Genomic DNA, 63,111 nt, shown 5'->3' with positions numbered 1-63,111 from the left:
TCAGAACCCCCTTCCCCTCCCCCTTTCCTGATGAAGGGTCTAGGCCCAAAACGTCAGCCTCTCTGCTCCTATGATGCTGCTTGGCCTGCTGTGTTCATCCAGCTCTGCACCTTGTTGTCTCGGATTCTCCAGCATCTGCAGTTCCTACTATCTCTGGTAGAAGGGAGGCTCGGTCTTGATTAAATTTTAAAGGTTTATTACATATTACTTAGCTAGTTACATTAAATCTAAGATGCATCTTGTGAGATACTTCCATTTAAGTGTTCTGTTTCTCTTTAATAACTCTAGCAAAGAAATTAGTCACACTTTGAAGATATCTTAGTTATCTTAAAATCACAGATCATTAATAGGCTGATGTAGTTCTCCAGACATTTGATCTGAGGAAAGCTGTAAATTTTTTTTCTGCAACTTTAAACTAAACTGCATTTCTGCATAAACTGCATATACTCCACAGCTAATGGTCTGAGGTCCTTTCTGCCCTTGGTGCAACTCTAGTACTCTTACGCAGCTGTTGGAAAAGTAAATGTTTATACAACACGAAGAAGAGAATACCCACTCTCTAGGTGTTTAAATTAAGGTCAAGTAGGTGTTAAAAATTCCCAGGAGGACAAAGACAGCATACTATGACCCAGGACTTATACTGTGTGTTGGTGTCAAACCCAGGCAGTCTGACACTTGTAAAAACAAAGTCCTGGAGAAACTTAGCAGGTCTGGTAGAAACTGCAGAGAGAAAGACAAAGTATTTTGAGTGTTCTTCAGAACAGGTGAGGTTTTAAAGATCATCTTAAAGGAGGAGCACGAGAGTTAAGAAGGAAATTCCAGTGCTTGGAGGATCAACAGTGTCATTTACCAACTAGATAGTTCAAGGATGTACACCACAAACATTTATTTCTCCTGTTTTGGTACTATAAACTAAAATAGAAGTCAGACACTGCAGTTGAAATAGCAGGAGAGCTTTGCAACTTGAAAACATTAAGAGGTGCGGTGTACACTTTTAGCTGTGTCAAACAATCTTGCTTTTCAAAGCAGTAAGGGGATAGTTTGAGAATGACGAATTTGTGAATGGGAAATTATGGACAAACCTATTGCAATTGTTTTGGAGGTGTCACTGACAAAATTGATAAAGGAAAGGCAATGGATGTAATATACTTAGATATTCAGCATATATTAAAATTGAAGTGTTCTCATCCCATCTCCCCATAACTTTCTACCATTGTTATTCTATTTTTCTCCTGTCCTTTCCTCTCCTAAAGCCTGACTCCTTGCTGAGTTTGGTTTCTAAACTGTTGGTGCATATTAGACATTCTTGTTGCTTATCAATAGACCTCCACTCTGTAGGGCTGATAAAGTCCCACAAAGAGGCTTCTTATAAAGATTAAAGCACATGAAATAGGAAGTAATGTACTGGCACAGATTAATGATTGACAGACAGAAGAGAGTATGAATGAATGGGTAAACCTTACAGTGGCAGGCTGTCACCAGTGAGGCACTGCAAGGATCAGTGCTTGGACTCCAGCTGTTCACAACATATATCAGTGATTTGGAAGTGGGGATGAAATGTGATATTTTTAAATTTGCAAATGATACAAAGCTAAGTGGGAATGTGTGCTGTAGGAAGATGTAAAGAGGCTGAACAGGATTTAGTGAATAAGCAAAAACATAGCAGATGGAATATAAAGTGGAAAAATGTGAGGTTATCCACTTTGGTAGGAGGAACAAATGTGCAGAGTATTTCTTAAATAGCAAGAGGTTGGAAAGTGTAGCTTTACAATGGGACCTAGGTGTCTTTGTCAATAAGTCACTGAATGCTAACATACGAATGGAGCAAGCCATTAGGAAAGGTTATGGAATGTTTTTATTGCAAGAAAATGAGAGTACAGGAGTAGTGTTATCGTTCAATTGTTTAGGTGCTTGGTTATATTGCACCTGGAGTACTGTGTGCCGTTTGGTCTCCCTATCACTGGAAAGGTATTGCTGCCATAGAGGGATTGCAACAAATGTTCACCAGACCTGTGCCTGGGATAGTGGGATTGTCCTATGAAGACAAGTTGGGCCTACAGGGCCTGTGTTATCTAGCATTTCAATAAATAAGAGGCAATCTCATTGCAGCTTATGAAATACTTAAAGGGATAGACACTGTCAATGCAAGTAAGCTAATTCTCCTGTTGTGGGAGTCGAGAGCCAGGGAGTACAATTTAAAAATAAGGGGATGCCACTTTGGTCTGAGATGAGGATTTATTTTTATTCAGAGGGTTGTAACCCCTTGAAATTCTCTACCACAGAAGGCTGTGGAGGCTTGATCTTTCAGTATTTTTAAGGTAGGAAATGATAGATTTTCAATTTCCAGGATGTACGAGATTTTGAGGGGAGGTGGGAGACGTGGTAAGTAAAAGGCATTGAAGTGTTTGATCAGACGTGTTTGTCTCGAATGATGGGGCAGACTCAGTGGGGCGAATGGCTAATTCTTGTTCATATGAGACAGTATGCCACTGGGAGCCTTTGAGGGAAGTTTGCCTGATGACAGTCCTCTGATTACTTGAGCTGCAGTTTGTTGTAAAGTTGTAAGTGCAAGGCAGCCACAGATATCCAGAGCCTGCGAACGTCTCTCCCCCCTCCACCTTTCCATGTGAGTAAAATGCCGATAAACCAAGAAAGCTCAAATAAAGAATTCTAACAAGAAAAGACTTAAGTCCACTGGATCTGCTAAAAATCAGTGTTACGGGCAACAGCATGTCATCATTGCTGAAATCAAAGGAATTGTGAGGGACAATTTAACCCATCTCTTGTGACTTTTGATCTTTGGAATTTTGTTTTCTCTGTCTATATTTTTTCCACCCATGATATGCGTCAAAATTATTTGCCTTTTGTTCACTTGAATCCTGAATGAGTGAGAGGAATTTGGGATTTCTAAAGGGATATAGTTTAAGACACATAGTAGTAGTTTAGAAATCCTTCCTTTTCTCTGCCATGTATCAAAGTTAAGCATGTTATAATAAAGTTATTTTCTGTTAATAACAAATCCTAATATAAATTGCTTTTGTCCTTAATAACACTCAGTCAAGCTAATTCCAAAGAAGGGTCACTAGACCTGAAACATTGACTCTGTTTTCTCTCCATAGATGCTACCAAACCTGCTGAGGTTCTCCAAAAATTTCTGTTTTTGTTTCAAATCAGTTACCTTGGTTGTCTAATAGGATTTTACAGTTTATAATAGTTTGTGAAACAGTGTGGCATGATTCTTGGTGCACTGTTCCCATTTAAATTGGGACAATCACACCTTTATTTTCTATCCATATAAAACAATCATAGAATCTTACAGCTTTTCAGTTGCTTTCCACAACATTATGGGAAAATGAGATCAACGTCCTGACTTTGCTATACTTTACAGTCATCACTTTTATGATACATGTGTGGTCAGAATAATAGGTGATACTTACCAAGCCAATTTTTCTTTTCATTTCCAACACATTAGATTACTGTTCATCTACTTTTCAGCCACTGCTATCAATTTTGCTTTCCCAATATTCTTGGAATGGACACTTACGTCAGGATTCACCTTTCCTGCACCACCCTCAGGTTTAGATGAATGTAAGGTGCAACTAACTGATAATGGTAAAGGAGCTAGACTTGTTCTTTCTTCTAGGTGCATAAAATGAATACAATGAGTTTGAAAACGATTGTTTTTAGGCTACTGACACATTCACCAGGATTTTATGTTGAGAATAATGATGAAACTGACTGTACTCACCATTATTACAATGTAAATCAGACCGTAACTTCCAGCTTTCATATATGAGCAGCTATGCATAGAAATCTGGAACTGGTGCATCATCACCCCAGACAATGTTATTTTAACTTAGTAAATATATGTTTCTAGAACCAATGGTGCAGAAAAAGCGGGAGAGATTATTGTTAAATATGCTCTTGTAATCATTACTAGGTAAGTGTAAAATGAAGCAAGAAGAGACGCAAAGTTCAAGATATAATGTACTGTGCCCCGATCAGAAAGCATATGATTTGTGGCTTTGTTAGTGTAATGATTGGAACAAGGTGGATCTTATTGACCATAAGCTCCTTGTTTGGGGTTGTTAACCTGGGCCAATCAGGGAGCCCTGGCTGACCAATGTAAATAGAGGATTCAGAATCTCCTTGCTTGAGGGCCTGACTCTGAGCTCCCTTGGCACAGCCAGTGTGCTGTGCCCATATAAATAAAGGGTAACTTGGTGATAGGATACTGGCTTCTGTGCAGTTATTTCTGTTAGTCTCTTTACTTTACTGTAGTTTGATCAGAAACCTGATTGGAGAAATTGAAATATGCAACTTTGGATAGTTGAGCTCAAGTTTGGAAGGTTCAGATTTCATTCATTACCTTTCTCCTGTGAACAATACTACACATGACAGTGAAATTTCTATTTTGTGCAAATTAAATTTGATCACCTCGAACACTGTATATTTGGGAAAGTGTTAGATAACTGCATTGTCTAAATTTTGAACTCGTGGTGTAGCTACTTTAGAAATATAATAAAACACATAATAATAAGAAGCAGAGTATAATGTATTTCATTACAAATAATTAAATAAATTGTGTAACAAGGTAACTGTTGTAAGTTCTGGCATCAATGACTGGTGGCTTGAGGCTGGGAGAGATCCATGCTGAGTCCAAGGTACTGTCTAATTATGAGCTTTTTTTCAAATTCGCTCATGGAGCATGGATGTTATTGGCTGAGCCAGCATTTATTGCCCATCCATAGTTGCCCTTGAGAAAGTAATGGTGAAGTGCTCTCCTGAACTGCTGCAGTCTATGTTCTTAGGTAGATGCATAGTGCCGATAGGCAAGGAATTCCAGGATTTTGAACCAATGACACCGAAGGAATAATGATATCTTTCCAAATCAAGATGGTAAACTTGCAGGTGGTGGTGTTGCAATATATCTGCAGCCCTTTTCCTTCTCGATGGTAGTGGTCATGAGTTTTGAAGGTACTGTCTAAGGACCTTTGGTGAATTTCTGCTGTGCATCTTGTAGATAGTGCACACTGCTCCCACAGTGGTTTAGGGAATGAATGTTTGTGGATGTGGTCAAACAAGCTGCTTTGTCAATGGTGGTTTCAAGCTTCCTGATTGCTGGAGTTGCGCTCATCCAGGTAAGTAGGGATTATTCCATCACACTTCTGGCTTGTGCCTTGTAGATGGTGGACAGGCTTTGGGAGTTTGGAGTTACTCACTTGTGTTCCTAGTCTCTGATCTGCTCTTGTATTTATGGGTAGTCCAGTTGAGTTTCCGGTCAATAGTAAATTCCCAGGATGTTCATAGTAGGGAGCTCAGTGATTGTAATGTTGCAGAATTTCAAGAAGTGGTAATTAGATTGTCTCTTATTGGAGATGGTCATTGCCTGGCATTTGTGAGGTACAAATGTTACTTACCACTTGTCAGCCCAAGCCTGGATATTGCCCAGGTCTTACTGCATTTGGATGTGGACTGCTTACTGAGGAGTTGCAAATGATGCTGAACATTGTGCACTCATCAGTGAACATCCCCATTTCTGACCTGATGATGGTCATTGGTGAAGCAGCTGAAGATGATTGGGTCTAGGACACTGCTCTGAAGAACTCCTGCAGAGACGTAGTAGAAGATAAACCACTAGAAGTTTAATAAGAAGAGGCACTTGTAATATATGTTATCATGCATTAAATGTGTCATAAGTTACAATTATCATAGAATCCCTACAGTGTGGAAACAGGCCCTTCAGCCCAACAAGTCCACACTGACCCTCAGAACATCCCACCCAGACCAATCACCCTTTAATCCCCCTAATCTAGGCATTCCTTGAACACTACGGGCAATTTAGCATGGCCAATCCACCTAGCCTGCACATCTTTCGACTGTGGGAGGAAACCGGAGCATCCGGAGGAAACCCACGCAGACAGTCGCCCAAGAGCGGGATCGAACCCAGGTCACTGGTGCTGTGAAGCAGCAGTGCTAACCACTGAGCCACCGTGCCAAATTAATTATCATTAACTAATTCAGAATAATTACAAGTAACCAGGAGGCTGGTGTGTTATAACTGTCTCCATTGGGATCTTGTTCTGTCTCCACACAAAGACTGTGTGACATCATCAATTTCAGCAGAAGGCTTTACATCTCAACATTATTGTTTTGTACAGTAATGCCTGAAATAATTACTGTCCAATGAAGCTTTGATGATTGATTGAGAGTCTGAATCTAAAGGTTCCATTTTAATTTGTTCCAGATGGATTGTCCATGAAGAGCTGTTGTACAAACAAAAAGTATAACCTATTAATATCAGCAACGTAATAATTACATTCAACATTTCAGATCTACATCAAACAATTATCAAACCATTAGTCTCCAGATTTGGTTTATCACTATACACTTTAATAATCAAGCCATAAATCTTGACAGTTTCACAGTGCCAATATATAAATGTAATTTATATCATCCAGTTATTCTTTCCTCTCGACACAATTGTTTCACTATATACAGATGATGGTTTCAAAACGGTGCTGCAAATTCTCTTCATTTTCAGAGTCTCAGATACACACAAGAACAGGAGTATGCCATTTTTGAGTCTACTCTACAATTCAGTTAGATTGCGGGTGACCAAATTTTAATTTCATCTATCTGCCTTGGTTTCATAACTGTTACTATTCTTTCCTATTATTGTTAGTGTTGAAACTTTCAATTGATGTTGTCTCAAATTCTCAGGAACATTCCATTAACATGTATTCAGAACTTATGCTGAATTTCTAGGGTTGCGGGGGTTGGGAGGTAGGGGAAAACGGCTCACCTCCCCTGAGGAAAAGTCTGTTCCGAATGCACCGAATTTAAACTAGATCATCCCATAGCCATAACGGATTGCCCAGCAGTTGTAGCAAACTCAGCAATACTGGAACCGAGTAATGTGCACTACTGCAATCAGTTCCTGGGGTGAACAACATGTCACTACTGAACTCAGGCATATCTGGGGATTAGGACAGGGCAGGATCCAGAGGCTTAGGGAAAATACAAAGGGGATGCAGTTTTGAGGTTCTGAAGGTCACATGGGAAGGTATAAAGGACAGGAGGGTTCACCATTGTGCCTAGTACAGCCCCTGAAGAAGCGTGCTTCTTTCCATCCTTAACGTTGCTGAAAATAAGGCTTGCCCATGTATGGGAATAGACGTGGATTGAAGTCCTTAAGTGGGCAATAATTGGCCTTAGGACAACTGGCCTAACACACACACACACACACACACACACACACACACGGTTTTATATATCCTCACTGAAAAACCACTTTGGGTGTGTGTGTGTGTTGGGGTGGGGGTTGTGTGGTTTTTGTTGTTGTCACATTCCCCTTGCAGTTTCTGTTTAACATGCCTAATCAGGACAATACATTTTCATAGGACTGATGCCAGTCACTGAGGTTTAGATTTTTACAGTGAACACTAAGAAAATGTTCATAGACTCAGTCCTTGCTCAAAACAGCAAAATCTTCCTGCCACAGCTCTTTTCTTTTTCTGAACTGAGGAGATTCTAAATCCCCTGTGTAAATTTTCTTTTTTTTTAAACTCCTACGTTACCTCTACATAGCAGTAGTGCTTATTTGGTACAGCTTTTTCTAGGACGTGATTTGATTCAAAATTGATTGAAAATAAAGTTATGATTTTAACCTTTTTTTTTCAGAAAAACTAGTTGAGTTTCTGGTCAGAAAAGCATTATAATCTTCCCTTAAAAATCTTCTTTACAAATCTAATCCCCAAAACTTCCAACAAAACTATAGCTCTGATTTTGACCTCTTCTGCCTAACTAGAACAGGGCAAGTGATTTTGGTGAGATGACAGGTGGGGGGGAAGCAGTGAAAATACTGACATAGCGTGCAATGCACATGTTTAATGGACTTGTTTGGCCACATGTGAATGTCTTCACGCAGACTGGCAAGTCCATCTTTGTGATACAAAAGTTAAGGACTGATGATCATATTGTAATCGGCAACAGCATAGTTTGTTCCTGGTGTCAGCCTCACTAGTAAAAACCAGCACATGGGTTAGCAGACGAAAAGGACAGCCAAAACATATTTTTTGGAATAACAAGGTGTAGAGCTGGATGAACACAGCAGGCCAAGCAGCATCAGAGAAGCAGGAAAGCTGATATTTCAGGCCTAGACCCTTCTTGGGTGCTTGCGAAAGAGGCAGGAAAATAGAGTTGAGGATTATCAAATCAACCAGAGCTCATTGAATAGGGGCCCAATGGGCTGAATGGTCAACTTCTTCTCCTACATCTTACAGTCATGGTACAATTTTGTTTTAACATCATTTCAGATGATTAGAAACTATAGCATTGCTATAGATATTTCTGGACCCTTAGGTTGGTATTTTCTAAACTGATTCCATCAGAAATTATTTCTAGGCAAGTAACAAGATTAGATTCAGTAATATCCTGAAATTAGGATATTCAAATGGATGAACAAAAAGCAAAGTACTGGTAGTATGGGACAGTATAAAGAGGGGGACTGACAATATTTTCTGAAGCAAAGAGTGAGAGTCCAGATGGCCGTGTTGTCTGCACAGTGCCAGGACATTTGCTCAGGAGTGGAGAGGAGCTTGTAGTGGAGAGGAGCTTGTAGTGGGAAGGATAGATCCAGTTATTGTGGTCTATGTAATTATCAATGATATACATAGGACAAGGAAAGAGGTTCTACATAATCAATACTAGGAGCTAGGCATCAAAATAAGAAACAGACCTTCAAAAATAATGATTTCCACATTAATATCTGAGTCACATGCAAATTGGCGTAGGGCAAATCAGATTAAAGAGATGAATGTATTAATTAAAAGTTAGTTCCGGTTCATGGGGAATTGGCTGTGGTACCTGGGGAAGTGGGAACTGCACTGTTGGGATGGTCTACATGTAAACTGTGCTGGGACTAATGTTCTTGAGAGCTTCACAACAAGGGAAGTGGAGAGAGTTCTGAACTAAATAGTGGGGGCAAGGGACCAAATTTAGTAAGATGTAGTAAGTTAAAAAATAGACAAGGCATGAAAGAAAGTTATTAGTGTGAGAAATGAAAACAGACTAGGACAGGAGGAACAGAAATTACAGATCTAAGAGTAAAGCAGCATACAGAGCTAGAGGCTACAAAAATAATAAGAGGACAGAACTCAAGGCATGTCTCAAGGTGTATCTGAATGCACATAGCATATAAAAGAAAACAGATGAACTCAGAGCACAGTTGAAATGAATAAATACGATCTGGTAGCCATGATAGGCTAGTGACTGCAGGATGATGTACATTGAAATCTAAATCTTGCGGGGCTGGGGTGGGAGGTGGGAGGGCAGGATGACATTTAGGAAGGACAGTTTTTTGATTTGCACCCAAGGTGAGTTTGTAGGTTTGTTGATGTCCCCTTAAAAGGCCTCATTTTCCCACTCTGCCGGAAGGGGAATTCAAAAAGCAAATGTTGGTTTCTGCAGGGGCCCTTGTTGTCAGGTACACAATGGCTATTTGAGGTATCAGTATCTGAATTGGGAAAGGACCTACTGACAGCCAATACCCAACCCCAGCCCATTTTTCCAACCCCACTCTCGACACCTTCATCCAACACACTGGCAGTTGTGGCCTGGTTGTCTTGCTGATCTTGGATCTATACCACTGCTTCCCCCTGGTGGCAGTGACAGCAATGAGAAGCATTGATCATTGCTACTTAAAACGGCAGGCTTTTCTCAAAAGAGGGTGCTATGGGGCTTTTGTTGGCACACTTTCTGGCAGGCAAGACCCCTGTCCTCTGCACTAAATTCCACCTTATGCGTGCAGCATATGCTTATCGTCTCTGAGTTAGATTCTTTCATCATATGCTGTTGTCTAATAGACCTGATAACTGGTCTTGGTATAAGGAGAAGGAAATAGTTAGCTCCCTGGATACAGTGGGTCAGCACTTTCGGATGGGCACCATGCTGAGCAGACACAGTGTGCAGCCCCGACTCAAGAGCCCAGAGGGCATGAGTTTGAATGAGTTCACTTATCAGATGTTTCGGGCATACGATTATTACTCTATTACTCTAGACTGAATTGTTGAGGTGGTTTGGAGTCCTGGTTAATATGATTTCAATATGTATTTGCACTGTGAGTCTCTAAAACACACAACTAACAGGATGATTCAATGATTATGCAGAGGTCATCCCTGGACACTGCAAACAATTTTAACATGGCCGATCTAACTAATCTGTACACGTCTGGACTGTGGGAGGAAATCAGAGCACCGAGCAGAAACCCGTGCAGAACGTGCAAACTACATGTAGACGGTCACCCAAGGCTGGAATCGAACCTTGGTCCCTGGTGCTGCGAGGCAGCAGTGCTAACCACTGAACCACTGTGCCCACAATGTTCTGGTCGTGCAAAAATAACCCTATTTTACATCATGAACAGATGAATCATTTCTCAATTTTTCCCTACATTGTCTGCTGAAAATAATGAGACACAACACTTCAGACTTGTGATAAAAATGAGGCGACTGTCAGCACTTGCCATTGAACTTTAAATTGCACAGCAACAACCAGCGACCAGAAATGTGCCATCAGAAATGGAATTCAGGAAATTGTCGTACAAGTAGCCCTGCTTCTCCAGAGGCTTTGCAAGATCAATATCTCAACAAGCTGAAATAGCCAAGTAAGTCAGTGAGTTCAAGGGTAATTAAGGATGGGCCATAAATGGGATTAAGTATTGGCAATTTTTGGACAAGGAGTTCTAGGGTTTTAAAAAGGGATAGCTGGAGAGATAGTGGGATGCATTTGTTTTGACCTTCCAGAGTTCCTGGGATTCTAGAACAGTTTCCAGCTATTAGAAGATAACAACCTTAATCCTGCTATTTTAAGAAATGAAGAAGGTTACTGGACAGAAAGCAAAAGAAGGGACAAATGTATTATTTTAAGATTAACTTTTGGAGTACTGTGTACAGTTCTGGTCACCCTGTAGTAGGAAGGATATTATTAAATTGGAGAGGGTTCAGAAAAGATTTACCAGGATGTTGCCAGGACTGGAAGTTTGAGTTATAAGGCTAGGCTGGAAATAAGGGCATAGATAAGGTGAATAGCAAAGGTCTTTTCCCTAGGGTGGGTAACGTCAAAACCAGAAGGCATATTTTTAAGGTGACAGGAGACAGATTGAAAATTGGGAACTGAGGGACAACTTTTTCACACAAGGGTGGTTCGCATGTGGAATGAAATGCCAGAGGAAGTGGTAGATGCAGGTACAGTTACAACATTTAAAAGACATTTGGACAGGTACATGAATTGGAAAGGTTTAGGGGGATACGGGCCAAACGCAGACAAGTAGGACTAGTTTATTTTGGGAAACTTGGTTGGCATGGATGAGTTGGACTAAAGTGTCTGTTTCCATGCTATATGACTCTATTCAAGGGATCCTGAAAAAGATGGAGGGGTAATCCTGGTCATTAAAGATGATTGCACAGTGGATAAAAACCAAAAGAATTGTGGACGCTTTAAATCAGGACCAAAAACAGAAGCTTCTGGAAAAGCTCAGCAGGTCTGGCAGCATCTGTGAAGAAAAAAATCAGAGTTAACGTTTCGGGTCCGGTGACCCTTCCTCAGAACTGTGATGGATAGTGATGGGAAATGATAAAGGCAAGAAGTGACTTGTGGGAGTGGTGTAAAGGACCCTAACAGTAGCCACATGACAGGATGTGATACCGAAGAACATATAATGGTAGCTTGTCAGAAGGGTTTGGTGATTATCATGGAGAATTTTAATTTACGTACAGAGTGAAAGTATCAGATGAGTAAATGTAACCTAGATGAGGAATTCACAGAAGTTTTCAGGATAGTTTCTTAGACAGCGTGTTCTGGCATTAACCAGAGAGCAGGCTATAATGGACCAGATATTGACTAACGAGATAGGATTAATTAGTATTCATAGTGAAGGTGCCCTTAGGGTCTAAAACTAATACTTCACACTTAAACACAGATATTTATGAGGGCATGAAAGCAAGGCTAGTGAAAGTATTATGAAGGTTAAGATGTTAGAAACAAACACTTAAGAAGTTATTTAAGAATACACAAAACAGATACATTCCAACAAGGAAGAACCCATCATCAATGATTAACTAAATAAATGGGAATAAGTTTATTCCTATTTGTAACTTAAAGGAAAAACCTACAATTGTGCAAAATGCAGGTCAGGAAATTAGACAAAATGTAAAAAAAAAGCAACGACTAAAAAGACTAATAAGGAGGGAAAATGATTTAATCGAGAAATAATAAAGTTAGCGTTTGTCTTATAGAAATTCAGTCTCAGAAATTAATAATGGAAAATAAGGAGATGGCAGATGAACAGAACCAACTAATTTGCAACTTTTCATTAGCAAAAATACAAGTATCATCCCTAAATTAGCTGTCAATTCTGGGGGTTATCATTGACCAGAAACTCAGCTGGACTCACCACATAAAAACAGTGGCTACAATAGCAAGTTAGAGGCTAGGAATACTGTGGCAAGTAACACATCTCCTGACTCCTGAAAGCCTGTGCACCATCTGCAAGGCACAAGTCAGGAGTGTGATGGCATACACTCCACTTGCCTGGGTGAGTGCAGGTCCAACAACACACAAGAAGCTTGGCACCATCCAGGACAAAGCAGCCCGCTTAATTGGCACTACATCCATCACCGACGCTCAGTAGCAGCATGTGTACTATCTACAAGATGCTCTACAGAAATTCACCAAAGATCCAAAGACAACACCTTCCAAACTGACGACCACTTCTATCTAGAAGGACAAAAGCAGCAGAAATATGGGAACACCACTACCTTCAAGTTCCTCTTCGAGCCACTCGCCATCCTGACTTGGCAATATATTGCTGCTCCTTCACTGTTGCTGTGTCAGAATCCTGGAATTCCCTCCCTAATGGCAGGTGGACTGCAGCGGTTCAAGAAGGCAGCTCACCACCACCTTCTCAAGGGCAACTAGGGACAGGCAATAAATGCTGGCCAGCCAACGACGCCTACATCCCACAAATGTATAAGAAAAAGAATTCAAGAACTGGCATGGAGGAAGAATTCAAGAAAATTATAATCACCAGGGAAGTAAGTCATATTAGCAAACTGCAGATCAATAAGTCACGGAGGACTTTCATCCTGGGATCTTAAAAGAAGTGGCTAGTGAGATAGTTGAGGCATTAAATTTAATATAACAAAGTTCACTAGATTCAGGAAGGTTCAATTAGATTGGAAAATAGATAATGTAATTCCTTTATTCAAAAGAGGAGGGAGATGGAAAACAGGAAACAATGGGCTGAAACTTTTTTTTTGGCTGTGTCAGTTCTGTTGAGCTTAATGAGGATCTCTCCCTGCAGGATTCAGCATGTTTTCTCACCATTATCTCACCGAACTACCTACTCTGCCCCAATGGCAACCCCTAAATTGATTTTACCCTATTCTAACACCCACAGTTCCTGGAAGGATATGTCAGCTACTGGATATCACCCAAAAGGCAAGTATCCCTGGCTGTTGTGTACCTGGACAAAACCTGGCATTCTGAAACTGCCTTACTTGATGATGGACAGTAGTTCAGAAGGTGTTGGACAAGGGGAAAACAGTGCTCTGTTCATTTGACAGGGATTTGGTGCTCCTAGTGAGTGAAGTTGTCCAGAGCAGGGCTATCCTCTTTCCAAAGAACTGCCAGAGGATACCACAACACCAAATCCTGGGAGCCTGGTCCAAAGTTGCCAACTTGGTCCATGATGTTTTGTAGCACAAAGGAACAGCCATAGTGTAGAAGAGGCTCAATGACGTCCTCTATTCCACCAGGGTAAGTACCACACTCTGCTGCCCCGCACTTACTATCTCTGCTATTGCACATACCTCTCACCAATGCTCCTGCTCTACCACTCTCACTACTGCATGCAACATCTTATCTCACTCACATTCATTCCTCCCAAGCTTCCCACACCACAAACCCTGTATTGCCTCTGCTCTGCCAGTCACAATACTCCACCTGCATCAGCAGTAAGCTGTGCCACTCATCGCTTCCTTTCTCTCTGTTGGAGAAAACAGCTGATAGCAGGGCACAAAGAGGGAGTGGTGCCCATTAACATGCTGATCACCTCCTACAAACAGAAAATTCTGAAACTCACATGAAAAGGCTGGGACTGTTCTTGTGAGAATGCCAAAACATCTATTTCTCACAAACTAAATAACTACCATTCTTCACTCCACCGCGACTCTCATCTCAATTCCACTGTCAGTGGGCATTCATTACACACTACTTTAAACCATTGATTGCAACACCTTTCCTCTCTTTTATCTTGCAGGTGCCAGAGGATAGCCTTGGCCCTGGTGGAGGAAATAGGCTGGTCTGCCAGAAGGGATCTCCCTGATCTTTGAGGAAAGTGCCCGGAGGCCTTAGAGGAAGCATGGGCAAGACTGCCTCCTGCACCCCCTACAAGCTCAAGGACTGACACATTTGGAAGTACAAACTGGTGAGCATGTCATTCTGACAGCTATGTGGCTGGTCGAGGAAGAAACTACCCAGTCCGCATGTACTTGGAACGCTGCTGAAGACCAGATATCTGCTCAGCCCCAGGCAGATTAAGATCCTGTCTGTTCAGCACTCAAGGATTTAATCAAAATACATGAGGTGGTACAGAGGCAGCAGGCAGATATGAGGCAGGCAATGGTCTCCAATGTCCAGAGGCTGCAGGAATACAGCTAGGCTATGGGGACACAGCTACATCAAGCATGCGACTGTCTGGCTGTCTCCACGGACAGGTTGGCGGCTGCCATGGGCAGCCAGATCAAACACTTTCACAGTCTGCTGGATTTGCACACAGATCTGCACTCCATCACCCTATCCTTTTTTTCTCATAACCAAGGGCATGGTGACAGGGGGATGGGATTGTTGAGCTCGCTCAGGTGCCCAGCCAGAGGAGGAATACCCAGAAGTCTCATCTCACCAGAGCAATGTTCTCAATAAATTACCTTTCCTGCTACACAGGTCTCAGAGGTCCCTGTTCAGTATGGCCTCTACAAGCAGAAGCCAATTCATCAGCTGGTATATTCACCCTCAGACATGCACTTTAGAGGGAACATTGCTCCAGAGGTGATCCACCTCTGACCTATGGATGTTCCAGTCAAGGAGGGTCCACTTGCCTCTGAAAAGACGACTCTCAGCATGTCTAGGCCATCTAAACACAAACTCACCCAATGTTGCCTAACCAAATCCCCATGGCCTACAAGCTCCAATGTCGAGAACAATCTCTCCTCCACAGTTGTGGAAACTGTAACTGCACTGTAATGTACTGGGAGGAATGGCAAATTGTTGGAACAGGTGGCATTACACTGTTTATCAATGCTCACATTTCAATAAATGTCACGGGATCTGCACTAAATCTGTTTGTTGGAGTCTGTAAAGCCCCAAATGGATCTGTGTCAGCACGATGTCTAATATCATGTCTACGCATGATGTAACCTGGAGGGGTTTCTGTGTTGACGGCAGCATGTGGCAGCAAGAATAACATGCTGATATGGAGCAATGTGTTCTGCTGACACTATTGCCCCTCTTGGTCAAATATCGCTATTCTTTCCCTGGCCTCGGTGTGAAAAAGTATTGACCTTGAATGAACTGATCAGCAATGTCTGGGGCAGTGAAGTGTACGGCACAGAAGGAGCCAATGCATTAGGATTTTGAGGGATTGGGTGCCTGCAGGTCTGTGTCCTATACAGTGTATGGATCTGTATATAATTATTCTTGCTTTCCAACATTGGTGGGCCTTTCATTCCACTCCCTCACAATTGAGAACCTTACCTGGCCCGGTCCAGCTGTGGTCATGGCCATTTTCTTTTGAATTGCGGTTTCCAATATGATGTACAACAACAATGATGTCTTTGTGTCTGCGAGCACCTAGACATCCAAATCACCAGCTCATGAATCCCCAAGGCTTCGCATTGCCCCATCTACAGGAACCTGCAGCTGCCCACCATTTCCATATGAACCCATCCCCCATCCATGCTTTACCACACCTCCTTCTTACAAATACAGTTCCACCCTTCATAACTGATACCTCTGCTTCCCCCAGCCTGCAGCCCCAATCCCCATGAACAGATTCCGGAGTGTCCTTTCTATAGCCACTACCCCCATCCCCTCCTCCAAACCCCATTTCCCCTTTCTAATTTAGGGCAGACCAAACAAAGTGACTGCAGTCCAGCACCTTGAGCAATCTAACCAGACAGCTCTAGTTGAGAAATGCCCAAACTCCTATCCAATATCTGCGCATCTCCTGGACTACGTTAGCCTGAGACACAGACTGACCACAATGGACTGACTGTGACCCACTTCCTGGACAGCAGAGGCAAAGACTCCCTGACCAAGAACACTCCAACTGGACACCTGGACTGCTGTTGGAGACGGTTGACCTGCCATGCTGATGGGGCTGCTATGGATTTTGGTGAGGACTACTTCCCTAAGACTTTGAGACATGGTTGTTTTCTGCACATGTGGTATGTTTATCACACAAGCTGCTGGCACACGGTGCAATTGTGAGATTGACGGAGCACACTGCCTCACAACAAGATGTACAGTCCCCTAGCCATGGACTACTGACCAGCAAGGCAAACTGCCTGGTTTTGTGACGGCAGAGATAGGCAAGGCAGGGATACTGTGAGAATGGCAGGTAGGCGCTAAGTACGCTAGTGCCAAGAGAACGTGAGCAGTCCTAAGATGCAGTCTATCTAAACTGACAGCCAGGTGCTTCCCGAGAATGTAAAGTGACCCTGCTGCATAGTTACTGCTGTGCTTTGAAGAGTAGATCTCAGCTTCCTCAACATCCTGCAAGAGGATAGCAAAGGTACCACAAAGATCCTGAGGGGTTGGCAATTACTAGATGCCTATGTCAGTGGATAAGGGATCCCATGTTGCTGGTTGCCATGGATCTTACCCAGAGATACTGTCTTTTTGGGCGTCCTTTGGAGCTGGCAACATGCTGAAGTCATCAGGTACCTGCTCTGGCCTGTTTGTTGAGAATTCTTGATATCTAGCTTGTTTGGCAGTTTTGATAAGAGAAGAAGTTAGTATCAATTAGGGGAACTGTGGTGTTAGTATAGCATTTAGCAAGCTATAATCTCCCTTAATAGGGAACTCACCACTGCCTAGTGAGAATTCCACCTTGATGCCTGGAACTTAGTTAAAAGATGCAGCAAGTTGTTCCCAATGTCAAGATAGGTCTCGCTGGACTCCTTGCGTAATTCTACCAGATTTTTCGCCATAACCCATATCGTTCACATCCCTATAAGATTGCACCCTCTAGGTCAGTTAACGCCTGTCATAGAGAAATTATTAAGGATCTATTATTAAAGACATCACGACTGAACATGTGAATAAATTCAATGCAATTAGACAGAATAAACAGTTTTATAGATAAGAAATTATGTTTAACCAGTTTATTGGACTTCTTTGAAATAGTAATGTACTGTGGATAAAGGGAAATTTGTGGATGTACTGAACCTAGATTTTCAGAAGGCATTAGATGGGGTTCCATGTCAAAGGTTATTCAGGAAAGCAAAGACTTGTGATGTAGGGGTAACATGGTGGCACGGGTAGAAGATTGGCTGACTAAGAGGAAACAGATAGTAGGCATAAATGGGTAATTTTATGATTGTCAAGATGTAACAAGTGGCGTGCCACTGGAATCAGTGCTGGGCCTGTAATTCTTACAATCTGAAGGGACTGAAGGTAAAAAGGTTGCTAAATTTGCAGAGATAATAAACATAGGTGAAGAGGACAGTAGCAGACTTCAAGACCATATAGATGGTTTAACGGAGTGGGAAAAATGCTGGCAAATGGAGTATAATGTGGGGAAAATGTGAAACTGTCCATTTTGGCTGGAAGAATAAAAATGCATATTACCTCAAATGGTGAGAGGTTGCACAGATCAAAGATGCAGAGGGATGTGTTGTAATGCATGGTTAAATGAAGGTTAGTCTGTTGATACAGCAAGTAAGTAGAAAAACAAATAGAATGTTTTTGTTTATTGTTAGGGGAATTGAATACAAAAGTAGGGAGATTTTGCTTCAGTTATACAGCGTGTTGATGAGACTACATGTAGAATACAGTGTACAGATTTGCTCTGCCTATTTAAGGAAGGATGTAAATGTGTTGGAGGAGTTCAGAGAAATTTTACTAGATCAATACCTGGAATGGATGGGGTTGTCTTGCAAGGGAAAGCTGGGCAGGCTAAGCTTGTGTCCACTGGAGTTTAGAAGAGTAAGACATGACTTGATTGAAACATACAAGATCTCGAGGGTTCTTGACAGGGTGGATGTGGAACAGATGTTTCCTATTGTGGGAGAATCTAAAACTAGAAGTCACTCTTTAAAAATAAGGGAGTACCCATTTATGTCAGAAAGAAAATCCTTCTCATTCAGACAGTTGAGTGTGTTTGAAACTCTCTTCTGCAAAGGCAGTGGAAGTGAAATCTTTGAATTTTTTTTTAAGGACAGAAATATTTAGATTCCTGATAATTGAGTAAAGATAACTACAAAAACATGACAGAGGAGCTGGGCACTTGATTGGAAGGGGAGCCTAACAGGGAAGGTAGTGGAGCAGCAATGACAGGGGTTTCTGGGGTAATTTGGGAGGCACAGCAGAAATTCATCCCATGGAAGAAGAAACATACTAAGGGGAGAACAAGGCAACCCTTACTGGCAAGGGTAGTTAGGGACAGCATAAACACAAAAGAAAAAGCACAGAATATGAAAATGATTAGTGGGAAGCCAAAGGATTGGGAAGCCTTTAAAAACCAGTAGTGGACAACTAAAAAAGCAATAAGGGGGGAGAAGATTAAATATGAAGGTAAGCTAGCTAGTAGTACAAAAGATGACTGCAAGAGTCTTTTTAAGACAGAAAAAAGTCACAAGAGAGACAAAATTGGACATTAGCCCTGTGGAAAATAAGTCTGGAGAAGTAGTAATAGGGAACAAAGAAATGGCAGAAGAACCAAATAGGTAGTTTGCATCAGTTTTCACAATGGAAGACACTAATAGCATACCAGAACTTCAAGACAGTAGGGGGCAGAGGTGAATGCAGTGGCCATCCCTAAGGAAGTGCTGCGGAGCTGAAAGGACTAAAGGTGGATAAACACCCAGACCAGATGAACTACACCCAGGGTTCAGAAGAAGATAGCTAAAGTGATCGTGGAGGCATTCATGGTAATCTTTTGGGAATCAGTGGAGACAGGAATGGTGCCAGTGGACTGGAAAATGGCTAACGTAACACCCAGGTTTCAGAAGGGAGGGAAGCAGATGACAGGAAATTTTAGGCTGATTAGCCTGACCTCAGTTGATGGTAAGATTTTATAGGCCATTATTAAGGATGCAAATTTCAGAGTACTTGTAAGTGTAAAGGACAATAGAGCTGACTCAGCACAGTTTCAACAAGGAGAGGTATGTCTGACAAAACTCTTAGAATTCCTTGAGCAGGTAACGAGCAAGTTAGAGAAAGGAAAGCCAGTTGAAGTGATTTATTTGGACTTCCAGAAAGCATTTGACAAGGTGCCACATCGGATGCTGCTAAATAACATAAGAGCCCCTGGAGTCATGAATAGAGCACTGGGATGGACAGAGAATTGGCTGACTGGAAGAAAGCATGACAGTGGGGATAAAAGGGGTCTTTTTCAGGATGGGAGTTGGTAACTGGTGGAGTTTCATGGGGTCAGTGTTGGGGCCACAATTATTCATGTTATACATTAACAATCTGGACAAAGGGCATTGTTGGTAAGTTTGCAGATGACACAAAGTGGAGGGACAGGTAGTGTTCAGTAAGCAGGAAAACTGCAGGACTTGGACAGGCTAGGAGACTGGGCAAAGAAGTGGCAGATGGAATACAATGTGGCAAAATGTGAAGTTATGCACTTTGGTAGGAAGAATAGGGATGTAGCTTATTTTCTAAACAGGGAAAGGCTTGGAAATCTAAAGCACAAAGGGACTCAGGAATCCTAATTCAGGGTTCTCTTAAAGTTAAATATGCAGGTTCAGTTGGTGGTTGGAAAAGCAAATAAAATGTTAGCATTCATTTCAAGAGGGCAACGATACCACAGTAGAGAGTCGAGATGCTGAGGCTACATAAGGCTCAGGTCAGACTGCATTTGGAATACTTTGAGCAGTTTTGGGCCCTGTATCTAAGGAAGGATGTGCGGGCAATGGAGAGGGTCCAGAGGAGATTTAGAAGGATGATCCCCAGGAATAAAGGGCTTGTCATATGAGGAGCAGTTGAGGACTCTGTGTCTGCACTCTTGAGTTTAGAAGGATGAGGAGGGATCTCATTGAAACACAAAACCCTGAGACGCACAGATAACAGTGGATGTCGAGATGATATTTCCATTGGTAGGAGAGACTAAGAGCGAAGGCACATCCTCAGAGTGAAGGGATATCCCTTCAGAATTGAGATGAGGAATTTCTTCAGCCAGAGGGTGGTTAGTCTGTGGAATTCACTGCTGCAGAAGGCTGTGGCAGTCAAGTCATTGAGGGTAAGAGGAAAGTTAACTTAAAAGGGTGGAGGTGAAGGTAGAAGGTAGAATTAATGAGGAGGATAGTGATGATGAGCAAACCCACTGTAGCCAAAGGCCTGGTGGGGATCTACGTTGCCTAAATTCAACGAGAAAGATTTAGAAGCCTTTTTCATTTCATTTGAGAAAGTGACTAAACAAATAAAGTGGCTGGTGACCACGTGGGTATTGTTGATTCAAACAAAGTCGGTAGGTAGAGCTAGTAAGGTATTTGCATTGCTATCAGGGGAGGTATCTGGGGAGCAGAATGAGATGAAAGATGCCATCTTAAGTGCATATGAGCTAGTACCAGAAGCCTACAGACAATCTTTCAGGAATCTAAGAAGGGACCCTTGTCAAAAGTACATAGAGTTCGAAGGGATCAAACAAAGTAATTTTGATAGGTGGATAAGGGCATTGCAAATAGATCAAACACATGATGATCTCAGAGAGACAATTATTTTGAAGGATTTCAAAAATTCACTTCCTGAAGTCATGAGGACTCATGTGGAAGAGCAGAGAGTTAAAACTGCAAGATTAACAGTGGAAACAGCCAATAAATATGACTTGGTTCATAAGTCAAAGTTTGGCTTCCAACATCAATTTCAGTCGGTGAGGGATAAAAATTTGGGGAAAGAGAAATCCTCAGGTGGTAAGGGAAAAGGAATCTCATTGAAGATAGTAAAGATAGTTTACTACAGCATAATAAGAAAACACATGAGGAGGAGAGAAAAATTTTTTAAAAACTCAGGGGTTTTCATTGGAATAATGTAGGCCACATGAAGTCACAGTGTTAGTGGTTTAGAAAAAGCACTGGGAAGATAATCATGGGAAAACAGGATAAGCCAGTGAGTTTTGTTGAAGAAGTAAAGGAAGCGGAAGCTAAAAAGCGCGACAGAATGTGCAACCCAATCAGGGATTGGTTGAGAAGAAAGTGCCAGATCTCCTTAAAGAATGTACTTGCAAATGGAAGGCTTACCCATATATGCCAGGAGGAGCAGATAAAGAAATTAAAATTTTAAGATATATGGGAGCATATCAATCATTGATGGTGAGAGAGATGAGGAGATATGTAATTCAGAAGGACTATTTCCAGGAAAAGTGGTAATATGTGGAATTTGTGGTGAGACAAGAAGTGCTCCATTATATAAAGTGAGGTTGGAGTGTCTGGCGAAAAGTGGAGAAGTGGTGATAGGAGTACAGGAGAAACTTTCTGCTTCAGAAATACAATTTGTCCTTGGTAACGATAGCAGCATCACAGGTGGGAATGAAGCCAACTGTGGTTGAAAAGCCAGTGTAACATCAGGCAAGTGAGGTTTTACAGGAAGTATATCCTGGAATTTTTCCTGACCGGAAAACCAGATGGTACCCAACCATTATGTGTGAACTTTCACAAAGTCAAGGCAGTTACAAAGTCTGATTTATATCCTATTCCACATTAGCAAATCTGTTTTGAGGAGGTGGGACAAGCAACTTATACTTCTAAGTTGGACTTACTTACAGGATATTGGCAGATACCTTTATCCAAAAGAGCGAAGACAATTTCAGCTTTTGTGACACCAAATGGACTACAACCTTTTAAAGACATGCCATTTGGTATGAAAAATGCGCCTGCCATATTTCAAAAACTGACCGATAAAGTAATTTCTGGATTACCCAATTGTGTGGTGTACATCGTCAACCCAATGATTTTTAGTCACATATGGAAGGAACCCCCTCCAATGTAATCACATCTTTCCTATAGTGTGATAGCTAGAGCTGCACATGGTTCTCCAGCCGTGGCCTGAACAAAGTCCTGAACAGTTCCAACATAACCTCCCTGCTCTTATAATGTATGCCATGACTCATAAAGGCAAGTATCCTGTATGTCTTAACTACCCTATTAATCTGGCCTGCTGTCTTCAAGGATCTGTGGACTAGCACCCCAAGATCCCTCTGAGTTTTGTGCCCTGCCATTCAATGAGTACTCTTTGTTTTATTACTTCTTCCAAAGGACATCACCACACACTTATTGTGTTAAATTAGATCTGCCACTGATCTGTCCATCTGACCAATTTGTCTGTATCCACCCTGTTCCTTACTGTCAATCACCAAGGCAAGCTTCATTACTGTTATGCCTAATTTTCACTGTAAAAAAAAAAAATTATTAGTGTATTTGCCCTTCAGATTTCTTAATTCCTGGTGGTGTTGGTTCGTATTGAATCCCAGTTTTTCTTCCTCCTTCTAGGCAACATTGCAGGAAAGTTTTATTAATTTAATTGTTTCTTTTTGTTTCAAGATCCATTGTGTTTCTTGACGTAAGTTGTATTCTTTTTTTTTATTCTTCAGGCCTTCCCTTTTATATCTTACCTGCACTATCTCCATATCCCTAAACACCACAAGCTTTTCCCTCATTACTGTGTGCAGACACTTGCACCCACATCTATGCTGATGGACATATGCACTCGCTCCCTGCTGCCCTAGGTTTGATTACTAATCTTCACCAGTTTGCTAGCACTGAGTTAAAGGGTGATGGAATGAATAGGTGATGGAGGCGTGGAGTAAAGAAAGGAGGAAGAAATTGGTGAATATCTTCACATGTATATAAAGGAGCTTGTGTAATGGATTAGGAAGTGGAGGAAAGGAAGAGATTGGGCTTAGAAGGTGGAGACACATGGACTGAGAGAATACGGGAGAGGATTTATCCAGAATTAACTTGGATTTGTAAGCACGGTTTAGAGCTCTACCTCCTTCACATTATTTTCCATTGCTGCCCAGCACACTGGACAGATTCCTTCCCTTACCAATGGCTTCAAATCTGTAGGCATCCCTCCCACTGATAACCTGACAATCTGCCTGCAATACAGATAAGATCCTTCTACAGAGCTGCCACCCACCAACTTGGCCTGGGGTAATTCTGTATCTATATTCCAAGCAAGCTCACAATTTGGGCTAGATTTCTCCCTCTACCTCAAACCCTTATCCTTACCAATGCAACCTGTTGAAAATTTTACTCTTAACAGTGCCTTTCATATGTAGTCTGTGGCTGTCTATAGCTCACATTCTTACCTAACAAGCACCTCCCACACACTATTTCAGTACTGAGCCAGCAATCCTTACTGACTCACATCCATCACATCTACTCCTGGCTGAAAATAACAGGATCCAAAAAAGAATACCTGTCCATCCATGCATTTCATTTAATCTGTCCAACCATTCAATCCATTCCAATCTATCTATCTGTTCTGAAGACAACAAAGTGCGGGAGATCTCAGAGGGTGAGACAGCATCCATGGATCTCCAATCGCTCGAGACCTCCATCTCCCACCAGGACGGTCTGCGAGCTCTCAGCTTCTTCCTCGACCAGAGGCCTGAAAACTCCCCCTCCACCACCACTCTCCTCCTCCTGGCTGAACTTGTTTTCTCACTGAACAACTTCTCCTTTAATTCATCTCACTTCTGCCAAGTCAAAGGAATGGGGTATGTAGAGCAATCCTTGTTCCTGTCCTACACTGGCCCCTCTCCTACAATATCTTTGCTTGATACATGAACAACTGCTTCAGTGCTGCTTCATGCTGCCGCCAGGACCTTGAAAAATTTGTTTATTTTGCCTGCAATTTCCACTCCTTTATAACTTTCACATCAAAAATTTCCGACACTTCCCTTTCTTTCCTTGACCTATCCGTCTCCATTTGGGGTATAAACTGTCCACTGCCATCCACTACAAAGCCACTGACTCCCATACCTACCATCACTACAGCTCTTCACACCCCACGTTCTGCAAGGACTCCATCCCATTCTCCCAATTTCTTCGTCTACGTCGCATCTGTCAGATGATGCCATCTTCCAAAACAGTGCTGCTGATATGGATTGCTTCTTCCATAACCACAGTTTCCTGCCCACTGTGGTTGACAGGGCCCTTAGCCACATCCAACCTACCATCCGTGCTTCCGTCCGTGCCCTTTCCCAACACTCTCAACAGTGTAATAGGGACCCCTTGTCCTCACTTTTCATCTCACCAGTCTCCGCATTCAAAGGGTACATCTCCGCCATTTCAGACAACTCTAGCAGAAAGCCATCACCAAACACATCTTCCCCCTCCGCCGTCTGCATTTCGCAGTCAATTTTCCCTCCAGGACACCTTAGTCCATTCCACGACCATCAACACCAGCCTCCTTCCCACGTAACTGCATAAGGTTCAACACCTGCCCCTTCACCTCCTCACTGCTCACCATCCAAGGGCCTAAAGTGTTTCCAGGTGAAGCAGCACTTCACCTGTGCCTCCTCCAATCTTGTGTATTGTATTCCCTACACCCAATATGACCTACTCTATATTGAGAAACTAAATGCAGGCTGGGCGACTGCTTTTTAGAACACCTCCAGTCTATGTGCAAGCACGACCCCCACTTTCCCATAGCCGGTCATTTCAACACAGCGTCCTGCTTGCATGCCCACTTGTTTGTCCTTGGATGCTGCACTGCTCCAGTGAATCTCAGCACAAACCAGAGGAACAACATCTCATCTTCGGACCAGGCATTTTATAGCCTTCTGGACTTAATGTTGAGTATAATACCATCAAATTATAAACCAAATCCCATTTCTTCCCTTTCTTTTAGCTTTACTTGTTATATTCTCTGTCACTATGTCCTCTCTCCCCTTCCCCCACCCCAGTGGGACTGTCTGTTCTTTCAAGTCTGGCAGTTAGACACACCATTGCTCTGCCATTCTCACATTCCAATCACTTAATGTGAACTATCAACATCTTTTCTCCACCAGCACTCTACACCACACCTCCATCACACTCCCCCATCCACCCCTCAACTATAGCATAAATGGTGCCCCCTCCACACTTCACTTCAGCTTTGATGAAGAGTCATCTAGACTCGAAACATTAGATTGCTGCCTCTCTCTCTCTACGGATGTTGTCTGACCCGCTGTGATCTCCAGCATTTGTCTTCAGTACTGATTTCAGCATCTGCAGTAATTTGCTCCTACAGTTGATCTGTTCTCCCATGTAGCTATAAACCCACTACAGTGTTAAGATGAAAATGTACCTGAAAAACTTCTCCTCTGTTTCCTGTTATCATCAACATTTTGGTGGTCATACATCATTCATTGGCAAAAGTAAAACTGGAAGCAAATCAGAACTGCAAAGGTAAGAGGAAGCATATTAATCAAAAGTGAGAAAACAATGGAAAATCGCCAATGACATTTGTCTAAGGACTTTCAAAGCAGCTTATCTTGCTTGATCAGTGAGGAAACCAACAAATTACTTAAATAAATGATGTGAACCAAATGGCTCACTCAAGAAAAATTGAACAAAGATATGCCTGTCATAAAATTAAAGAATTAAGAAGTACATGTTCCATTAAAATAATAAGTTAATTATTTCTGTTATATATTGGATGTTCTTTAAATTTAAGCTTTTGCTTGATAATTTTTTGGCCAGGTCTCTGCCACTAGCTCAAGAAAGATTGTTAAGTATTACTAAGAATCAATAGCATTTGAAAAGCCAAAGAGCAAATTTAGAAAGGCTTATTGAGCCTTTGTTGATTTTGAAGACTTGTAAGTGAGGTTGTTGACTTGCTCGCCTAGTTGGCTTGTTTTTGTTCAGATGTTTCGTCACCGTGTTAGGTGACATCATCAGTGGAGCCTCGAACAAAGCGATGGTATTCTACTCCGCTTGGAATTTATACTGTCCGGTCCATTATGGTGAATACTGCCACTCCCAGTTTCGCTCTGTATGGGTTTGTATATGGGGTCCAATTCGATGTTTGTTGGTTGAAGTATGGGTGGAGAGCCATGCCTCTAGGAATTCCCATGCATGTCTATGTTTGGCTTGGGCTACTATGGTTACCTTGTCCCAGTTAAATTGATGGCCTTCATTGTCTGAATGTACTGATATTAAGGAGCTAGCAGCAAAATGGCATGATGAATGGCGAGCAAGTCAACAACCCCATCCACGACCTGAGCTACAGATCTTTGCCAAAATTTTAAAAATACTTGTAAGTGTGTGCATGTGAGTGTGTGAGAGAGAGAGAGACTGAGTGAGTGAGTCAGTGAGTGAGTGAGTGGAGTGAGAGGGAACACAAAATTCAAATATAACTGATTGCTAGTTAAAAAAAGTGTTGCTGCTTTCAAGTTTGATTAAGAATAATTTTAATCAAATTCAAAAATTGTGTCTGAGTAACAGTATTTTAGCTTATGTGATTTTAAAAATGACTTCAACCACAAACTGCCATAATGAATTTGTGTTGGTTTTCATCAAACTTATAAATTTAAGCTTTTTAGTTCAAAATGATCAAGAGATTGCCAAGTGCAGGGCCTGGGGTGGGGGACACCTACAACTGCGTTCAAATGTATTTTATCATAAATTTCACGGTGACAAAGAAACTCAGTGCCATGTACACAGTTTTGGCCAGTATTTAGTAAATCAAATAGCACAACAGCTAGCACTTTAAAGTTTGTCCCTAACTTTTTATCCAGGTAATCTCACCTTTCAGTGCACAACCATTTTTAATGCTATTGAGTATGCAGGATTATTTCATTTCAGAGTAAACTTAATGAAGTCAATGCCACATAATCCCAAGCAATTAACAGATGCAACACTCCAAGGAGAATAGAGGGTGTGCACATTTAAGTTACTGTCTATGTTAACTGAAAACAAGAAATTGGAATTTTCTGGTTGTACAGCAAATTCTTTTGGCATAAGTCATTTTGAAACTTCCATTGTATGTACAATTGAAGAGATTTCCTATTTTTAAGGGAGCTCATTATTTTTCAGATTCTTTATCAAAAGATATCAACATTTTACTTAGTTAAGGCTTGTTAATGACTGAATGGTTCACTGCTTTTTGAAAAGACATCTGCCAATTTACTCAGTAACTGAATTGTTTAATGTCAAAAAATTTTATTCAAAATTTTTAAAAATGTACTTCAGAATAATGTCATTAAATCTGCCATTGAATTGTGTTTCAACATATGCTCAAGTTGTTGCTCTGAATTCCAGCCTGCGTCAAAAGCCTAACCTTTATGCTTGACGTGATTTAAGACATTTATTTTTTTAAATTCTCAAAACCGAAATCTGTGAAGCAGCAGCTATAATTTAGCAGTATCAATGGCCATAGTGTCTTCATTGATGCTTACAAAAACAGATCATCAATGGACAATAGATTATTGTTGAAGCTTTAGTTAAAAGGTTGTGTTCTGCACTACTTTTGAAGCTTCACTAATGTTTTTGTAACTGCATAAACAATTAACTTGAAATAATGATTTCTTGTTCATTATTTAGAAAAGCACAGTTTGATTAGAAATAGTCAGCATGGCTTTGTGAGGGGCAGGTCATGCCTCACAAGCCTTATTGAATTCTTTGAGGATGTGACAAAACACATTGATGAAGGCAGAGCAGTGGATGTGGTGTATATGGATTTTAGCAAGGCATTTGATAAGGCTCCACATGGTAGGCTCATTCAGAAAGTAAGGAGGCATGGGATTCAGGAAAATTTGGCTGTCTGGATACAAAACTGGCTGTCCAATAGAAGACAGAGGGTGGTAGTAGATGGAAAGTATTCAGCCTGGAGCTCGGTGACCAGTGGTGTTCCAAGGGATCTGTTCTGGGACCTCTGCTCTTTGTGATCTATATAAATGACTTGGATGAGGAAGTGGAAGGGTGGGTTAGTAAGTTTGCCGATGATACAAAGGTTGGTGGAGTTGTGGACAGCGTGGAGGGCTGTTGTAGGTTGCAACAGGACATTGACAGGATGCAGAGCTGGGCAAAGAAGTGGCAAATGGAATTCAACCGAGAAAAGTATGAAGTGATTCATTTTGGAAGGTCGAATTTGAATGCAGAATACAGGGTTAATGGCAGGATTCTCGGCAATATGGATGAACAGAGGGATCTTGGGGTCCACGTCCACAGATCACTCCAAGTTGCTACTCAAGTTGATAGGGTTGTAAAGAAGGCGTATGGTGTGTTAGCTTTCATTGGCAGGGGAATTGAGTTTAAGAGCTGCGAGGTTATGCTGCAGCTCTATAAAACTCTGGTTAGACACTTGGAATATTGTGTTCAGTTCTGCTCATCTCATTATAGGAAAGATGTGGAAGCTTTAGAGAGGGTGCAGAGGAGATTTACCAGGATGCTGCCTGGACTGAAGGGCAGGTCTTATGAGGAAAGGTTGAGGGAGCTAGGGCTTATTTCATTGGAGTGAAGAAGGATGAGGTGACTTGACTGAGGTGTACAAGATGAGGAGAGGCATAGATAGAGTGGATAGTCAGAGACTTTTTCCCAGGGCGGAAATGACAATTACAAGTGGGCATAATTTTAAGGTGATTGGAGGAAGGTATAGGGGAGATGTCAGAGGTAGGTTCTTCACACAGAGAGTGGTGGGCGTGTGGAATGCGCTGCTAGCAGTGGTAGCGGAGTCAGATACTTTAGAGACTTTTAAGCAACTCTTGGATAGGCACATGGAGGATAGTAAAATGTAGGTTGATCTTAGTAGGATAATAGGTCGGCACAACATCGTGGGCTGAAAGGCCTGTACTGTGCTGAACTGTTCTATGTTCTATAAATTTAAGTTTATGAAATATTTCATAGGTCCTGAGTTTTGCAGCACTTTGTTCCAATTTTTGAATCAGCTTTCTGAAGACAGTGCATTAGTTCTTAAAGGTGTTTCACTACCTCTGTCTGATTGTTGTCAACAATTAAAATAATCAAACCTTATTTTTAGCATTAGGTTTAATGTCATGTGTACTCAAGTACAGGAGTGAAGTGAAAAGTGTACAAAGTTGCCATTCTCCACTGCCATCTTAGGTACAAAACCGAAATCATAAAAAAACGCATCATAGATACAAAAGCCAAAACAACCAATGAAGATACAACAACCAAAATTAAAAAATACAAAAGCAGAAATACAAAAAAAAAGCCAGGAAGAAAAGGGAAATTGCCAGATCTAAAAGTCTTATGTCCATAAAGTAAATCTTATCTCAGTAAGGTAAGCCTTGGGTCTCAGTGTTGCTACTGCCACAGGCCCCTGAAACTTGCTCCTTAGATCTGTTGCTGTTGCTGAATCCTGAAACGTGCACCCCCGACTAATTGCTGCCATTCTACTCTCGCCGATACCCCGTAGGGGCTGCAAAATGCAAAAAGTAAGAAAAAGCAACAGTAAAATAAGGAAACAAAGCAAAAAATTACATGGAAGCAGATGAGCCCTGGACACAAACACTGTGGTGCTAGTCTCTAACATCTTGGTCCAGGTCTAAACATAGTAATTAAACCCTTTCCATTTGTCTGAGCTGCTTTCAACAAGCAGATCTTTTCCAGAAAAGTATAACAATTAGAATGCCTGTCTCACTGGCTCCTCATGTTCAAAATTGTGTCTACAAGAGCAAGTCAGAGGCAAGGAATACTGCAGCAAATAACTCATCTCCTGGCTCCCCAAAGCTTGTATGTTATCTACAAGGTACAAGTCAGGGGTGTGATAGAATACTCTCCACTTGCCTGAATAGGTGTAGCTCCAACAACAGGACAAGAAAGAAGCTTGACACGATCCAGGACAAAGCAGCCTGCTTCATTGGCACCATTTCCACAAGCTTCCAGTCCCCCCACCACCAATGCTCCATGGCAGCAGTGTGTACTATCTACAAGTTGCGCTGCAGAAATTCACCAAAGATCTTCAGATAACACCTTCCAAACCTACCGCTACTTCCATAAAGAAGGAGCAATGCAGCCAATATATGGCAATATTGCCTCCTGCAAGTTCCCCTGCAAACCACTCACTATCCTGACTTAGAAATATAATCGTCATTCCTTGAGTGTCACTGAATCTAAATCCTGGAATTCCCTCCTTAATGGCATTGTGAGTCTACCTACAGCAGGTAGACTGCAGTGGTTCAAGAGCAACTAGGGGTGGGTAATAAATGCTGGTCAGCCAGCAACACCCACATCCACAAGTAAATAAAAATAATTCACATTTTCTGTTTTTAATTAGCATGGATCATATAACTCAAGTGTGTATATCCTGTTTCTACTAACCTCAGAGTTTTACATCTATTAACTACTTATGGTTATGAGACACTAAATTCGCGTAGTTTACACTGAAATTAAGTACTCCACATACTCATCAGCCGCTGGGAAGTCAAAATGGCTAGGTGCCATACGCACCATGACGGGTGAAATGTTCGGGAAAAACTTCAAAGTGCTACCTGTTTAAGCTACTTATTTTCTTAAACATTGGACAAAACTGTGAACATGGCCGTCAGAAAGCTTCTACTTTGAAAATGAGTGTAATTGTAGACAATTCGCTAAACCCCACGCTTAAGCTTACGATACGATAGGATTCCAGCCAGCCTTTTGAGACTTTTCACCTCGGATGACAGGGTTCGGTGTACAAGACCCAAATCAGAAAATTAGCGTATAGTCTAATCTGAAATTCAAAAACAATAATAGATTCGTGCTGCATTGATGGAACACTCAACCTAAACTCGGTGACAATGATCAAAGCTGACAGCAAAGTACGGTGCAAACCATCAGAATTTTATATTTACGGCCTTTTCTTAATTTAACCTCAGTTACAAGAAACCTCCAGCAGAGGGAGTCCGATTTCTTTTTAAAAGCTGCTCGAAACTGCCAAGCTGGGGGAAAAGACCCACAGGGAAAAATATAAAAGATCAGGGATTTTTTTCAGGAATGAGCACATTTTGTTCAAAACGCCTACTTGAGTGACGTACATTGATACACGAGGGCTGCACCACGTGACTCCGCCCAACTCGGCAACTCAACATTCCAGGGTCATGAGACCGCTAGTGCTGCTCTGTGATTCGCCGAGAGCCGGGCTCGGGGCTGCTGCGCGCGCGCTCCTCGGTCAGCCACTGTATCCAGCCTGAGCTCTTGTGGGTGGGATTATTTGCGGCGGCTCGGTTTTTTTTGGGCACGGCAAAATTTAACAAGCATTGCATAACATCTCAAATAAAAAAAAATAAAATCCACTCACTTTCCTCCAATTTCCAAGCATCGCGCAGCATCTTGTCGTGCCACTTTCTATAGATTATTAATATAGCCAGGTAAATTTCACATGCAGCGAGAACCCAACGCCGATATGTTTCCCGAGGGTTACAACTTCACAGCAGCACTTGCCACAGATTAATTTTCAGAGTAATGCTAAGTAGCGACAGTGTAAATTTACTAACTTTTCATCGCGTACTTTGGTGACCTTCAATACCATAATTGAGTCACATAATGTGGTTTGTGATTGTTATGTTGGTTTGATGTCCTTGCTCTTTGTGATGTACATTCTGTCGTGGTTTTTGGTTCTTTCGGTTTCCGTTCCCAAACAACAAAACTAAACCCTAAAAAGCATATTTTAAATACACCGTAACAGTCATTTCTGATCCAAATCAGTCTATAATCTAGCAAATTTGAAATTCCGCTCATATAAAAGAGTCGGAACTATTTTAACGATTAATCTTTCAATCGGTTCGTGTCGTCGTTTGAAAAATATCATGTTTCTCGATCAGAAACTGGAGAAAACCTGTTTACTTGCAAAGTAAAATACGAGCAAGAGTTCAGACAAGGTTAACTTTTTCTCCAAATACATACAACGTATAATTTTTTCGATATTTTGTTTGCGTTCTACATGAAGAGAACTGTTACCTTCTGACTTTCTGCTTCGTTATACGTAATGCGAATTATAAATGCATTATTTGTTTCGAGGAAACCGTTTTATTTTAAAATAAGGCGTTAATTCCCTCCAGCTTCACGGCCGCTAAATTAACAAGAGGAATAAGACAAAACTCGAGCTTAAAAATGAACTCTGCTTTATTTTAGTTTTGTAAATCATACATAAATTAGCCTGTCGAAACCAAAGATTTCATTTTAAATACTGAAACCGGATTTGAGAAGCGGAATGGTCGGCTTTGCTTGACTATCATTTTTGATTAATCGTCAATCTTTGTAATATAAAATCGTCACACATTTACATATATGTAGATTTAATCCTCATTTATGAAAAGGTCATTCTGCTTCTGGAATGCCGCATTATAGACTGTATTTACTAATTCGCTTGCCAGAAACCACGGGAGAGATTAACATTTTTAAAAGGGAGTGTAATTGTATCTGGACATCAGAAAATGTTAAATATACGTGTACGATATCACCACGAGGGCTGTAAGCATTAATACATTTATCAGAATGGATTGGAATACCAAAATAAAAGATCTGACATTTGGAAAAAGCATTTTTTTTTTGTTTATGATGCCTCGTATTCAATACCGGATAGTAAATATCAATACAGTTCTAATTTCTACAACGACTGCTTGCTAACATTAAATAACTAACGCTTCTTTGCTGGATATTTAGTTATATAGTGGCAGTTTAACACTATAGCTTCATTAAATGTTGCATAAGGAGCTCTATGTATACAGTCCGACAAGAATCTGTTTGAAAGTGAAATTTATATTAATTGACAGATAATCTGTGTCGGGAAAACTTTCCTTTAGCCCTTTGTTTGTAAACTATAACAAAATATTGCAAGAAGACATAATTTCAGTAAGTGTTATGAAACCAATCCAATTTCCCGTGTCATGTGAGGTCAGCACAGGCAGTTAGTCACCACCCCTAACTCTCTCTCTCTCTCTTTCTAACGGATTCTTTTTGTTTTGTTGCCACATCACCCAGGTTCAATTCTACATCTGTTTAGGCAGAGGTTATTTGTCGTCAGAAAAATCCTTAAAAGTAAATCGACCCCAACTCCACCCCAAACAACAACAAAAATGTTTCAACGAGGAATTTCCGGGCATTCTAACTCTGTGGAATGAACTTATTCGTTATTACAAATTAAGAGATTTGGCCGTTGCGAAGTTTGTTGCTGAAAAATGTATTACCCAAAACATAGATTTGACTTTTTAAAAGGCGCATTTCTATTTAGGGCGTTCCCAAATTAAAAAAAAATAATGTTGCCCTATAGTTCACTGAAATAAAAACCCAAATGTACATTTTTTAAAAAGTGTGCTATGAACCACCAATAAACATGTCAATCACGTGTTTGTGGTGCATATTTTTAAAATCAAAGTACAGATACGTTTTAATTTAAAAATCATTGCCCTTTAGCTGAAATGATTGTAAAAGGCGTATAATAAAGCCAAGTGAAGATAAAACGAACCTTTTTTTTGCCGAGCTCTTCCCCAAGGACCCGCCGGGGAGGACATTCCTCCACCTACCACCAACTCATCAAGGACTCTTTCATAATTTTCGTGATTGGACAATACACTGTCTTCAAGGTGCAATCCGGCCCTGAACTCGTACAAACTGATGATCAGAATACATTTCCAGTAAGACACTGACCTGGCACGGGAAAAGCGACAGCCTGTCACTGCCAACGAGAACTGTGATTCTGAGCAGCCAGTGCTTTCACTAAGTGGCTTTACAGAAAGCAGCAATTGCTCATGTTAATATTTACAACAAATACACCAGTTGCATTTGAAAACGACAGCAACCCGTGCTGCCACCAGACTGTTTACTGCACATAGATTATATTCCAAAATATTTATGCATATTACGAATTAAATATTTAGATATTTAAATACTATAATTCATTTAGTAAAATAAAAGTTTTTAAAAAGGACGAAATAAACGAATTGAATTTCTCAAAGTTCCCACTCTTCGAGGACAATTTAGTTACTGTTGTTGACTGCTTAGGGTAGGTAAGCTCCGTTAAATCAACTCCTCTAACTTAAATCCAAGCCATTATATCTGAAATTTCTTTCAGAATTAATCCTGTAAAACTGACCAATATTTTACCCCGTGATAAAACTGAAGACTGAATCTTCCGGAAATACTCAGCAGGTCCGACAGAATTTATGAAAAGAGACCACAGACTTTGCGTCTCAGTTCGATTACCGTACAGAAACTGGCAGACCTGCTGAGTACTTGCAGTATTTTCTACTTTTATTTCAGATTTTCAGCATCCTTAATATTTTACTTTTGCATTTTATCCTGTCAACGGGACGACCACCTACAATGTACTGAAAATACTTACAGTATTTTAAACAGCCCACGTAACTCCTGGGGATGCGATTGTGACTGCAGAGAGAAATTCCGTTTCACAATGCTTTAAAAGTGTAAGCTTCTTTTCATTAAATCTGAAAAGGAGAAAAGAGGGTTGTATTCCCAGGGAAATCCTGGCTACATTTCAGCTGATCCCACATTAAATGTTCCTTCCATTCTTCTCCCTACATTTGTTATAACTACAGGTCCCCAGCAAAATTGAAGTCAGGCATAAAGTAACCCAAGGCTTCTAAGTATTTTAATTTCACCGTAAATGTCACTAACAAATGAAATATTCATAACTGGAACCTGAATAGGTAAATTTCTGAAATATTTTCCTAATACAAAACGGCATCCGTGGGATTTTTATTTGCAGTTCCAAACTTTGAAATAAGAATAATGCCATTACAGTAGATCAGAAAAAGACAAAAATAACATTTTTTAAAATCTGAAGTATCCGGCTTTGTGCCCCGTGAATGTTTTTCTTTTAAATTCGGGCGGTGTGACTAAACCACCAGAGAACTCTCTAATAAAACCATTGATAAAAACAATGATAACAATTGACGAGTGTGAACAGACAACGGACTTTTCTGTGATACAGTAAAGCTATTGTGCTATAGTGAAAGTGATCTGAAGAACAGGCTCCAAAAAGATCCAACAGCTGCTTCATCATATGAAAAACCGACAGTTATATGTAAAGTGGTTTAGGAGTGCATTGGTTTCAGCAAATAAGTACTTACATGATACCTTTAAGATCGTCACATACTATATAATAGCACTTGGATTTATTTAAATTGTTTTTAAATATTTAAACATTCATTTTATTTTTGTAAAAACGGCAGTTGAGAGAGAAGCACCAGAATCACACCCAGAAATAATACGGACATTAATCCGGAGATTCAATATATTTAAAGTAGTTGAAATATACACGCAAATTTGAAAATGCTCGACTGGATTGTATCTACATTCTGTAAAAGGCCGAATGTTAATTTTAGATTGATAACCCAGCAGCAAACAATATATACTTAATACAACCGTCAGCCAAGAATTGTTTCTTTTTATGAAGGCTGCAAGTTTTCTCCCGTTTTGCCAAGAAAGGAGAATATTTGTCGCCCTGCAGCCTTCTGATGAATTTCGAAGCATAATCCGAGTGGGAAAAGACAGTGAGGAAAAATTGTCTTCTTCAATATTTATATTTGCCAATTAATTTTGTCCGGGCTCGAATGTGCATGTATTTAGCAAAAGCTAAGAACTAACCCAACATATTTCTGATTCGTCACTGGCTGACCTCGGCCGTATTTAAAACCAAGGCTTGTTTTACAAGTATTTGCATTTCCCCCTATAATATACTATTTCATCATAATCTTTTCAACCAAACAGCAATATTTCACAAGACATAGGAGTTTAAATACTACATGTTTCTAGCTGATCGGAACTGGTGTGTGTTTCTTGTCGTTACTTTTGTTTTATTAACACTTTCTCTGCAGATTTCGAAATCCAAGGCCGAAAACATACAGCAGGGATGATAAAAGTTTCAGTGGTGTGACTCGTTGCAGTATTCCAGTTCCAAAAACAAAATGATAACTTATAAACATTCCATGGGGCAATATTCAGATAGGGCAATTAATTCACGGGGAAGAAAAACCTAATCTTTATGTTAGAATGCATTACTTTTGAAAATAAAGTTTATCCAAGTAGTGATATCGTTTTGCCGGGATAGCAAATCCATCTTTCACACCTGTGTAGAAAGTGTGCGCTGACTCATTAATGCGACTGAAAACATTACACACTTATTTTAGAGGTTAAATACATGACATATAGGACTGTTATTTTTACGCTGTAATGTACCAGATAGATGCTATATTTCAAAAGAAGCATGTTTCACAAGTTGTGTTAAGGGACAAGTTAAACACATTCGTTTTAGTGTAATATCTATCTCTCTAGTTTCAAGATTTGTTCAATAATGTTGACTTCATATTTTCAAAAAATGAGATATCCGTGCAATCCAACTAAATATCGGAGGTAAATACATACAATCGTTAAACTTTAGTTGGGTCGGAGGAAAAGGGAAGTATTTTGGAGTTCCGAATGTTAAGTACTTAATATAACGACGCAGTTTGTGTTCAAGATTTCTCCTGCCAAGAAATGAAAACTTGTCCAGAGTCTGTACCCGTAAAGAATTAACTTCATTAAGTGTGTTATCGTCCTGGATATCATTAACTCAGTTTTCAACTCTTATGAAGTTCTGTGGTTCTTCGTAGCAGTTTAATTTCTGTTAGTCAAATTAATGGGTATATGCTTTAGTTTAAAAATAATTCCAGGTAAAATTCAAGTTTATGTTACAAAATCACAGATACATTTCTGGACAAGCACGAGATGATTAATTTTAGATTTTTCTCTTGGGGATAAACAGGGAATAATGTTACATTTTGAGGAAGATCGGGAATTTAATGCTAAATTACGTTTTCAGGTTGAGAATATGGGAATTGAATGTTACAGTTTTGTGTGAAAATGAAATGATTCACGTACATTCGGCAAATTAATGTAAACGTTTCTAACGAGAAGCGGAGAATGTACATGACTGAGAGTCAACGCTACGTATGAGTCAGTAATGTTATATTTTCTGATGGAATTATAGGTATTAATGTTACATTATGGGTGAGGATGGGAGGAATTAATATTACATTTTCTACGGCGGAATGGAAAATTAGCCGTACATTTATGGATGCGAATGGAGAGGGGCTAATGTTATATTTATGTGAGGATTAACGTAATCCATGTTAAATTTCTTTGTATGAGAGTTAAAGTTATAATCCGTTCCAAAATAGCATAGATAGTTAGATTTCAAGTTTATAATGGGGAAATCAATGTTACATTTTCTGATGAAACTAAAGGAAATCAGTTTACATCTTCTGAGTCTGCATGGAAAATGTAATATTTTCTGGTTGGTAGCAGTTAATGTTGCTGTTTTGAATCCGAATGGAGGCGGGGGGCGTGGGCGGTCGAGTGGGGATTACTGTTACATGTTCTGGACAGCGATGTGTGAATTATAGCGTTTGAGAATGGTGGAACTTAAAATCACATTTTTTGCTTGGGAATGAGGGAATTAATGTTACATTTACTGAATTAAAATGGGAGAATCACAGTATTGTTAGTTACTGTGTTACAATGGGGAATTAGTAGTACATTTATGGACCAGCATTAGGAAATTAATACCACATTTTCTGGGTGGGAATGGAAGGATTTATTTTACAACTATGAGCAAATATTGGGGAATAAATGGGATTAAATATTAAATTTTCTATTGATGTTATACTTCCCGCATGAACATCAAGAAGTTCATATTATATATTCACTACATTTTCTGAATGGGAATAGGGCATTATTGAGATTCATGGATCATAAAGAGAAATTAATGCTACATTTTAGATGAGAAATACAGAGAGAAGTCATGTTACAGTGAAAAAAAAATTAAACAGATCTGAATTACATTGACAGAGCTTTAATTAATTGTAAAACTTTGCAAAATTACTAAGAAAAAGCTTAAACATTTTAGTTGGTTTCCAAAACATTTTCCTAACAGTGAAATGGGGATCCATCTTGGATAACTTTCAATTTAGCTGTGAATTAATTGGAGCTATTTGTGGCAAGTTGTCCAGAACAGCAGAGAAAATCTTTGTTAGGAAAGGATAGGAAGCGATAAGAAAAAGATTGTGAATAGACCAGGAAAATCAGATTGGGAATGTAAACTGGTGCAGAATGGAAAAGAGAGAGAGGAGAGAGAAGATCCTAATAAAGTTTTAAATAGAACAATTTATCCTGTTAAAATTGTTCTTATTTTAAAAATGGACTCTTGCTGGATTTTAAAATGGCTGTAATTGAACATAAAATGTGTAAATTGAGTATTTCCATGGGTTTCCAGCAATTACTATGACAAGATCAAACTCATCACTCCATAGAAAGAGATATTTCTTGCATTATATGAACATCTATGCCCAGTCAACATTAGCAAACAAGATGTTTACCTCATCCTGTTCTGAATAAAAAAGGCCAACAAAATCTGTTATTGATTGACTCAGTGCAAATGACTCCCTAATTATCTGCTACAAAACAGAATGGTTTCTGTCAAGTGAACATAAAAGCGACCATGTTAACTGAAATTACTGGTTTGTTTAAATCACCTTCATCTACAAACATCTTTATCTTTTGTTCTAAAAGAACAAACAAAGAACTGCCAATGCTGGAGATCTGAAACAAAAGAGCTCTGATTAAGAGTCACCTGACTCAAAACATTAACTCTGCTTTCTCCCCACAGATGCAGCCAGACCTGGTGAGTTTCACCACCAATTTCTGTTTTTGTCCTTTGTTCCTCGGTCTGTTTGCAACACCAGTACAGCAAGCAACACCAGTACAGTAAACAACTCCAGGTTCAGCTAAACATGTGCCTCTGATCCTGCTGATTTTTGGGAAGAAACTTGCATTTTGTTTGTGATGAAAATCAATTCTCAGCTTACAACAATTACACCTTCAACATCAATTTGATTGTCTCTGAGCTCTTGGGAGGAGGACACCTGTGCACAGCCAACTGAAAGAACCTCAACTGGACAATGATTTACTGGACTGTTTAACTGAAGTGAACTGATTCTGATATATTTGGTAGGAAGCAATTTGTTCTTCTTTTTCTTTTCTCTTTCCTTTCTTGAATGAATGTGTTTTGAACAATGACCCTGAGTTTTGAATGCTGTAATCAACACTGCTTTAACTAAAAAACAAAATCACTGCATGTAATTTTAAATTGGACTTCACAAACAGGGTTTAGTGAATTTCACCACCACATATTTTTAAGAGATACTTCTATTATGGACAAGAGAGGAGGACAGTAACAATAATCAATTTAGTACCTCACCCCCTATACATTATTGAACAGAGAAAAAGAGATTAAATACTTTTACCACATCATATATTATTTCCATGTGGAAATAGAAGAGATGCACAGGCATAATTCAGTGAGATTATAAAAAGTAATTTTAAGAAACTGCAGAAATTAACACATCTATCAACTTTGTCTTTAAGTTTGTGCAAAAAATTAAAGTCTATTTCTAAACCATTGCAAAAGTGGTGTTAATTGAATTCAAGATTTTGTCTGAACTGTATAAATTCACATCTGGAAATCCTTTGTTAAGGAACATCTAGCTAAACATAAAACTGTTTTGTTCATCTGGTATATCTTAAAATTTGAATGAATTAAATATTGGAATCTCTGAAATTAACTCATCATCAATAAATATTTGTTGACTAGGCATTCAGATTTATTATACTTTCCTGTAACATTAATTTCTTATTGTTTTCACCAATAAAATATAACATTAACTTTTCAATCAAACCCAGAAAATAAGCAAAATCACAAATTTAATGATTTTTCTAATATTTTGAACAGAGAACATTTCATTTGATGGTTTAATATCTGTCAACAATAGATAATCCATAGTTAAATTCTTTCAAGTAGAAATTTGTTTTGCCAGATTTCACATCAGAAATAGGTAGTATTCTAGGACTGCACATCAGAAATCAGAGACCTTACATTCACATGAAATTGAGTCTCACACCTCATTAGTATATTGCAAGTGAGGTGCAGATGTCAATCGAACATCGAGAATCTGTTCATCCATACTACAATGTTCGACTTACTTCAGCTGCCTTGGGCTGGGGAGAAGGTAATGGGGGAAGAGGGGTGGGGTGCATAGAGAGACAGTCAGGAAGGGTTTAAACAAGGGCTGGCACTGTTCTTCAGGACAACAGTGGAGATGGGCTGTCAAGTAAGTATCTTTTTCATATTTGCTTTTTGGTGGAATCCTCCAATGACCCCTTTAGGGCTGCTGGTTAGGCCACGTATTGGCATTACTTAGCTGACTAGGCAAAGCACAAGCTGTGTTCCATGGATCTAATTTTAAAATGGGGATCTAAAACAGGTTTACTGTCCCACCCTCCATCCTGCCTTACTCCACCATTTGCATGGTGCCTGTTTTGTAGTTAGGTCCTGCATGTCAAAACTGAAAGTTTTCCAATATGTTAAGTATAAAATGTGTGCACATGCACCACCCAGCCACATATTGGATGATGAGGTGTGCATTTTTCAACTGAATTAGGCACAGTTCCAACTTTATCATTCTTCCCGATTTTTATAGCAGTTTGTAAATCATGATTTCACAGGAATGTCTGCATAATTTGGTGATGATTGTAATAAATACACAATATGTTCTGTAGTTTTTCTTTCTACCAGAATATCCTCTAACGTGGTGAAAATTCTACCAAATATATGCTTTCCCAATAAAAATTTAATCAAATCAATAATATAAATCAAAGAACTGTGAATGCTGGAGATCTGAAACAAAACAAAGTGCTGGAGAAACTCAGCAAGACTGGCAGCATCTGTGGACAGAAAATCAGAGTTAACATTTCAAATCCAGTGACCCTTTGTCAGAACTTAGTTAGATCTGCTGTGTTTCTCCAGCACTTTCTGGTTTATATTACCAAATCAATATACAGTCAGGGCCTGGTTATTACGATGTCATATTGGGTAGTTATAATTCTTATTCAGTACTGGTTATATGGGACAGCTATAATGCGCAGTGAAGTGATTTCTGCATTGCACCGATATTGCCTTTGTCATGTCATTTAGGTTTAAAGTCACCTGGTGTGCACTTTCACAAGTTGGTTGACATCTCCAGAAGGTAGCATAATGCTGCTTCTTTATTTTCCTGCTGTTATCTCCTAAAGATTACTTTCCGAACTTCAAATCATGGCCTGTGGTGCCATCTGACCAATATCTATATATGACCCTTGACAGTGACTTTTAACAAACTATTCAACCCAAACAGCATCACAGTTGAACAAGATCCTGTCCTCATTTGACTTCACAAACCCACACAGCTGGGATTGCTATCAAGAGCCAATGTCATGGCCAAAAAATTTCCATTTTTAGTTCAAGGTCACTGAGGCCAATTACAGCTCTACACTGGCTGGAATCAGTTAACTCAATCCAAACCAAACCAGTAATTTTCTGGTTTGTCCAGCTCAAATACATGGGTGAATTGCAACATGTTTAAAACATTTTGAAGTTTAAATTAATTTTTTAAAGTTTATGTTTAGTAAGGCAGACAGCCAACTGTTGTATTGGTCCATTTCCAAAATTCAAATTTGATCATCTCTTAGGATGATAAAATCTGGAACATGTTCTGAAAAGGATAAATCAAAATTTGCCAATTTAGGATTTATAAGATTTTCGCTGGGCAAAAAAAATCAAATCAAGCTATAAATCTAATAAAACGACACAACAGGCTAAAGGGACTGAATGGCCTACTCTTGTGCCTATATTCCTATCTAGACATCCATAAATGGATGTTGGAACATATGTATAAGTATAAATGCACCAAGCCATTTCTCGAGTCAATAGGAAATGTAGGTGTTTGCAGTAACACAGATCTGTCATTCAGCATTGTATTCTACAAACATAATATGACATGTAGAATAATAAAGCCCTTAAGATTTTCTAATGTCCTTTCCTCTTGTACCTCTACAGATATTCTTCTAACAATTACTTCAAATAGTTCAATTTCAATCTTTCCTAGCTCTGTTTGGGGAATGAAGAATTTTTTTTGATTTGTTTTTTTAAAATCGAAGCAGTGTTTTTTATCACCAGATTAATATTTGTCATGATTTATTTCTGCTTTAAGTCATGTAAGCAATTGCATTAATGACCCCACAACACACATATGCCCCTTCATTGTACAATTTGTTGCACAAGAATAAAATGCTGCAATGTTTGTTTTCCCCATGATTTGCCATTTTTAAGCCATTAATACAATTAGAGCCAATTTATAAAATGAAAATTTATAACAGAAATGCAGTTATTTATGTAATTGTTTAAACATTAAGTGCAAGTATTATTTTCGCATGTCAGTGAAGTGACATCAATAAAAACATTTCCAACAAGTGAACCAAAAGAGAAACAGTTCTTAAGTATCACTGGACCCAAAATGTTAACTCTGCTTTCTCTCAGCACGTGTTGCCAGACCTTCTGAGTTTATCCAGCAATATCTGATTTTGTTTCTGATTTCCAGCATCCACAGTTCTGTTTTTTTTTCCCCCCAAAAAATAAACACACTGATGTTAGTCCTTTAGTTGCTTCTATTCTGCTGAAGCAGAGAAAATAATCTTCTAAAGTACATGCAATTGCTAGGTCAAAATGCATGAAAACAAGTTCACAAATGTATTGAACATCATTTTCCGAGATAGTTTTCTTTGCAAACAACCAGAGACTGACCTGTTTGCAGCAAAAGTTTTTTTTGGTAAACAGCTGCAGTATTATATCTTTTAAAATGTATTTACAGGATAAATTACACTCATTGATTGCTAATCTGATTTACAAAACAGCCAATGCCACCAGTTTCTTTTGTTTTATCTGAAATTTTACTGCATGTTTTCGCATAGCATCATCACAAGATAATCAGTGCATTTACAGATTAATACTTGTCAATGCAATCTTTTTCTAGGGATGAGTGGCTTCTTCAGAACCAGCTAAAGACAAATTGGGCTAAATGTTCGCATCCTATTCTGATTCATTCCCGTACATCTAAGTGGTTCCAGCCAGCTCCAGTTTTGTACCTGTTGCAGCATTGCATCCTGAACAATATCAAATTAAGATGGAAAATTTTACGTTAATGTTATTGGTTGTAGTGCTTGAATGTAAGGCACAGAAATTACAGTAGTACATTCATGTACGAAGGTTTAGTTCACTGATTTGAAATTTCACTCTTTGTTATTTTAGAGAACACCCTCACGTTTTAAAAAGACAGTTTAGCATCTCTGCTAACCAAAAAAAACTGGTATTTACGGCACACTCGTTAAAACATCACAGATGTGACTCAAAAGCCGAAATTTCTAATAATAGGGAATAACAAATATGACAACAGGATGTTTCATTATCAGCTGGAAGCCATTGAAACCTCAGTGAGGGATGTTGGAGATCTACACCACCCATGCTTGTAAAATGTTAATATGAAATTTAGGTTGCTCCCTTGCCCTGTGAGTGATATTAGACCAATAGTGGAACAGCTCCCGCAAATAAAAGGAGTGATTGAAGATCTAAATTTTACTAAGATCCAAGCTTTAAAAGCTGATTTTTTGAAACTTAATGAAATGGCAGCGTTTAAAGCTAAGTTTTCTAAGACTAAATTTGAAGATAAGGCTGAGGTTGGTTAACATAAACATTTAACGTCCAACCCCTTTTCTACACTAATTGAGATGGATAGTTTTGTAGTTCTTATATTTAACACATCTCCATTATCAGTGCTATGCCACCATAGCAGCTCGAGGTCAAACCCGACCTGTCTGTTTACAGGGGTTTGAGCACCTTGCCGGGAGCAATAACCACTCCCAATTCGCTCATGCGATGATTTGTTGCAAGAAAATCGAATTGCAGAAATAAATCAGTAGCGTCTCAGAATTTGTAGATCACTTCACAACTGTTTAACAAAAATACAATTTAAATCAGTTGAAAGTACTGAAAAACTGAAGTTGGAAATCTGCATTCAGTTCTCATTTTTACCTCAGCTCGAACAGTGATTTATCCCCTGCCCGTTAATTGTCAGAACATAAATCAGTAATAATTCTTGAGAAGAGCTCGACAACGATCATTTGTTTATAGTGCTTTTTGTTAAAATGTGCATCTAATGGTTCAGGAGAATTCCAAGATTTCAGGAGAAAGAGTAGTGTGTCAGGTCGGCAGCGTTTCTGAGCCGGCACCCTTTCTTCCAGGGGTAGGGAATGCTGATTTTTACTCCATTGAGCGGGGGTGGGGTGGTGGTGAGATTGGGGATGCCCCATCGAACACAACATAGTTATGAGTCGGACTAAATGTCGTTGCTTGATTCTCACGTCTGAGGCTGTAGTCAACAGTGTCCCTTCACTCCTTTTTAACGACTTTAGACGTTACCTTTTTTTTAAAAAGTACTCAATTAACAAATGCAAACTAACCCCAGTTATTATTGCATGTCAATAGATTTGTTTGGTATGTGAAATTAAAAAAAAACTACATTGATTTGGATTCTGGGCAGAAAAGCTCGAAGAACGACATCACCTTTCGAAGTTCTAGTCATTTTTCCCTCTCCATGCATCAGGATAGCAAAATATCACTAAGTGTTGTTACACAGCTCCGCAGCGAACTGTCCCTTGTCTTTTCAAGTCCATACAATGTTGAGAGATGATCCTGTAAAAATATTGATATCAAGCTATTTTAGTCCTTGCTTTGATATTGTAATACAGTACCAGAAATAGGCGGGATCGCCGGACTGGATTGAATTTTACAGCTGCGGCTGAGCCACTGACGGGGATTTGTTGTCCCTCTGTCCTCCCTTCAGCGGTTCTAACCCTGAATACTCCACAGAGGATCGGAAGTTTCAGTTTCGCTCAACAGCGGACTCTGATTCCAATCCCGCAGTCAAACATTCCGCACGTTTAGTATAACGTACAAATGAAGTTGTTTCGATTCTGCAATGTTCTCTTTGCTGAGAGTGGTTACATAATACTGTGAGCGATCTCCGTGCACTCTCGTCGAAGTTCCTCATATACGCATCAACGGCAGCGAAAAGGTGCCCAATTTCAATCAACAACCCAAGAACGTGCACTTAATATTGTACACTGTCAAAGCGAAAAGGACTGCGGACTGTGTGAAATGCGCTTTGGGTTGCGGGGAGAAACGGAGTGAAAAATGGAACTCCTTGTCCCTGTCGGGTTAGGTCGACAAGCGGCAGAACGAGACTTACTTGACGACCCAATTTCTACTCTATCACCTACGACGATATACGACTATTTAGATTTCTCAGGTGGTCGTCAGCAGATTCTTTGCATTTTATGTAGAAATTAATTATTTCACAATTCTAGGACTGTCATTGAACAATGATTTAAGTAATCCAGAGATGTAGCAATATCCCAGATCGATCTCTAACCCATAGCGTTGAATGGGATAAATGATTTACACAATAAAATGAAATGTGCTTATTTGTGTTCAATTCAAATTTGCAGAAAATAAAAATAAAGGGATTCGCCCGAGTAACGCTGTTTTTTGAATTTTGGATACAGCAGATGCTGCCGCTGTTATTAACCCCAACATTTAAAATGTTACCAACCGGGCGAGGAGCCCTGAGCATGCGTATCCAGATACAAGACTAGTCGCTGCAGTATAAATGCAGCACGGAATGGCTAGTCTGCTAAATCAAATATTACAAGACTGAAATTCTCCATAACCAACGGAGTATTACATTAATTTTTGGGAAAATAAGATATTTTCACAAACAGAAAAAAAATTTTGTTAAATGTACGTCGTAACTTGCTCCAAGATGGACCAGAGTTCCTACGTATTGAAAAGAGTGCACATTCCACCTTAGAGTGCATGCAGATTTTGATGCAGGGTCGAATGTACGCACACTTCCCTCAATGTTATAAAGATTTTCTTATGCAGTTCAGTGTCAGTGATCTATCTGCATATGTTACATTTGGCCGTAAGTATACATTTTCTTGCAATCATTAATGTCTATAGATTCGTCTATGTAACAAAGCGTCTGTAGAAAGATGCGCATTACGTATACACGAATAGCTTTGCAATCCTGTGTGCATACAACTGCATATACAATGTATGTACATGAAAAGCATGATCATCTGAGGGTGTATGCATTTATCTGTACAGCTGAGATTGTGCAGATCTGCATGAAGTTCAGTGTGTGGATTCTTCCTGTGTACTTGTGTATATGGGATTTTCCTCCATAGTTGAATTTGTACTTGTATAATTCAATGTCCGAATATTTGCCTGCAGTGAATTGTGTGAGAACTGGCTGTGGAGTTCAACTGTGTGCAGATTTGTCTGCAATCTCATGTGTGCATAGAATTGTCTCAAGGGTTTCATTTATTTCTGACAATTTACCAATAGATCACTTGTACAGATTTACTCATAACAGCTTGTAGTTTTGCTTGTAGAGACTACCATACTCATCATTATAGTACAAGTCTTTTTTGTGCATATACCCACAATCGATAATAGAAAGAACTAATACTATATAACACCTTTCATTACTCCAGGATTTACAACCAATAATGAACTTTTGAAATTAGCCACTCTTCAACTGTAGAGAAATATAGTACTCAATTTTCAAAGCAATGTCCCAAACACAACAATTAATAAAATGATTAGCTAATCTGTTTAGTGACATTGACTACGGATTACATAATATTGTAATCATCTTCTAATAGTGCCCTGGGATCATTTATGTCCATCTGAAAGAACCAACAGCCATAGATTAATACCTCAGAGATGACAGCTCCAACAGCACAGCACTCTTTCAGCGCTATATTGGTATCAGCCCAGGTTGTGTGTTCAAATCTTTGGATTTCAGCTGGACCTATCATCTTATGATTCAGATGCAAGATTGCTAAAATTAGCAATTTGCAACCATGGAATTCCCTAACCTGTCTCTATTTTGGTTTTGCAATATTGTGACAAATACATATTATATCGAATATATCTTCATATATGTCCACATATCTGCTTGTTATGAGTATTTGATTGTGCATTATGTCTTATTATGTAAACTGTGATCACTTTCATTTAGGTAATCTAATAGATGTTAATATTGTTTATCAAAACAACATCCAGTTACATGTATTATAGATAAAGGGGAGTCTGTAGACACACTGTACTTGAATTTTCAGAAGGCATTTGACAAGATGCCATATGAAAAGGTGATTACACTAAGCAGAAACATATAATGTAGTGGATAACACAGTAGCATGGATAGATTGGAAGGCTGGTAGAAAACAGAGTATGTGTAAGTAGGTCTTGTTCTGATTAGCAGGATATGTTAAATGGATTACCACAGTTCAGGGGTTTTAGTTTTTTCCAAATTATATCAATTACTTAGATGAGGAGAGTGAAGGCATAGTACTTTTGTGGATAAAGAGAAATGATTTCACAGAAGGTAGTTTAGGCAGGGTCATGAATGTTTTTAAGGTGAATGTAGATAGATTTTTGTTATGCAAGAGAAGTTAGGGTAGATGTGAATGTAAAATTTGAAACAGAGATCAGCCTTGATTTTGTTAAACGGTGGAGCATGCTCAAGGGATTGCATCACCTAGTTCTGCTCCAAGTTTTGTATGTTTGTATTTGCTATACAATTTACATGTTGAATTCTATAGTGTACATTTGCTGAACATTTTATCTGAAATTCCATCTTTTGAATAACGCAAGTGGGATTCCACATGTGCACAAAGGATTCATCCATTGTCTGGTGTTACAAAAATTAAATGTTTTTACACCTTATAGAGAAGTGAATACTTGCAATTTACCTGTGGATCACTTGTACAGATTTACTCATTTGCTACAATGAATACCACTCAAAATGATTTTACAAAAAGAACTCCCAAGCAGATGCAAGTAGCATATCTGCTCACTTCCAGCTATATAACACTGTATGGTACTCTTTAAACTGAACATTCTGCTGAATATGGACTACATACAGTATTGATGTCACGGTAATATTGCATACTCTGGGCACATGTTTCCAGATCAGAAGAATCCAGGTTTCTTTCCCTATTTAAGATGCATTTCATCTGCTGTAAATTATGTAGGCAGAATGATGAACACATGCCAGATACAACAATACATAACATCCTATGTTTGCACTTTCAACTTTTTTTACAAAGCAAATTCCCATTTACATCAGTTATCCAAGCTACCTTTGCAATTTTGTCACATTATAATTACATTCTTACCACTGGAGTCACATCAGCACCTTCACAGGCAAGAAGTGTAATTGCAGCACTGTTTTTGTAGTACAGGCTGAGCAACAACTAAGGCACTATTGCACTCCTGAATATAACCACATTGTGATTTGTTTACATAGGCAATTTCCATTATAAATTTGTACATTCATATAATGAAAAAAACATAGATGTGCACACGTATATACTGATTTCAATAGATAATAAATATTGCAAATCACAAGGGTCATACATTCTATTGGAAATTACATGTAAACATTTCTTCTGGAGATTCTCACATCGAAACATGTTTGTCTGTATGTTTCCCTGTGATGCCAGCAGGTTGCATTCTAATAGATATTTCATTATTTTATGTTAAGGCCTCCTATTGCTCTACCATGGGTCCTGTAGTATTGTTTCCAAAAAATCACTCAATGCCTTTTGGAAAACTTTCCCACCAATTTTTCCTGGTAATTGAATTTCTGGGTGTCCAAGGTAAGGCTTTAAAATACATATTTCTCACTGAAATATTAAAAGAAAGGATCAACTGAGTTATATTTTCTCTCTTTTAATGCATTCCTTAAAGTTTTCACTTCAGGCCAAAGTCTCTTCGAAAGATGAGTTTGAACTTGATATTTTTGCTCAGAACTATATTTCTGTTAGCTGAATGCAGATTTTAGCGAATGTCTTGGAATGCACCATATGACCAACATGGCTATTTAGACAAAGTACTAAAGTATTTTTACGTAACTTCGACATTGTATCAAATTAAAGAAAATCCAGAAGGCAAACTTGAAAAAAATCTATTCAAGTGTTTATTTGTTTAGCTTGCAAGGCTGTGGTTTTGGATACAAGTAATGCTGAACTAGAGTGATTGATGTATGTGTGTATGTGAGAATGTAATGATAGCAAGTGTTTGGTTTGAACTTTTCCGTTAATGACAAGAGCAGCTTGATGTTTGTTACGTTGGTTTGAATGGCCTGACCATGAAAGAGATGCAAACAAAATTAATATGAAGTGGGATGCTAATATAGGCCTGAGTGGTAGGATACAGGGTAGCAGAAGATGTAATTCAAAGTGATCTAAAGATGGATGACTTCAGTTGTACCAAAAGAAAGGCATTACGGGGGCAGATGCAGAATTGGAGCGACAAACAGGATTTAAACATTTCTAGGAGACAAGAAGTTAAAGCTTTCCATCTTGCACTCATCTGGGCTAGGAACAAAACTTGATCTTCTTTTGGCAACGTTTTCACGTTTTGCACTACCAAGCAATTATTCATATATTTGAGAAAAGGATATAAGTGGGACGGGATGGTGAATTGATAGTGTAATAACATGGTTTGTTTTGGAATGCGCTATTGCGGAGCTTGACAAAAATAAGCAAGACTGAGTGTGTTAAATTAAAACATTTTAAAAAGGAAAGTTAAAGTAGAAAGAAGTTCTGGTTATGGTTTGTAAATAAGATATTAATAATGTGGAGTCGACACGGAGAAAGCAATCTGCAGTGTTTCTGAAAGATACCGCACTGTCATGGTAATAGTTATTGTGTTCCGACATATTTGTACAGGTGACTGTTGAAATTTGTAGTCACATAATCCCGGAACCCGCGGCTCACGCGCAGGCCCACAAACGGCGCAAGCGCTGGCTGACGCTACCTCACTCTATTGGTTAGCAGCGCCAGATGAGCCCATTTCCGCTTCCGTTTCCCAGGTGAGTGGGGAAGGCAGAAAGAAGCTGCTCTGGGCTACAAAATGGCGGCGAGTAAACTCTGATGTCTCTTAGACCAAAAGGAGCAGCCCCTCCCCCATATTTCTCAAATCCTAGCTTCCATGTAGAAGTTTAAAACTAAGCACACATTTGTCTCACCTCCTTGGGAGATCTAACCGAATTAACCGCTCTCTAAATTTACACCTTTCCTCCCCTCCCCACTTCAAAACAAGTAAAAGTCAAGTTCAAGTTTGACAGCAGATTTAAATAAATTAACATAAAACCTGAATATATTTTAGTTGTCGCTTTTGTGCGAAGGGAGCAATTGAAACAATTTGAAAAGTAGGATACTGAAAAGGATAAGGATGCTCGGAGATATTAGGAATTTACTTAATTATGCAATTAGTTATTTTTTAAAAAAATTGAAGTTATTCAATTTTTCATAAGCAATATATAAGCATTCATTTCTTGAGCGCTAGTTTTGAGTGAAGACAGTGGAAAAGGAACACCAAGTTTAAAACTGACAGATTCTACTTGGAAGGAAAAATGATCTTATTGAATTAAATCCAATTTCAAACAAATCTGTAACTTACGGTTACGTAACATCTGAAGGAGGCACTCAGCAGCAACACTTTTCTTTTCCCACTTTTCCAGGCAACAGTAAAAGTAGATTTTTTTTGGAGCCAGACATAAATGAGTTTTTTAAAAACTTTTTTTTCTGATGGATCCTCGCTCTCCTTCCCGCCGCCATTTTCAACAGTTATGATTTTTTTAATAGTTTAAGTACATCGCTAGTAGATTCTACAAAAAAAAGCATGATGTTGAACTTTTGTATTTTTGTTCTTAATAGAAGAAAATGTGACACTTTTTAAAAGGACGAATCTTTATTCGATCCCTTTATCCCCGCTAGAACTCGAAAGCACTTTAAGCCAATAAATGAATTCCTGCCGGTGCAGTTAATAATTACGCTAACCACAACATAACGAAAAACGTATTAAAACAACACCAGAGTGTTATCCATTTTAATTTTCAAACAAGCACACGTGTATATGTGCATGAAATTACGTTGGAATAAAGAAAGAAAAGTTACACGGAAAGGAGCTAAACAAATCATGATTTAATATTGTTACTTAATAATTAAACTTAAAATCACATTGTATCTAGCGGTGACGGAAGCGAGGATGAAGCATTGCGAAGTGGCGAGAAATCGGCAGCTATCGGTGTACTCTTTTGCTTCTATTTGTGACACCAAGCTAAACATAAACAACGTGCTGATCAACTTGTGCAACACCAAGAACTGCGTGGACTTCTTTAAATTAAATCTTGATTTATCTTTATAGATTTCTGCAAATGGTAAGGCGATATCATCTGCGGATAGTTTGAAAGATAAAGCGCTATATCTAGTTTTTAAAAACTGATTTATTCTTTATTTTTCTGTAAAGTAGCGCTAGATGTCATAATGGTTTTATTTCCCACAGATTACACCAAATCTTAGTAATTTTTCATGTTTGCGCCAATTGTGAAAATATACACGGGGATCAGTTGGATAAGTCTTAGAGGCTTTTGTTTTAGAATTTTGAATCTTATATTTAAATTATGAAGATGAGTATTGAGTCCTAATTACTAACTTAATATTTGAATTGTGCATATATTTGTTACAATTGCAATGAGATAAAAGATAAATTGTAGTGTCATACTTAGGAAGAATAAGACTGGGAAGATAATACTGACAATTATTTTGAAAATTAATATACTGATACTAAAACTGCCATAATTGTGTACCTACACTACTGTCTTTTTGGTTTTGAAGAAGTGAGGTGATGCAATTTTATTTCCATTTAGTGTCTTTTCAAATAAAATTTCATTTCCATATTTGTAGAAATGATAATCAATAATGTCATATGTTACTAGATTATATGTTACTATTTTCAAACACCATATCACTTGAACAAAAATAACAAATTTTGAACGTGAAATGAAATAACAGTCTAAAGTTCTTTTAATTTAAAATTTGCTCAGTTCCCATTCACTATCTTCATCCTGCCCTGTCACCCCACATCCTGAACAGTTAAGGTTATGGTATCCTCCAATTCACTCTAACTAATGTTTCCAATGTAAATTGACAAGAGGGTAGGTTAGTGGGTGGGTTAGATTTGGTGTATTGTAAAACTTTCCTTGTCCTTCAAATGGATCATTCATCTACTGAATCATTCATCCCAACGAATAGGATCTACCCGAATGTAACAAAAACAGAAGTTGCTGGAAAAGCTCAGCAGGTCTGGCAGCATTTGTGAAGAGAAATCAGAGTTAGCGTTTTGGGTCTGGTGACCCTTACTCAGAACTCCAACAACTTCTGTTTTTGTTTCTGATTTACAGCATCCGCAGTTCTTTCAGTTTCTACCTGAATGTGTTTGTTGACATAGTCTTACACAACTGTCCCTAATGCAGGTCAAACTGGATGTAAACATAAACTCACTGAGTGTTGTTATTATCTTTATTAGATAATTTTATTAGCTTTGTTAGATGCAGTATTTGTCATAGGGAAGTCTGAGTATAATCAATGCAAATTGAGCTGCTCTTGTTTATCATATGTCAGATTGGGAGTAGTAATAACTAGAATTGCTAACAAATAACAGTGCAAAAATCATCATAGTAGGATTCAGTTTAAAAATCTGCATCAACACGTGATCAAATTAATTTATTCATCATTAAAATTTAATTTAATGTTCTACTGAGCAACATTTAAAATATAATGTCAAAATTTTAGACAAAGTTTTTAATCTATAGTGTGTGGAAGTTGTTTCAATGTATTATAAGACCACTGACGTTACTACTTTTGTCTTTGTTCATTTGTGAAACAAATTGCGTAGAAAGCACCCAAAACTGTTAAAATGTATGTGTTAAGTTGTTAAAAATTTTGGAGTTTTCATTTCGAAAGCTGGTTTATAACTCATTTATTTAACACATTATTTGTTTTACTTTCATGGGAGTTGCAATAAATAGCTACAGCATGATCAAACACTAAAACAGAACACAACTGTTTAAACTGACATTGTAATTATTTTGCAGTTGGGAGAATACTGAGAAAGATTGATAAGTTTTCATGAGGCAAATTTTAACAAACTTTTGATTGAAAGTTGAACTTGACAACATCCTAATCACTTTTACAGGTTATTTTCAGAGGATTATTTTACACTGAATTTAACTGTTAAGACATGATTGAAGTGAACATGTTCTTTGATCTATTAGTTTATGCCTTTGGATTGTTGGTCCAGATATATTTTCTCTCACTACTCAGCTTTAAGATCTGATCTCATCTGAGACTGACTTACTGACCCAATTCCCATTTAAATCGCTAATGTCCCTTTCATAGCCTTTCTACCACTGACATTGTCAATAGTTCCCTCTTGTCAATTGCTGTTCTTCTCCATTTCAGATCTCAAAGCAACAGTCATCATTCCTCATTTCAAAAACACAACCCTGGATCACTTTGGCCATTTAAGCACTCTTGAATGTGTTATTGCTTCCCAAATCTTTTTCCTCTCCTATTAATCTTTATTCTCCCCTGTTTATCTGACACCTATGGATGAGATGCAGTTGTTTCCAGTTAAACTATGAGGACTGCAGTCACTATCTTTATGTCAGCAACAAATATCATCTCCTTGCTACTGACTTCATCTTCCCTAATCGTAGTCTCCAACTTCGGTATCAACATCCTATTTGACTGTAACCTAAATTAATAAGCTCAAAGACCATCTACTTTTTAAAAAAATATCATTCATCTTTGCCTTACATCTGCTGAAACCCTCATTCTTGTCATTGCAACTCCAGATTTGACTAAGCCACTGCTCTTCAAGTTGGCCTTCCCTCCTCCACTCTCAATACTTCTACTCATCCAAAACTTTGCTATCAATATCCAATCCCTCACTAATTCCAACTCAAACATCACTTCTTGCCCTTGCCAACCTGTATTGGTTCCCATGTAGGATATGAGATAACAAGGTGTAGAGCTGGATGAACACAGCAGGCCAAGCAGCAACAGAGGAGCAGGAAAGCTGACGTTTCGGGCCTAGATCCTTCTTCAGAAAATCCATGTATACTGTTTAAATTTCATTATGACCTTGCATCTCTGTTTCTTAAACCTCCTGCACCTGTTCCAGAAATCACTATTCCTTTAACTGTCAGTTCTTGGTTATTTTCTGTGCTTTTATCTTCACTTTGATGGGGTGGTGCTTTCGGTCCAAAAACTCATAGTCTAGAATTCCCAGCACAGCCTCCCGTACAGGTAAAAATTCCTGGCATAACCTGAACCCAAAGGAAGTGAATAAAGTTTCTGAATGTATGACCATTATTTATTTTGTGAACTATTGATTTTGCTTTATGACTTTGCTTAGTTCCTGTTATACCTTCCTTTAAAACCCAGGTTTTTTTCTGGCAAAAGATGGTTATCCCCACTTTAATACTTTCTTTTAACATTCATTTTGCCTGATCTCACTTTTGTGAGCTGTTGTGGCCTCACTTTTCTTTCGTAAAGGCGTTACATAAATGGTTGTTCTCCACATTAATTAATATCTGCCACTGAAACTTTCTCTAAAGCTTAGGTTTAAACATCAATATTTAGATTCAGAACTGTGACTCAGTTGACATGAATCCAATAAATCTGAGCAAGTGCAGAATTCCCCATCTTGAATCATTATGGTTCTGCCCAATGTGAATTGCAGATTATGTGAATTGGAGGACATATCTTGTCATTAATGACTGTTTTGCATTTATTAATAAGTTTCCTTCTATTTGAAGATAAGCTGTAAAATGCCTCCTTTGGGCATAGTTTCATATATACTTAATTTTTGATTTAGGAGGAATGCAGAAGTAGAGTTAAGTGGACTGAACCAGAATACCAATTTGATATTACCAGAGAACTTGCAACTGTTAGCCACTTTCAGATTCTACTGACAAGATTAATTTCAGAAAATGGAAAATCCAGTAGGGCATCCACACAGCATGTACCTACATTTACACATTAAAAGGCATGGCTAGGTCAATTGAAAAGGAGGGAAATTGAAGAAAAACGTTAAAAATGTCAGTTTGCCTATGAGCCAGGAGCAGGGAGAACAATTTATGTCACAACTGCCACTAACATGATGCTGTCATCAAGCCAAAAAGACATTCTGCCTATCACACAGATGAATAATATGGTATATGAATTTTGGTGCCAGTGTGATGCTAGGTATGTAGGCTGTACATCCCGGTATTGATTGATCATATCAATCAGCATATCCTTTTGGCAGTTTGCAACAAGCAAAGTACTGTCTGGACCAAAGCAGCCTGCATTTCCAATGCTTGCAACATAGTATCCATCATTTAGGTGTGATTCTGCAATTGGAGAATATTTGCTGGATAATATTGAGTGTGAAGAACAATGTACACAACTAATTTAGGATTGTCAGTCGGATGCACAGTGTGGTGCCCTTAAGTATGCTTGAATCTAGATATAGTAATATACAATGCCCACATGACACACGTGTACTGTGAACTACATGTATTAATACATAGTACCTGATTATTTGCAGACAGAATAAATAGGAACAGATGCTGTGCCTGTTTCTACTGAACAAAATGGGTGACAATCATTTGCTTCCTCATTTCTTAGGACAGTGCTCTGACTAATCAGTCAACCCGCCTGGTTAAAAATCTAAACAAAGCCTGGCAGTAATCTGACAATCACCATTAACTGCATTCTTGATGTAACTATCAATCAGAGTCTAATTGCCAACCACCAACACATTCCACTCATACAGTATGAATATTTGTTTTCCAATTTATTGGTATTCTTGTGAATTGTTCTGATGTGTGCAAGACAAAATGCTTAATCAAAAAGTCTTTTTCTCGGCAATACTCAAGTTCTGTACTACAAAACAACCAATGGTATAACTCTGGATGTATCAATAGCATCTTCTTACAGTCTCAATTTGATATTGGTGTCTTTAACACAAACATCTCTTTAGTCCCTCTGAAAGCAGGCTGAGCAAACATTTGATGAGGCAATACCTGACATGAATCAATAAGTTGCTTTAGTTCATAGTAAGGTGAATATACATAATACAGTTTTCTTTGGATTTGATTCAAGTAGCATAAATTATCTTGACATAATTTAAAATATAGATAATGATGTATCCTTATATCATCAAGTTTAAATAAGGTACCTTTTGACTATGCGTGTGCTCCAAACATCTTGCAACATTTTGATATGACACTTGCAAAATTCTTGACTGATTGCCAATGTGTGTTTATCTTTCACTGTTCACACTCAGAAAGGATAGGACTGCCAGACCTCTTGCCAAGCACATGGGACAATGATTCCTGAACCCAACTGCTATAGATTTTTATTGATTGTTGTGTTAAGGTAATATGTTGTTCATTATTTGCACCATATAATGAATCAATGTCAAAACTAGTATATTAGCATCTTAACAAGCTATTGTTTTGAACCTCTTTTAATTTTCATGAATATATAATGTTTTAAAACATTATATTTAAAATTACAGTTTATGTAACTGTTCTGTGTAAAGATTCTAAAAAATGACATTTACTGAATGTACATTGTATCCTGCAGTTTACAGTGGAGCCACTAGTGGTTTATAATGAATAAATCAAAATGACAAATTATTTTGTCTCAGACTGTGCAATAGACATTAGAGTACGAAATTCTAAGAAATTTGTGAAATGTCATTGTGATTGTTGATCAACATTTTGAAGCATTTTTTTAAAATTATAGATGGAATGGAGATATTACAAGCAATTTCAGATAAAAGTTTTGGTATAGTAACAATACCTACAGCACCAGTAATCTATAAGCTATAGGAGCAGATGTAGGCCATTCATGCCATCAAGTCAGTTCTGCCATTCAATGAGATCATTGTTGATTTGATAATCTTCAACTCCACTTTCCTGCCTTTCCCTATAACTCATCGTTCCCTTACTGTTTAAAAGTCATTCTATCTCAGCCTTGAATATACTTCATGACCCAGTCTGAACAGCTGTCTGTGGTAAAGAATTTCACAAATTATTTAACTGTAGAGAGAAGAAATTGCTCCTCATCTCTGTTTTAAATGTGCAAACCGTTATTCTGAGATTATGCCCTCGGGTCCTAGACACTTGCAAAAGGGGAAACAACTTTTCTGCCTTTACTCTAAGTCCTCCTAAGAATTTTGTATATTTCAATAAGGTCACCTCTCGTTCTTCTAAATTTAAATGAGTACAGGCCCAACCTACTCAACTTCTAAAACAGTCTTTCCATGCCTGGTATCAGCTTGTGAACCGCCAGTGAACTGCCTTCAATTCCAGTATTTCTTTACTTTATATAAGGGGCCCAAACTGTTCACAGTATTCCAGCTGTTCTCTAATTGGTGCCTAGAATAGTTTTAGCGAAGTCTCCCTACTTTTATACTCCACTGCCTTTGAAGTAAAGGCCAACATTCCATTTGTCTTCATTATTATATGCTGAATTTGAATGTAATGTTTTTCACAATTCATGGATAAGGAGTCCCAGATCCCTCTGTTCTGTAGCATTCTACAGTCTTTCTCCATTTAAATAATATTCAGTTCTTTTGTCCTCCCTCCCAAAGTACATAACCTCACATTGTAGTCCATCTACAAAGTTTTAGCCCAATCGCTTAGCTTTTCTCTGTCCCTCTGCAGACTTTCTTGTGTCATTCTCACCACTTTCCTTCCCATCTATTTTGTGTCATCTGCAAACTTGACTGGCTACAGTTCATTCACTTTCTTCATCCACGTTATCACATTGCATTATAAGACCCATTACATTATTTAATCTGTTGAAGACTGGTTAATATTTAATGTTTATGTTTAATCTCGCTGGCGTGTGGTTATTTAATATGAAAGTTATCTTCTATATATTTAGGGAAAGGCCTATTTACAATAATAAGACAATGTTTGGATTGTTTAAATAATCAGGGTTAAATTACAATGAATTAAGTTGATTTCTATTTACAGTTGTGAATGTGGGATTTGTTGTTTCCCAGCAGTTTGACTAACAGTAATTTCTCAATCTTTCTAGTTCTTGGTAATCTATAATCAATTCATGAATCTGCAATGGTTCATTAGAGAGCAACAACTGGTGGTAGTTGAACCTGAGGGCGAGGGGAGAGATTGAGAACGAGAATCTTTCACGGTAACCTCAGCCAGTGTGCGAATTGAAACCATGCTGTTGGCATCACTCTGCATCGCAAATTAGCCATTCAACCAATTGAGCTGAACTGACTCCCAAAGATAGGGTGAACATTTCCCAGTTTACTGATGTAAGGGTATAATATGAAATGTGTTTGAGCACTATCAGTCAGTTCCCCATACTCTGGGGCTTATACTAAAAACTGTCCTTAATTAGAACTCTGAATTTCAGTTAGATAAACCACAGGACAGGAAGTGAGAAGCAAAGGTATATTATTGCTTAGTGAATGCAGTTCAGAGGTTGGGGAGATAACAGCGAATTGTGTTTATTTCTATGGTAAATTTCTATTATTAAATTGCATTTATTTCCATTTCACTTTATTTAATCTGTGAGTACTTAATGCTGACACTAGCTACTTAAAATAGGAAGAGTTCTGTCTCAATACTTTAATCCCTCACATTAATGAAAACTAATTCTGTTAAAGCAAAGTGTTGAAATGGGACTTTCCATGTTATTTTGGAATGAGTATGATGGAAGGACCATAGTAGACTGGAACCTGGAAACACTAGGTTGCAATTATGTCTTGGGAATTCTGCATGACTTTGTAAGGGGCAGTGCCTCTGTTGGCCTAAACAAAGGTTTCAGCTTAGAAAGGGGCAGTATTGCAAGCAGGATTCATAAAACATTGAGATCACATCCTTTCAAAGAACAGGTGGATCAATGGTGGTCAATCTGCCAAGTGAAACCAACGGTTAGTGGTTTTGGAGCCAGCCAAAATAAGACAAACTCACATTGTCCTTTGAAAGTCTAACATGTTAGCTACAAACATCCCAGTGGCTGCATTTAGACACTAATACTAGGAAGTGGTCACTGCAGATTTTTAGCTCAGTAGATTAAACAATGACTGCTTTTTACTGCCCTAGGGTTTTTCACAGCTGATCCTAAGTCTGTTTTTCCATCTTCTGTTTTTTGCCAGAAGGCAGATCTGAACCACAGCACTACAACCACTACCACAGGTAGGACAAGGGGTTGGTCCCAACTCCACCCAAGTGCAACAGGGATCAAACCCCATACTATTGCAATTTGATCGACACTGGCAATCCAGCCAACTTAATCAACCACTCTGCCCCCTTTCCCTCCCTGGAGTCTGAGTTACTGTGGCAACATGCATTTTTACTTGGATGTTGTAACCTGGAGCCATGAGTAGTGATGATAGAGACTGCAATTTTCCATCAATCACGTGACTGATCAGGAATTTCTTGACGTTTTGGAAGGATTTGCGAATTAATACTCAACCATTTTGGTCACTTTCAACAGACCATGCTTGACTATAAAGCCTTGGACTTGAACCTTGAGGTTCTGTTTCAGAGGATGGCAGACTAATCACTGCACCCCAAGACTTCCTCAAGTAGTTACAAAGCACTAACTAGAGGTTGTACAGGCAATCTTGCTGCTTGTTTAATTTAACCTCTTGTCAACTAAACCTTGTTGAAAGTGGTAGTGTGACTAACCCTGTTACATTACCTTAACTTCTTGACTCAGTTGTAGTGATCTTACCTCTGAGTCAGATAGTTAGGTACTTGATCCACGTGATGTTGGCTCACCTGTCAGTGTTGTATACAGAATGTCTTCATTTTGAAAGATACCAATTTTTTGATTAGAATGTAAACTAAAACGTCATCCATTTGTTCAGGAGGTTATGAAAGTTTCTATAGAATTTGAAGAAGAGCAGAAATGTTCATCCAGTTTCTTGTTCAGCATTTAACCCAAAAACAGCACCATAAAATGCACATTGTCTTTTAGTTTATTTTGTAGCATTTGAATACCAGAGCAAGGATATCTTGCTGCACTGCACTATACCCCTGGAATATTGTGTGCAGTTTTCGTCTCTTTATCTGAGGAATGATGTTCTGGCCATCAAGGGAATGAAAAGAAGGTTTACCAGACTGATATGTGATAATGGGACTGATGTATGATCGATTATACTGGATCAATTATTTCTGTATTCACTATAGTTTAGAAGTATGAGGGGGTCATCTCATAGAAACGTATAAAATTCTAACAGGATTGGACAGGCTAGATGCAGGATGGATATTTTCCATGATTAGGGAGTGCAATACAAGGGGTCGCAGTCTAAGGATAACAGGCAGGCCTTTTAGGATAGATGAGAATTCCTTCACCAAGAGAGTGGTGAGCCTGCGGAATTCTCTGCCACAGGAAACTATTGAGGCCAAAACATTGAAGAATTTCAAGAAAGATGTAGATATAGTTCTTAGGACTAAAGGAATCAAAGGACCTGTGGAGAAATTGGGATCAGCCACGATCATATTGAATGCTGAGCAGGCTCCCAGGGCCAAATGGCCTACTACTGTTCCTATATTCTATGTTTATTGCTCTTTATTCGATCCAATTGTGTGCAGATTGATGAATTGTCTGCATAACAATATCTATACTTGAAAAGTAACTGTGAAGTACTTTGGGACATCCTGAGGACACGAGAAGTGTAATATAAATTTTTTTTTCCTTTGGATTTGGAGATGGATGTTGGAAGAAGAGGTTAGCTTTGTGTTTTGTCTCTGCTGTGAATTATGATCTTCACAGTGCAGTAGGGATCCGGAACTTGTTACATGTGAAAATTGTTATCAATCTTCAAGCTAGTAATATGTCCTATGGGACAGTGTTGTACCAGTAAATTATCCTGCAGAAATGCAAGATGACATGTTTTTGTGAGTTGGGAAGGCATGGTCTCATATATAACAATCTACAGGTGAAACCAACTTTAAATTTACAAGACACACTATGCCTTAGAAGTAAATTAATGTAGCAAAGAGTAATGCCAGAGGGAGTGGAGGCACTCTGAAAGCACAGTGTGCTTTACCAAAAAGTGAATGAGCACTGGTTCTTACCTGTGATTTCCTAACAGTTCCATCACAGGAACTTAAATGAGGATCAACATGCTCTACAAAGATGAAACGTTTTACCATGCTGCTGTCTGATCTTCCAATCAATGATTACAGTCTAACAGGGTTAGAGCTTGCAGCGCAATGATCTTCTTACTTCAAGACTGATATGTGGAAGGTGGGAAACAAAGGAACTCCTAACATAGGGGATAATGTATAAAATACAAGATTTTAAGAAAAATGGAATTGTGATGAACAGCTTTTAACTTTCAAAATCACAGTACCATAAATGTAGAATATTATTATTTAAAATATTTCACTTTATTATTCTGGTTACTATGACTTGGGATTAATATTTTGTCTGTACATCATGTCCTTGATATTCATCTTCCTTTTGTTTACTATGAACTATAATTCAAAACTTTTAAAATCTGTATATAAAATGACTATACAGTAATAGAACAGATTGTGTTTCCATTTTCACCAGATTATGTTTGTTACCAGTTTGTTTTGTTTGTCTCCACCATGCAGTGGATGAGAGCTGAATAAAAATGAAAGCAACGTGGTTTTGTAATTACATGGCATTACATCACTGGGTAATATGTTACAGAAGTGATTTTCTCTAGTTACAAATTGCATAAGGCACATATTTTCTATTCATAAATCTTATTAATTCATTCCAAAGAAGATCCTCTATATCCATTCAAGACACTGGCATCCTTGCTAAAATGTGGTGCCCAGAATCAGACACAATCATCTAGGTGAAGCATTGTAACACACAGATTTGGCATAATATATATAGTGATTGATGCAAGAGTGATTACATTATTGAAAGGATATGAAATTACTATTTAAAGGAGGTTTAAAAAGTCTCAATATACTATGGGGCAAGGGTGACATTGACACTGGTCTTATGCTGAACCAATATTATGTTCAGATACATCTACCAAAATTACCTACTGTGTATCTATATATTTCTGCTTGGGACATGTACAAGTTTCTTAGAATTACACGAACAATATGTAGATGTGTGCCTACTGCCAAATATTTAGAAACAACATGGTCCAAAAGTACCTGATACTTTATAACTGAGATTTCTCAAGTTTGATCACCAGTTGTTTTATTTTTCTAACTTAGACGTAAAACAATCCCATGTTTTGTAAGCAATTGTGTTTTGGGGTAATGGATGGAAGGGGCTTCAATAAAATGGAAAGGGAGGCTCTAGGACTTAAGGCACTGGTAAAGGAACTCTCAAAAGTCTGGTGGCATTAGGAGAGTGGCATTGCTGCATTAGTGAAACTTAGGGAATCTTGAAGCAGCGAACATAGATGATTATAGGAAAGAAGATTGAGACATTGGACACACACTGCAATTTACCCATTTCAGACTTTAATCCATCCCCCCCGTTCCTGCGTAGCCATATCTCCTATAATGCATCAGCAGTTTATTTGCTACTTTTCCATGGTATCACTTTGAATAAGGCCAGTTATGACTTTATTTTTCTTTAGCATTAAAACATTAATTTTCTAGCTCTTAAAATGAATGGACTGCTAATCAAGCTAGCATAGTACAATTTCAGAATGCAGACATATGGTTAGAAACATGCTTTAACTATTGTAAGGTTAAAATAAATCAGTCTTAGGCCAGGCTTTTGAGAGCTGACCTTGTAATAAAATGTTAACACGGGTATTAAAAGACATAAAAATTATGCTGTGAGTATATTATAAAATAAACTTTCAAAATTTTGTCTCAAACTTTATTCAGAAATTGGAAATGTAAATTAGGGAAAAACAGACTTCAATTCTTTTCAAAACATATTTGATTTATAGTAGAAAGAAAACTGATACAGTTGATGTAGTTGCCATGGTCTTCAACAACGTTTGATAGTTGGCATGGCAAATTGAATAGACATAGCATTTTCCCACTGTATATGTCCTAACACTAAA

The 63,111-nt window shown here is 38.7% G+C and overlaps 1 long non-coding RNA gene across 5 annotated transcripts; it reads right to left on the bottom strand.

Annotated features, from left to right (window-relative positions):
• Positions 1 to 4,537: 4,537 nt before the first annotated feature.
• LOC109930429 lies at positions 4,538 to 51,053 on the bottom strand. 5 transcript variants are annotated; one of them, XR_007264064.1, is made up of 9 exons: positions 50,671 to 51,045; positions 34,552 to 34,654; positions 33,676 to 33,857; positions 31,510 to 31,864; positions 30,844 to 30,942; positions 25,576 to 25,668; positions 17,145 to 17,320; positions 6,181 to 6,266; positions 4,538 to 5,637 (listed from the first exon to the last, which is right to left on the bottom strand). It is a non-coding gene; the product is annotated as an uncharacterized LOC109930429 (long non-coding RNA). The 5 variants fall into 5 exon arrangements; XR_007264063.1 differs by having other exon boundaries at positions 4,538 to 6,266; positions 33,676 to 33,821; positions 50,671 to 51,053; XR_007264060.1 differs by having other exon boundaries at positions 4,538 to 6,266; positions 50,671 to 51,043.
• Positions 51,054 to 63,111: the final 12,058 nt, after the last annotated feature.

Source organism: Rhincodon typus, chromosome 18, assembly GCF_021869965.1.
Source record: "Rhincodon typus isolate 14 chromosome 18, sRhiTyp1.1, whole genome shotgun sequence".
In the NCBI taxonomy this organism is placed as follows: Eukaryota; Metazoa; Chordata; class Chondrichthyes; order Orectolobiformes; family Rhincodontidae; genus Rhincodon; species Rhincodon typus.
This window is presented reverse-complemented; position numbering and strand designations above follow the sequence as displayed.